This window comes from Chelonoidis abingdonii, chromosome 4, assembly GCF_003597395.2.
Source record: "Chelonoidis abingdonii isolate Lonesome George chromosome 4, CheloAbing_2.0, whole genome shotgun sequence".
Classification (NCBI taxonomy): domain Eukaryota; kingdom Metazoa; phylum Chordata; order Testudines; family Testudinidae; genus Chelonoidis; species Chelonoidis abingdonii.
In genome coordinates, this window is record NC_133772.1 from 35,812,189 (window position 1) to 35,884,277 (window position 72,089).

The 72,089-nt window shown below is 42.7% G+C and overlaps 2 protein-coding genes across 5 annotated transcripts in view; both read left to right on the forward strand.

The window, feature by feature from the left end:
• Nucleotides 1–1,322, forward strand: part of CPT1A (carnitine palmitoyltransferase 1A) — a 67,797-nt gene extending 66,475 nt beyond the window's left edge. For all 4 annotated transcript variants that reach the window (XM_075065049.1, XM_075065047.1, XM_075065050.1 and 1 more), the window contains one exon: nucleotides 1–1,322. This exon is cut by the window's left edge and continues 1,827 nt beyond it. The gene's annotated coding sequence lies outside the window, so the exon portion shown is untranslated.
• A 2,921-nt stretch (nucleotides 1,323–4,243) lies between these two features.
• Nucleotides 4,244–39,818, forward strand: TESMIN (testis expressed metallothionein like protein). The gene is made up of 12 exons (XM_032801570.2): nucleotides 4,244–4,826; nucleotides 18,358–18,475; nucleotides 20,678–20,736; nucleotides 22,629–22,787; nucleotides 23,361–23,481; nucleotides 25,347–25,423; nucleotides 27,461–27,552; nucleotides 32,840–32,911; nucleotides 33,842–33,944; nucleotides 35,647–35,784; nucleotides 36,596–36,771; nucleotides 38,330–39,818. The coding sequence occupies exons 1-12, from the start codon at nucleotides 4,335–4,337 to the stop codon at nucleotides 38,520–38,522; spliced, it is 1,800 nt and encodes a 599-aa protein (XP_032657461.2). The 5' UTR covers nucleotides 4,244–4,334; the 3' UTR covers nucleotides 38,523–39,818.
• Nucleotides 39,819–72,089: the final 32,271 nt, after the last annotated feature.

Below are 72,089 nucleotides of genomic sequence, written 5' to 3' on the forward strand. Positions count from 1 at the left end.
TTGACTCTGCCACGTAAATTTTTTTCCCTCTGGGTTTCACACGAATTCAATACACAAGTTTGGGAAGAGGCCCTGCTGAAGATTACAGATGCATAGTCATGTAAATATTGTAATGCGGGAACCGGACAGAAGTGAGTCAGATGATTTTTATTGGGTCAGATAGTGTGCAGGCAAAGAGATTATCAAATAAGCCTTACTGCAATTGGCAGGCATGGCATCTAATCAGACTATTGCAGCAACTTCACAGTGAATTGTCCTTTTGGAGCTGCAGAAATCATGCACTATTTATAATGACCACTGACCAATCTGTATTAACATTGACATATTAGCTTTTGTAGGAGAATTTTTTATTAAGAAAATATTTAGGTTTGACTCTCAGGTTTTAAATGTTTCATATGTAATTGTAGGTAGTGCAGTTATCAATGCAATTTTACATTCCTTAAGAGAGTGTAAATATAATTGGCACAGGAAGAGTTTGTTTTTATTGTATATGTTGAAAAGGATAAGTCTTATGTATTTTTTATTTGGAGCAGATAATTTCTAAACATAGTTTGTATTTCATTTATCTTAGAATGTCAACTGCATGTAAATAAAAATGTGCTCTTTTGGATGTAAATCTTAAATGCACAGTGAATGTAGGTTATCAATTAAAAGTTTTTTAATCTTTCTATCGTCTACATTATGTACACAGTGAAATTGCTCACTTTTGTTTGCATAAGTTGTATGAAAATGACAGTTTACCTATAATTTTTAGTGTGGTACACACAATACTAAGAAGCATGGCCAAGTTAAAATATTGTGTATATATTTAGAAAAATTCTTGGTTGATTCTCAACCAATGATTTAAGGAGGACAAAGCAAAGGTTGAGTAGGCAATAGAATCTGGTAGGAATTATAGTAAATCAGTTATTACATGGCACTGAGGAATTGGCTGGACAACTCAATTGTGCATTTCCAGAATTTCTAATATTTAGCTTTTTGGTGTGATTTGAGACACTTAATATTTAGGTGTTAACACTTACCTGGTGATTGGCCCTAACTATTTTTAAAGTTTTCGGGGGTTTTTTGTTTTTGGTGGGAATAAGGATTAGGGTTTCTGACTTTAGCCCTACAAGTTTAAAAAAGTTCCTAACTTATTATGCTTTGTACTATATTGATTTCCTATATCAGATTTACTAATTTACACTGGTTTTATCATGCTCATTTATTCCACTTGTACCATGGTTTCATCAGTTATTTACATCTAACACTTCTAATTTGTTTAATTATATTTGTTCTGCCTTTCTAACTCTGAAAAATAAAAATTAAGGGTTTCACAATTATCACTCATCCTTTTGGAGTCTTCTTCCTTACCCTTTGCTCCCATGTTTCAGCTCATTGACCTAGGGTTACCACCTTGCCAGTATTTGAGCAGCGTGTTTTTTTTTTTTTAAAGAATTGGCCAGTTGCCAGAAAAAATAATTTAATCTACCAAAGTTGTTTTTTGTGGGTCTAAAGATTTGCATAATTATCATAATACACTGGGATATCTAAAGTTAAAAGTTTGTGTCCAGCTAAAGATGCTGCAGTGTTCCCACTTCCACAGTTTAAGCAATAACTGGTCAAAACTGTTGAAAATACAGCAGCTGTATGCTAGGGTTGCCAGGCATCTGGTTTTCAACCAGAATGCCCAGTCAAAAATGGACCCTGGTGGCTCCAGTCAGCATCACTGCCCAGCCCACAAAAATCTGGTCGGCCGTGCAACAGGGCTAAGGCAGGCTCCCTGACTCCACATGGCTCCTGGAAGTGGCCGGCATGTCCGACTCCTAGGCACAGGTGGTTATGGGAGCGCTGCGTGCTGTCCCTGCCCTGAGCACTGGCTCCGCAGCTCCCATTGGCTGAGGGTGGCTTCTGCGGGTATGGATAGCACGCTGAGTCCCCTGGACTCTCCACCTAAGAGCCAGCTATGCTGGTTGCTTTCAGGAGCTGCCTCAGGTAAGCACTGCCTAACCAGAACTCATACCCTGAACCCGCTCCTGCACCCCAACCCTCTGCCCCAGCCCAGAGCCCCCTCCCACATCTTGAACCCCTCAGCCTGCACTCCCAGCCAGAATCCTGCCCCCCTCCTGCACCCCTGCCCCAGCCTGGTGAAAGTGAGCGGAGGAGGGGGATGGAGTGGGTAGGGTAAGGGTGTTAAATTTTGTACGTTTAGAAAGCGGGTAACCCAACTGTATGCCCAAGTGTGAGAGGTTTCTGTCAGAGAGTGAGAGGAGACACATTACTAATCTTATTTATATGTTATCTCTATAGATACGGTAAGTGGCTGGGGGAGGGGGGAAGATGCCTTGTGACTGGGGGTTGGCGGTACTGTGGGCTTGCCTTGGCGGGGGTGGGCGGGAACAGGTTTTTTGCATTTCAAAGGTGGTAACCTTCCACGGACCTGTAATTTAAATCCACACGCTGTTAAAGTCTATTAGAATAGAATTGCTCGAAGGAGTGAATGCGGGAGTTCATTTAACTACATTTATAATGTCTGCAGCAGCGCCTACAGCTATGGCGCGGTGCTTATTTTAACTCTATTTTTAAACACCAAAAAAGACTCAGGCTGCCGGGCACAACAACGCTAGTTCACGCGAAGCGCTTGGAAGTCGGGAACTGATACGGTCGTAAGAATAAAAAGGTGGGCACTAGAGGGCAGCATGGCCCCAGGCGATAGATCAAACAGAACTTAGAGGGTATCAAACGACACCTTGGTGGTTTTCTCCTTCGGCCTCCAGCTTTGTTTCCTTACCCCAACCTCTCCTTCCATTATTCTGAAGTCCCCGTGCCCGCAACGCATGAGTCCACGCTGCTGAGCACTATCCCCATGAGGGGAACGCACGGACCAACTCAAAATGGCCGTGTCTAGGCTGGGCCGGAGGCGGCGTGGTGCAGAGTCCCTTCCCCTCTGTCCTCCCAGGCGCTGCTGGGGCGGCCACGCGGGATCTGGGAGGGACTCGGACGCAGCCCTGCTTCTGCGCGCGGCGGCTTCCCCCGGCCCCCATCCCTCCTTGACCAGCCCGCGCGAGGCCTGAAATGGGCTGAGGCCCCGCCTTGGCCCTTGGCCCGCCCCTCGCGCAGGCGCTCCCCGCCCCTTTCCTCTCCCTCGGCACCAACGGTCCCTCCGAGGGCGCGCGGCGGCGGGTCTCGCCCGGTGACCCCTCCCAGGCCCAGCGCGGAGCCGGGAGGGGGATGGAGGCGGAAAGGCGGGAGCTGGCTGCAGGGCGAGGGGAAGGTGAAGGAGGCTGCAGCCTGATCGCCCCGGGGGCGTGAGCACACCCTGTTGCCCCACGCACGGGGCGGACACGCTCTCCAGCCCCGGCGCAGGGTGTCCCATTGCGCGTCCCCGTCGGGGGAAGGGGGGGGTGATCCCGGGATAGTTGGTCCCAATGCACATTGTACCTTCATCTAGAGGGAGTATCGTGAGCCACACATGGGAGAGCTGCCCCTAATGCAGCCCACTGTGCTCTGGAGGAGATGGGGGTCACAATCCATGTCCCGCTCATATGGGGCAGGCTCAAAATCCAGTCGTAGACACAGAGGGTTGAGGCTTATGATCCCACTGGGGTCCCAATCTTCCCTTTCTTCTTCTGCAAATGATAACACAGGCAGTGTTTAGAAACCACAATCTACTAGTTCCTCCACACACCTCCTCCTGGAGTCTGGGCACTAGTTATTTCTTGTCTGGATCCCTGCAGATTCTGGATGCAAATCTATCACTCCGGCTCCTAGGCACAACACGAATAATAAAACCTTTTCTGTTGTTGCTACTCTTCTTTGCACTTGCCCTGTTTTCTATCTTCTGTCCCCTGGGGTTAGAGGATTGTACCTATGTCTCCCCACCACACTCCCGTCTCCCTTGGGGTTGAATATGAGAATCCAGCCCACCCCTCTTTGAGTATTGAGAATAATAGTAAATTAGTCTTCAGGGTATCTCTTTGTTATATATTTGTAGAGTGGCTAGCACAATATTGCCCTGGACTCTAGGCACTACTGTAATTTAAATATTATTTATAAAGAACTAATGTGATTAATAGTTGCTATAATAGAATATAAAGTGTTGGATTTGCATTTTTTTAAAAATTGCTAAAATTTCTGCTGTATATTCAGTTCTGGTTATGAATTTTGCAAACGTGGGTTTGTTTGGAATTAGACTTTGGTTTGGGCTCACCTTTAATTGTGTGTGTTTGTTTTGTTAAAATTATGCTATTTATCTTATAGAGGAAAGACTTATCAAGAAGAATTTTGATCTAGAAAAGTTAAATATCCTCAAGGAGAAAAACAGATATGAACAAACTGAGATTCCAACTGTGGCTATGGAAAATCAGACACTGCTTGGTGGAATTTCAAGTACAGAAGATGGATTTATCACTGAAATATTTAGTCGAAATAGTCCATTTAGTTCTGAAAACCTTAACTTTGAAAATACAGCAATTAATAAACCTGGTGAAGAAGGGTTTCCCTCCAGTCAAGACAGACATTTATGCACTATGGCTGTTGGAGAAACTTTGCTGGATCAATTCAAATACCCTCTTACTGTTGAAAGTCAAAATACAATACTCAAGGTCAAAATACAGCCACTTGTAGAAGACAATCATGATAATGAAATCCTTGGAAATTATCAGAAACTGCAAGACCTAAATCCTTCAGAAGAAGCTAAACATATATATCCACCTTATCCACCGTCGCACTCATACAATGTCCATTTTCTATCTTCCTTAATGATGCAACATAGAAATTCTAATGTTTTGCCACTAAGTACCTGCCCTCCAGAAGGAACAATCAATCAAAATGTCAGAATGATACCTGTAAGATTCAACAAAATAGAGATTGCCATTTATAAACTTTCTCTTGATTTATGTGTGTGAATAAGCACAGTTACCATATGAAGAAAAAGTATAAGATGCTTTAAAGTTATTACTATATAAGTTGTATTAGCTACAATTTCTTTGTCTCTTTTATTCTTCTCTCCTATGTGGAACATAGGACCTTCACCACGGCCTTCCATTTTTGCCAGTCTCCTGCTGCAGTCTTAGATTCAGCATGTCATTTTGATAGCTTTCAATTCTGCTTATATTGTGCATTTCCATGTTATCCTTGGTCTTGTTGCAGCTTACCCCAGAGGTTTCAGTCCAGCATCCATCATGTTATTCTGTTTGGGTCTTTTCTCTATGTATGTCCTAGCCATCTTCATTTTTCCCCCATAATTTCCTGTTCTACTGGTTTCTGTTTCATTCTCCTCTAGAGTTCTTCCTTAGTGATTTTTTCTGGCCATCTGATATTGAGGATTTGTCTAAAGCTGCTAGCTGTTTATGAAAATTTGGAGTTTAGATAGTAAGGACTTAATAAGTCTCCAAGTTTCAGTATGATATAGTAAAACTGACTCTACAATGGTGTTAAATAGTCAAAGTTACTTTGGAGGGCAAGATTTCTGTTTCTACAGTTGGCTTTAGAGTTACAAAGGCATGTCTGGCTTTCATTATTCTCTCTTTAATGTCTTTGGTCCGCCTGTTATACTTACAATGCAGCCAAGATATGTGAAATATCCAACCTTTTCTATGGTTGTTTGCAGTGTTGTAGCCGTGTTGGTACCAAGATATTAGAAGGTGGGTGAGGTAATATCTTTTACTGGACTAACATCTGTTGGTGAAAGAGACAAGCTTTTAAACTAAGCAGTGCTCTTCTTCAAGTCTGGGAAAGGTACTCAGAATGTTACAGCTAAATACAAGGTAGAACAGATTATTTAGCATAAGTAGTTTTCACACTTTCTAAGGGACCTTTCAAGGTGAAGTGGCTCGTTAGCACCTCTGCAGTCTTAGGACAAAAAAGAGAGGCTAGTGGGTTACAGATTGTTGTAATAAGCCATAAATCCATTGTCATTATTAAGACCATGATTTGTAGGGCATGGCTACACTTGCAAGTTAGAGCACATTAAAGCAGCGCTGGGCACCCTAAGGGTATGGCTACACTTGCAGCTGTACAGCGCTGCCGCGGGAGCGGTCCCGCGGCAGCGCTTTGAAGTGCGAGTGTGGTTGTGGCGCCAGCGCTGGGAGAGAGGTCTCCCAGCACTGCAGGTACTCCACCTCCCCGTGGGGATTAGCTTACAGCGTTGGGAGCCACACTTCCAGTGCTGGGGCACTATTTATATTGGCGCTTTACAGAGCTGTAACTTGCTGTGCTCAGGGGGCTGTTTTTTCACACCCCTGAGTGAGAAAGTTGCAGTGCTGTAAAGCGCCAATGTAGCCAAGACCTAACTCACGACACATCCACACTGGCAAAGCACGTAGAGCACCCGGACTCCATGGCTGGAGCACTCCTGGTAATCCACCTTGATGAGAAGCATAATGCTTGCTGCGCCTGAACTGGAGTGCCGTGGGGCTAGTGTGGATGCTCTAGTCTATTAATGCGCTCTGAATGGCCTCCAGAAGTGTCCCACAATGCCTGTTCTAGCCACTCTGGTCATCATTTTGAACTCTATTGCCCTGCCTCAGGTGACCAACCGTCAGACTCACCCTTTAAATTCTCTCTGAATTTTGAAAATCCCCTTTCTGTTTGTTCAGCAAGGCGTGGAGTGGTCTCAGTGAATCTTTCCAGGTGACCATGGCTCCACACGCCAGGCGATCCCCAGTATGGAGTAACAGTGAGGTGCTGGACTTCATCAGTGTTTGGTGGGAGAAAGCTGTCCAGGCCCAGCTGTGCTTCAGCCATAGGAATTATGATACCTTCGGGCAGATATCAAGGGACATGATGGAAAGGGGCCATGCCCGGGATGCATTACGGGTGCAGGGTTAAAGTGAAGGAGCTGCAGAATGCCTACCACAAAGCCCATGAGGCAAACCGCCACTCCAGTGCTGCCCCTGTGACCTGCCGTTTCTACAAAGAGCTGGACACAATACTTGAGAGTGATCCTATATCCACTCCAAGGACCACCCTGGACACTTCAGAGCCCAGTTCAACAAGGCAAGAGGAGGAAAGTGGGAGCGAGGGTGCTGAGGAGGAGGAAGCCAGCCCAGCATCCCTAGATGCATGCAGCCAGGAGCTGTTCTCAAGCCAGGAGGAAGGTAGCCAGTCGCAACAGACGGTGCTTGGGGAAGAACAAACACCAGAGGAGGTGCCAGGTAAGTGGCTTTTATTTTGGGAAGGAAGTTGTTCAGTGCAGGCTTTTGGAGCAAGGAGGGTTAGGGCTGCATGCATGCCTAGATGTGGAATAGGGTGTTGATGTGCTCTCTCACATCGTGGTAATCAGCCTCAGTGATCTCTTCAAAGGTCTTGTGCAGAAGCTGGGCAATGCGTTTGCACAGGTTCCTTGGCAGAGCTACTGTGCTCCTTGTCCCAGTCAGGCTAACATGCCCGTGCCACTGTGCCGTGAGGAGGGAGGAGAGGACCATTGCTGCACACAGGCAAGCTGCGTATCAGCCAGAGTGGAAGCTGCATTGTAGTAGAAGACCCTCCCTTGCTTCCCAGGTCACTCTCAGCAGCGAGATATCTTCCAGGAGGAACTCCTGTGGAAAATGTGGGGACAGTGTTCGGTATAGGGGCCCCCTGCAGCTGTTAGCTCTCCTCAAGGCACAGAACCCCAGAGGACAGTATGGCCGTGAAACAATCAATCCCTCTTGCCCCTGTGCTTACTCACCATTTGGGGGCTCCTGTGCGTTACATGTGTTAGCTTTGGGATGGGCAAATTCTGCTATTGTGTAGACTTTGCTTGTCTTTAAGTACGGACGAATCATTGCTCTATCCGGTGTGAACAATGCTGCCGCTATTAAGTGTTGCATTTTGGCTTTACAGATGCAACCTTGAAATCTCAGCTGTCCTTATTATCACTGGCCAAAAGACTCCAAAGCATGGGCACCAACTTTCCCTAGCACCAGTGGGTGCTTGCACCGCCTCCGTCCCGACTCCACTCCTTCCCCATCCCTGCTCCACCCCCATTTAACCCCTTCCCTAAAGTCCCGCCCCAACTCCGTCCCCTCCCTGCCCCTATTGGACCCCTTCCCCAAATCCCAGCCCCGGCCCCGCCACTTCCTGAAGGGCACCACGTTCTCCCTCTTCCCCCCTCCCTCTGGCAAGCGCTGGGAGCTAGGGGGAAAAAGGCACGCGGTGCGCTCAGGGGAGGAGGCGGAAGTGGAGGCGAAGGTGAGCTGGGGCAGGGGGGGCTGGGCAGGGGCACCCACCAATTTTAACCTGTGGGTGCTCCAGCCCCGGAGCACCCACAGAGTCAGCGCCTATGCTCCAAAGAATTAGGAAGTGGCCACACAGAAACAAAGAGGACATGCTGCATGAATTAACGCAGCAGTCCCTTAATGAAAATCAAAAAGCGCAGGAGTGGTGGGAGAGTGAAAGGAGGGCCCGCCAGCAACATGCAAGTCACCGTCACCAAAGCATGTAGCAGCTGCTAAGCATTACGGAGCGCCAAGCAGACTTGATACAGGCGCTCGTAGCAATGCAGGTGGAGCACTACCACCCTCACTCCCACCTGCATCCCTTGTCCTCAAACCCTTTCCCTTGTGCCCCCATGTCACCTCCAACCCACTTTCCCCCACCTCTAGGTTCTTACTGCCACCAGCTGCCTCCAACACTTGTAGCTTCACCACCCAGCTTTGCAAATTGTGCCTTACCCACTGCACTCAATCCCCATCACTGTGCATTTTAGCCAGCCTGAAGTGCAGCACTCATTGCACAGCACTCCAGACAGGAACGCTAAGTATGATAATAGGACATACGCAAATCTGTGATTGACTGTTCCCCACCCCACCCCTTGCCCTTTCTGTTTCCCAAGCAGTTGTGTTTCTTTTCAATAAATAAATTTTCTTTTCAATAAATGTATATTTTGGCTTTGAAAACATTCTTCATTATTGCATTAAGTAAAAGATAACCTTAGCCCAGGAAAGCAACAGGCACTGCAAGTCAGTGTAGCAAACACAGATTCCTACTAACATTGGAACCACCGCTCTTCACTCCTGTGCAGGGCACCAAACATTACTGGTGGCTTTCAGCCTCAAATTGCTCCCTCAAGGCATCCCTTATCCTTGCAGACCAGCGCTGGGCCCCTGTAATAGCCCTGCTCTCTGGCTGTTCAAATTCAGCCTCCAGGAGTTGAACCTCTAAGTTCCATCCCTGAGTGAATCTTTCACCCTTCCCGTCACACATGTTATGGAGGATATAGCACGTGGATAGAATCGTGGGGATGTTGTCATTGGCCAGGTCCAACTTCCCATACAGACAGCGCCAGCGGCCCTTTAAATGGCCAAAAGCACATTCCACAGTCATTCTGCATCAACTCAGATGTTGAACTGCTCCTTACTTCTGTCAAGGCTCCCTGCGCAGGATTTCATGAGCCACAGCTTTAAAGGGTAAGCAGGTTCTCCAAGGATCACAATGGACATTTCAGTTTCCCCTACGGTGATCTTCTGGTATGGGAAGAAAGTCCCAGCTTGCAGCTTCCTGAACAGGCCTGTGTTCTGAAAGGTGTGTGCGTCATGCACCTTTCCAGGCCAGCCTGCATTAATGTCAATGAAATGCCCACAGTGATCCACAAGCGCCTGGAGAACCATAGAGAAATACCCCTTCCAATTAACGTACTCGGACGCTAGGTGGGCTGGTACCAGAATTGGAATATGCGTCCCATCTGTCGCCCCTCCGCAATTAGGGAAACCCATTTGTGCAAAGCCAGACACAGTGTCATGCGTGTTACCCAGAGTCACAGTTCTTCTGAGCAGGATGCGATTAATGGCCCTGCAAACTTGCATCAACACGATTCCAGTGGTCGACTTTCCCATTCCAAACTGGTTAGCGACCGCTCAGAGTTGCCAGCTTCCAGACTGCAATAGCCATCTGCTTCTCCACCGGCAGGGCAGTTCTCAATCTCGTGTCCCTGCACTGTAGGGTGGGGGCGAGCTCATCACACAGTCCCATGAAAGTGGCTTTTCTCATCCAAAAGTTCTGCCACCACTACTCATCATCCCAGACATGCATGACTATCTGATCCCATCACTCAGTGCTTGTTTCCCAAGCTCAAAAACAACATTCCACGGTGGTGAGCTCAAGCCACAAGCAATCTCATGTCATATGTGTTATGTGAGTCAACATCATCTTTGGACTCCTCACTGTCAGTTTGTAGCTTAAGGAGTAACTCAACTGCCAAATGTGATGAGCTGGCGAGACCCATCAGCATATTCCTCAGCACTTCGGGATCCATTCCCACAAACCAAAAGGGAAGACAGAGCATGCAGGACGAAAAATGTTGAAAGATGGCACCAAATGTGGACGGAAGCACAGGGATTGCTGGGATGCGAAACAAATCATCATGGGGTGTTGGGACAGGACCCAGAATGCCCCGCGTACTCCCACGCCCTTCCCATAAGCCACAGCGCCAGAATGGAAAGAGGTGCTTTGTGGGATAGCTGCCCATAATGCACCACTCCCAATGCCGCTGCAAGTACCTCAAATGTGGCCATGCCAGTGTGCTTGCAGCTGACAGTGTGAACATACTGCAGTGCTTTCCCTACTGCTCTCTCTGAGGGCTGGTTTAACTCACAGCTCTCCACGTTTGCAAGTGTAGCCATGCCCGTAGTGTCTAACAAAGTTATGTGGAACAGATTGTTTATTGTAAATAGTTAATACATATTCAAAGGGACCATTGTTTAGCTTAAATTGATCACCTGATTGTGAAGTTCCAGATTAGGTGGTCTGTGTTTGTTGTCATTTCTGTTCATAACTTTTAAATTTGCAAATAAAAAACAGGTATTACAGATGCAATTATAAGTGCCCTGTATTTAAAATACAGAGATATGTCTGTGAATAAGAAAACAGTAGTAGTGTGTTCAGCTTTCTTTCACAAGGTTTTATTTTAGTATCTACTAGTACTGGATAGATTGAAACCGTCTTATACTCCTCTCTGACTATCTCTAGATCATATAAATATAATAGAATCTTAGACTGTAAGGCCAGAAGAGACCACTGTAGTCATCTAGTCTGACCTGTATAACACAGGCCACTGGACTTCCTTGAATTAATTTATATTTGAACTAGAGCATAGCTTTTAGAAAAAATCCTTTCTTGATTTAAAATTGTCAGTGATGGAGAATTCACCATAACCCTTGGTAAGATGTTCCAGTGATTAATTACACTCACTTAATTTTTTTACCTTATTTCCAGTTTTAAATTGTCTAGCTTCCATTTCCTGCCATTGGATCTTATTCAGTCTGTTAGACTGAAGAGCTCTATATCAAAATTCTGTTCCCCATGTAGGTATTTATAGATTATGATCAGGTCACCCTTAGCCTTTTTTTTCTTTTGGTTAAACTTAACAGACTGAGCTGATTGCATCTGTAAACCATGTTTTCCAAACCTTTAATCATTCTGTCTTGTCCTGTTGATGGCTCTCCAGTTTAATCCGTATCCTTTTGAGGTCTTGGACATCACAACTGGACATAATATTCTAGTAGCAATTGCACCAGTGCACTATGTTCCCCCTAAATTTCAAGGTAAATCAAGTTTTTGGATAACCAAATCTTTTTCTTTGAGTGCTATTCCTGTGAGTGCTCCACTTCAGGTTTCAGTGTGTCCCGTCTGTGATGCTGCTGACATGAACTATGGCTGTATAGATCATTGTTGCAACCAGGGTCCTATGGTGGCACCAGGTCTTGTACAGAGGAGGTCAGGTGTGTCTATGGAAATGTTGTAGTTTGCTGATTATGATTATTCTGTCTGTGTGTGCGTATCATTTTTGATTATGAGTTATTGGCTATGTACTTGTATCTCAATGTGTTTGATTCTAAGTAGCCTCAGTGAAGCATTTGGTCAGCTTCTTGAGAAAGGACTAGTCTCAATAAGTGGCCAATCAAGAAACACTTATCTGACAATGGACTTTGGGAGACACCAATCCATATCTGAGATTTCCTGGGAACATTCAAACTAACATGTAAACAAGGGCGTCGGCCTGCAAAAAGCTGAATCATTCATGGGCATAAGCTTTATACAGAGTAAAACAGATTTATTTGGGGTTTAGACTTCCAGAGAAACTGAATACTGAGTGCTGGGAAAGTTCCCGTTAACTGAGAATCTCCTGGGCCAAGTGAATCTTAGTTTCTGTGAACTGCAGGGCGTGTAGTCCAGCCTCTTGCTCTGTGCTGGAGCCAACTGGTGTGTCTAGCTCAGCAAGATGGGAGTGGAGGGAAGCCTTTTTTGGCAGCGGTGTTTGTTCTCAGTGATATCCCAGCACATCTACTGACAGTCTTGAGGGAGTTTCTGTGACCCAACCTGTCACACCATCAATCTGTGATTTTTGGTAGCAGTGTCTGGTCAGGATGCGCCTGTGCAGTAGCAGTCTCGCAGCGCCACTGGTGCCTCATCTAGCTTGCACATACCCTGACCCCTGCAGTTCCTTCTCAGCTATCCTCGGCTTGAGACAGAGTCCGGTAACAGTGTCTCTAAAAACCTTCAAAAACATGAGGTTAAGTTAGATAACATAGTTATTACCCTTTTTTAATTAGTAATTTGTTATTTTAATTAATATAGTTAAAGTTAGCATTAGTTAAACTTAGTTAGATAGCCATAAAAAAAACTTTTAATTTTCACATCTCCCTTTTTCATAAATATACCTGGCTCCCCAGGATTTAAAAGATGTATTTCATGTAAGGACGCAATACCAATTTCTGATGGCCACTCCTTATATGTCCTATGAGTAGGTGAGTCACATATACTGCAGAAGTGCGCTCACTGCAGCAATCTCAAAGCGAGAGCAATGAGAGATAGGGATCTTTATCTTAAACTTATTCTAATGGAGAAATCCCTCACTCCTACACTGGGCAACAAAGGACTCCGCAGTGCATCCTCCATGGACAGACTAAGTGCCAGCTCCTCTACAAAATCGAGGAAAAGGATCATGTCTCCACCAAGCCAAGAACTATTACAAAAGAATGGTCTCTAGTGAGATTCCCCACCCAGTGGTGCCGACCTCCTCCAGAATGAGCACCACTGATTCACTGGGCACCTCCAATATTGTCCGCTCCATGACCTCTGCCGGCAGGAGAAAGGAGTTGAGTAGCAGGCACAAAGTGACCTCCTGCTCCACAGCTCCAACTACCCCTACACAGGGCACAGTACCGCAACCTCCATCATCTGTGATGGCTCCCCCTCTGGCACCAAGCTCATCGGCACCGAAGAAGGCTCACACAAAGGGTCGGCACTGGGCTCACTTCCACCTCGGACAGCAGCGCAGAAGGATACAGCACTGCATACAACGGTACCAATCCTCCTTATGCACTTCCACCTAGGATGGCAGTGCAGAAGGATACAGCATTGCATACAGTGGTACCAGTCCGCCTTATGCACTTGTCAGATATGGAAGTGTTCTCTGTTCCCAGATCTCCACTGCTCGGCACTGCTTGTAACGACTGCACTGGACCAACCTGAATCTCCCAGTGCTCCACATTTTTTGAGTGATGAGGAGGACAACATGGAGGAGGCAGTTTTCTCATCTGGACACTCCTCCCCAGCAGGCACGGAACCTCATTATAGACCCAGGGAACAGAGCACCAGGAACTTCCCCCCATGGCTCACTAATCCATGGATGTGCCCTCCCATTCCATTTCCCGTTCAGTGACCCATGGCAGCCTACAGGTCTCAATTTCACAGACCTCTCACTTCCCACAGGAAACCCATACGCTCTGTGATGACATCGGTACCCGAGCCCTCTGACGTAACAGAGGAGGTGGAGGAAGACGGGGATGAGATCACAGAAAATGAAACATCCCCGATCACAACTCCTCTTCTTCCACTGATGAGGCAGTTATGCCCCCGTTTCCCACTATTACAGATGATTTCAAACACTTTCAGGAGTTATTCCAGTAGGTGGCACAGAGCCAAAATATTCCTCTTGAGGAGGTACCAGAGTTGCAACACCAACTTCTCAAGATCCTACACACTTCATCTACGACAAAAATAGCTTTGCCATAAACGTCGCTCTGATGGAACCTTTAGAAACGGTGTAGCAAACACCTGCCACCATCCCCCCAACCCATGAGCATGTGGACAGGAAATACTATGTGCCAAATAAAAGTAATGGACTTCCTTTTTTCACACCCACAGCCTAACTCCTTAGTGGTGCATGCGGTAAACCAGTGGGGCAAATATCCTCAATTCAAATCCACACCACAAGACAAGTATTGAAGAGACTAGAGCTCTTAAGGCAAAAAGTTTACTCTTCTGCGACTCTTGAATGCCACACAGCCAATTACACACTGTTAGTTGTCAACTACGATCATGATAATTATCTAAAACTCAACAATTTCATCCAGGAAATTCCAGAGTTAAAAAAGAGACCAGTTCCATGCTATTGTCAGTGAAGGACAACATATTGCTAGAACAGCACTCCAGACATCCCTCAACGTGGTGGACACAGTGGCATGCACAACAGCGACAGCTATCGTCATACACAGAGCATCCTGGTTGCACTCATCTGATATCCCAAGGGAACTCCAGACCAAGATGGAGGACCTTCCCTTTGACAGGGACAAGCTCTTCTCCACTAAAACAAATGAGATCCTCTAGTCCATGAAGGCTACACTGAGGACCCTCAGGATCTACACACACCCTAACAGGAGTTGTAGAACGAGCCTTACAATCGTAACAGAGACAGCATATCTCAATGCCAGCAGAGACCACATGACAATCAAAGACAAAGGCACAAACCACAGAGATATTGCCTTACTCAATTTCAGGCTGCGACGTCCCAAGCACCACCAAACAGGACACAATTTTAAAATGTTGGTCAAGGGTCTGACCAATCTCCCCCAACCATTAATGCCAATGGAACAAACAATCCAAAACATTGGTCATTGGCTTCGACCATTGTACCATCCGTGGACCTCTGTTACCATGGACCATTGGGTTTTAGAGATCATTTGAACAGGTTATACCATCTCCTTTACCTCTATCCCACCTACCGGCCCCCTCTTCCCCGTTCCTCTTCAGGGATCCTTCTCACAAGCAGCTATTGAGACAAGAAGTACATCATCTTCTACAACTGGGGGCCATGGAACAAGTTCTAACACAGCACAGAGGGCAGGGATTTTATTTCCGTTAGTTCCTGACTCTAAAAAGAAAAACGGATGTTGGCAATTCATACTAGATCTCAGAAAACTCAATAAATTTGTCCGTACCCACAAATTCAAAATGGTCACACTAAACTCTATCATCCCTGCGCTGGAAGAAGGTGACTGGTTCTAAACTTTGGACCTGCAACATCACTATTACAACAGCATATCTCCCAGGTCAACTGAACATGATGGCGGACACATTAAGCAGACAGTTTTCTCAAGAGCACAAATGGGAACTGAATGACGAAATAACACAACACATATTTTACATATGGGGATCCCCACACATAGACCTGTTCGCTACATCAGTAAACAAGAAATGCCCAAAGTTTAGCTCACGAGCAGGGCTAGGGGCACGATCTCTAGGGAACGCTTTTCTTATCAAATGGAACGCTCCCCTCCTGTACACATTCCCACTAATAACCTCTAATCTCCAGAGTAATACACAAAATATAAACCGACAGGACCAAAATAATATTCATAGTACCTACATGGCCCAGACGGACATGGTTCCCTTACCTGACACTGTCATAAATAGATAGCTAAGGGTTAATGTTTCTTTTACCTGTAAAGGGTTAACAAAGGGAACCAAACACCTGACAAGAGGACCAATCAGGAAACTGGATGTTTTAAAAGCTAGGAGGAATTTGTGGTCTTCTTGTCTTGGGTCTGTGTCTTTTGTCTCTCTCTCAGCTAATGAGAAGGTTTCTTTCTCATCTTTCTAATCCTTCTGTTTCCAAATTGTACGTACAGCTAAAAAACAATTAGCTTTTATGTTGTTTTGGTGTATTACATGTGGTGCTTGTGGAATGTTCAAATGGATTCTTTTTGATCAGACTGTTTATTTCATTTTTTTTCTTTCACAGAATGCTCCTGTCTATTTATCTTGATACAGAGAAATTTTGATGTCTTTTTTCTTTCTTTTTTTTATATAAGTTCTTTTTAAGACTTGTTGAGTTTCTTTATCGTCCTGGGGTAAGAACAGGGGAGGGAATTTCTTTGTGTGTTAGATCTACGGAGGATAAGACTCTGCAGCACCAGGAATTTGTGGGAGGGGGAAAGAGAGATCGAATCATTTCTGTTTCCTTGTATTTGGGGTTTGTCTCTTTGTGGAATAGAGGAGATAGGCTTCTTGGTATTGTGATGTAAAGAGATTGCATCAATACTCTCAGGTTAGCCCAGAGATGAAAGTCTGGGTGGGAGAGGGAGGGGGAAGGGAAGTGGAGTATTTCCCTGCCGGTAAGACTCAGAGCTTCTGGGTCTTGGGGTCCCTCCAGGGAAAGTTGGGGGACCAGAGCGAGGCAGGCGCTGTAATTCCTGTCTGGTGGCAGGGAGATAAGATCCAAGCTGGTAATTAAGCTTGGAGGTTCATGCTAAGCGCCCAGATTTTGGACGCTAAGGTCCAGATTTGGGAGAAAGGCTTGTGATAGACACCTGTGGTGGTCTGCACGCTGTTCACTCTCCCTGGCCTATGGAATCTTTTCTCTCTCAGGACGATAGTCAAGTCCTCCATCCAGACCCAGAGAAACTTCACCTGAAGGCATGGCTCCTTCATGGCTCCACCACGACGAACTAACCTGCTCAGAACATGTAAAACAAGTGTTAATAAACAGCAGGAATCACAACACACGTACTACTTACCTCCAGAAATGGAAAAGATTCTTCCTGTGGTGCCAGAATAAACAAATATCTGCAAGCAAGGCACCACTTCCACTAATCCTGCAATATTTATTATCCCTAAAGAACTCAGGGCTTGCTGTGAGCTCACATAGAGTTCATCTTGCTGCCATCATAGCCTTCCATCATCAGGTAGACAGGACTTCAATATTCGCTCACCTGATTACTAAGCAATTTCTTGCAGGCATACAAAACATGTACCTAGATATCTGAGAACCCATGCCAGTATGGGACTTAAATCTGGTGCTCAGAAGTCTAACCAGAGCCCCATTCGAACCGTTAGCCACATGCTCATTACTTCACTTATCTATGAAAGTGGCATTCCTGATCACCATTATATCAGTGTGAAGAGTCAGCGAAATAGGGGCTCTCATGGCTCACCCGCAATACACAATATTCTTCAAGGATAAAGTGACACTTAGTACACATCCTAAGTTTATGCCCAAAATATCATCCTAGTTCCATCTGAACCAACTGGTTCACTTAACTACTTTTCATACAAAACCACACACTAACGCTCAAGAGGCGATCCTGCACACATTGGACACGCGCTTAGCATTTTATCTATTTGGATCAAAGCGCTTCCAAAAATCACCTTGACTTTTCACTTTTTGTGTCAACAACAGAACGATCAGAGGGCTCTGCCATAGCTATGCAAAGATTATCGAAATGCATATCCAGCTGTATCCATATGTGCTTATTCACTGCGCAACACTGAAGCCCCTCCAGGCACAGAACCCACTCAAGAAGAGCTTTATCTACATCCAAAGCATTCCTAACAGTGTGCACATTCTAGACATCTGCAGGGCAGCCGCCTGGGCCTCTTAACACATATTCACAAATCACTACTCAATTACTCTCAGTTCAAGCTCAGACACAAGACTAGGCCTCACTGTACTAGCCTCAGCACCAAACTGAATTCCAAAGTCCTTTCCATCCTTATGAGGGCACTGCTCTACGTTCACCTGAAGTGGAGCACCCACAGGGACAGCACTCAAAGAAGAAGAGAAGGTTACTCCCTTGTGCACATTCATCTGATGAAGTGGGTATTCACACATGAAAGCTTATACTCTAATACATCTGTTAGTCTAAAAGGTGCAACAGGACTCTTTGTCGCTTTTCACCTTGTGCAGTAACCTAGGTTCTTTGAGATGTGTGTCTCCCTGTGGGTGCTCCACTACCCACCCTCCTCCCCTCTAATTCGGAGTATGAGCTAAACACTCCACGGTAGAGAAGGAATTGAAGGGGTCGGGATGTGAGCATACTAGATGAGGCATCAGCAGCACTGCGTGACTGCTACTGCGAACACATACCCCGACCAGACACTGTTTCTGAAAATCTCCCATCAATGGCACCGGGACGCACCGACACCTGAAGTGGAGCACCCACAGGGACACACATCTCAAAGAACCTCAGTTACTGCACAAGCTGAGCAACCTTCTCTTAAACTTTGAACTAAATGGCAATGATTTTTCATAATTGAAATCAAATAGTTAAATTCTTCTATAAGTGTGTTGAAGTTAAAGAAATGAATGAAAGAAAACATATTTTCTTTCTCTAGGTATTCAGACCGCTACTAGATCCAGTTACTGGTGGGAATAATTGTATTTGTTATGACCAATTCAAAGGAATGCTTAATAATTGTGTACAGTCACAAGCCTTGCCAGGTAGCTCCGATGGTAAGTGTTTGGAGAAGTCCTCTACTGTGATTTTGATTTTTTTTTAATTTGGTCTTCTCCCATCTACAACTAACAGTATAAATGATTGACTGTCCCTGTATATAGAAGATTCTCTTTGTGCCTGTGTGTGCATGACTGTTCAGATTTCTAGTTAGTTTTTCTCCTCTAAGTGAATTTTTTGTTAGCACTCATTAAAGTGTGATGAGATTGGAGATGGAAGTCTTCTATTTATCATGCTTAAGGCTATGTTTATGTCATGGAGGTCCATGATTTCCAGAGACTTCCATGACATTCTCTGTCTCAGCCCCAGGGGCCCCCTGCAAGGTTCCAGTGACAGGCAACAGCCTCCTGAGAGGGCCCTCAGGGTTCCAGCCTCGTGTGGGAGGGTGGGTAGGGGGCGCCTTTGGCGAGCGGCTAAGGGTGTCCAGTTTTCTCTTTGGGAAATATGGACACCCTTCAGCTCCCAGCCACTGTGGTTGGAGGGGAACCCCCCCTGCAGCTTCCAGCTGCCACAGGCAGACAGGGAACCCCACTGCTCCCAGTCACCCTGGTGGTAGGGGAAACCATGGAGCCGCAGCAGCAAAAGTCACAGATGGGTCACGGCTTCCGTGAATTTTTGTTTATTGCCCATGACCTGTCCTTGACTTTTACTAAAAATAACCATGACAAAATCTTAACCTTATCCATGCAGCAGTTACAGCAGTGCAAGTTTCTCTGCATTCCCCTACCAGTGTGCCTCAGCCCCAATTTAGGAGGAGCTGCTGCTCTAGTTAGGGAGAGGGAGATTATCAGTCTTCAGATTGTTTTAGATCTTGACCTCTCTGCTGAGTTTGCCAGCAATGAGTGCCACTTGTAATTGGGGATTTGTAATGTGGATGCTTACACATTCGAAACAAGACTGCAATCACAAACTTATTTGACATAAGCCACTGAACAACTATTAAATGGGAATGATTTTTGGTCATTACTCACAAGGGCCCAAATTTGAACCAGTTACTGAAAGGTAAGAAGTATGATATACCATCACCAATCCTCTGAATTGTTCCCCAGTGCTCTGATTTCTGATTGCACGTTTGCTTTGTGACCTTTGATCTTGCTGTGTGATAATGTGGGCTTTACATCATGGAAGTTGAAAGGAAATTGTTTTTAATTTCTAGGCAGTATTGTTTCTATCCATGTACCTCTTTTTACTTTGATGTCCATAAGGAAGCTGAAGAAGTTTGATAGAGTATGTGTTTGAAAAAATTGTCGTAGCTCACTGGTTATCTTGAAAAGTTAAGATATAAAGTTCAATTAAAGGATCATTTTCTCCCTGGTCCTTTGAAAATATATTGCTCAGGTTCAAGTAGGTAGGAGTGAGCTCTCTTCTCATGGGCTCAGTAATGGCTACTTTGTGCCCTGTCCATACACAGGTGTACAAGGGAAGGAAACGGGGTGGGGTGGGCAAAAGGAGCCTTACACCATTGCATAGGAGCCATGCACAGTTGCACTTCCTGTGTGCAACAGTATTCTTTGGTTACTAGCCATCCCAAAGGGGTGAGGGAAGAGACAGGATTAAAGGCAGATATACAGAGCTGGACAGATATGCAGAAGGGATCATGCTGCATCTTCCTAAGCAGTGACGCCGGGGGTGTGCTCCCTACAGTATGCATGACTGGAACCTCTTGGAGGAATTGTGCACCCTTAAGAATGTTGCCTTTTGGAGCTCCTGCTGCGATTGTGCTGCTCTGTATCAGTCCTAGCCTGAGTCAGTGTCAAAAAGACAAAGCTACTCTCATATAGATGCCAGACCACAAAGCATGTTCTCCAGTTGTTTCTTCTAATATATGAGGTATCTCATAGCCATTTGTCATGTGATCGAGTATTAGAATCCCTCCCGTGGCAAGGTGCACATTCATTAGCCTTTATTCATATAACATCACTGAAAAATGTATAATTTTTCACAGCTGTTGAGAAATATCAAGCTGGCTCAATACTGGGGTCGTATTTCCCAACATTCCTGACAGGAAGTCTGTTAGTGGAGAATATTCAATATTTTTATGCCAGCCTAGCTGCACTTTCAGAGTGCTTGTTTTAATTTTTGTCAATGTCCTATGCAATCCTGTGATAGCCATACTTTTTTCCTCAGACCTATAGTATAAAAGATCTAATGTTTGCCATTGTCTTTGTTTGTTAAAAAAACCCTTCCATTTTGTGTGACAGAACCTTGCAGTGATACCAGCACTTTACCTCAGACTAGTGTTCCTGTCTATGATGAACTTGTAAGTATGAATTTAGGATGTTGTTGTTATTTTTCTGAAAGTTTTTGTTCTTTGTTTTTGATCTTGCAGGCAAAATATTGTAGAAATTGAAAACGGGAATCACATAAACTGCCAAAGGGTAAAATGTTTTTTCAAATACAGTCCTACATATACCACATACAAAAGAAAAAAGAGAACATTAGACATCCATTTATGAAAATCTTGGCTGTAAAGTTAGTCTCCTAAATCCTCATTTAGGGGCTAACCTAAAACCCACTGAAGTCAATGGAAAGACTCTGATTGACTTCAGTGGGTTCTGGATCAGGCTGCTAGGCACCTAAGTAAGTGGCTGATTTTCAAAAGTGCTGAGGACCAGCGGCTGTCATTGAAGAGGATGGGTATGTCTGGGTTGACAGACTCAGGTTTGTGGAGCTTGCACTACTGTGCTGAAAGTAGGCTGTGTAGATATCATGGTTCGGGATGGAGCTCGGGCTCTGAAGCCTAGGGAAGGGGGTAGGCTTCAGAGCCTGAGTTCCAACCCAAGCTTTAACGTCAAAGCACTGTCTGCACAGTTCTTTTAGATCACTAGCAGAAGCCCCAAGTGTCTCATCCTGGACTGAGAGACTTGCTTCTGTGGGCAATCTGCAGGCAACATGGACGTACCCAGTGAGGCTGTGCACATGCGTAAGTACTTTGCTAAATCAGGGCCCAAAAGAGACACTAGTCCTGCAGATGCATTTTATTTGATAATGTAATGCACTGCGGCTGCCTTGCCTACCTCACAAAGGATTTCCCCAGCCCAGGGGGATCTTGGATGGTGTAGTAGCTTCTGTGCTACCCCTCTGCCTAAGGCAGTCACATGGACTGTGGCCAGTCATCGCTGTACAGTCAGCGAATACAAAAGTGGCTTATAGATACCTTTGCATATATCTCATCCTGAGCTGTGCCAAAAACCCATCAGCTGTCACTTAGCATCTGAGCCTGTATTATGTTGCATGCATACAAAAGGGCAGAGTTAAGGCTGAGGTACAACTATAACACTGGCAATTCCTACTGTTGGAGTGCTTCACTTTGCAACCCTAACATTCTCTTACTGCGTCTGGGTTTTTTAAATGTAATTTCCTAGGTTTATAAAGGACAAACCATAAAAACAAAGAAATTCCAGGTTGGAGAACTTTTTGCTAGACATCCCTAGAACACTGTCATGGACAAGGTGTGCTGGGGTTCCTGATGAGTGCTTTAGTGTGTGCTTAAATGAGTCATGGATTTATTCAGAGGTTTGATCATTATGCAGTGGGTACTACAGTCCTTCCATGTACCAGCTTGACAAATGCTTTATGGTGGATAGTGTTGCTAATGAGTAAAAGCGCGGCAATTCCCATTTGAAGAAGAGTACCACCAAGGTTTAGTCACTGACCCCTGTGACAAATGTCATAGTATGGGAATGCTGCTTAAACTGGTAGGTCCCAGTCCTGGTGTCATTGCTCAGTTGTTAATTAAATTAAATCCCTTGGGACCATAGAGCTCAAGTTGTGTATTTTATGACTAATTCATGTGTTTCACATTACTTGCTAAAGCAGTCTCTTAGCTTCTTCAGGGCAGCATGGAACTGAGTTGATGATTGACAGTATAGGAAGGGAGGGAATGTCTTTGTTACTGTAGAATATGTCTTTGTGCATTACCCATTGTTATTCTTTAGAAGTATTTTCATTTGAATATTAAATGAAAATCATTCAGCCTAAGATATGACAGTTAGAACTAGCTATTCTCCAAATTAGGTTTGAATACAGTTTTTGCTTTAAAATGTATTGTTTATGCAGCTATAAATTTTCATTTCCAGTCCTATTGGCACTGCAATTTAGGGTAGCATTTAAAGTATTCCTTTTAAGATGTGAAACTATTTATTTTTTCAGGCGGAGGTAAAAGAGGCAATTGCTAGTAATATGGCTAATAACCAAAAGGAAGCAGTTTTTCAGAATTCAAATGCAGGCGAAACCAGCTGCAAGTTACTAACTGCACAAAATATAATGGAGGACCCCAGCAGTTCACAAAGAAAAGATTCCAGTCCAGTGGTAATTACTGCCTGAAACTGACAGCAACAGTACACATTGAATGAAATTATATTTATTTGTTTATTTGTTTGTAATATAGCAGTCTAGAGGTCCCAGTCAGGGCACCACTATGCCTGTGCTATACAGACAAGTAATGCAAAGGCAGTCCCTGTTCTAGAGAACTCATGATCTAGGAGCTTATATTTAATTACACTGTATTTTGTCTATATTTACTATATAACACTAGAAATAAAGCAAGCTGTGGAGTTGGCTACAACCAAAAAGAGATGCTTGCTCTATAGTTATAGTTGAGTGAACAAAATGAAACACCATTGCAGAGCCATATTTCTGTCTTGAGGGCCAAATCCTAAACATAGAACACAGCACTAGTAATTGGAACGTGTCCTGGAGAGTTCCATGGTTGGGGAGTCTAGAAAGTTATGAATCCTTCCCACCTGAGATGAGGAGCAGCAGCACAGCTGTTCAATGGCACTCTGCAATTAGACAGATGGATATTCTTATGACAACCTTTGTATCTATGTTCCTAGAATTACTATCCTTAGATGAAAACTAATCATTGATGGTGTATTTCAGGTGATCTGCCAGTTGAAAGGAGGCACTCAAATACTCTGTATAAACAGTTCTGGCACAAGAGAACTGAAAACAGTTCATCTGGTTCCCCAGTATCAAAACCAAGATAATTATCTTCAGTCAGGTACAAAGAAAATGAAAATGTAAAATAACACGTCAGACATTATGCCACAAATCATTAATGTGTATCTGTGTGTTTGTGTTTCTAAGCAACATTGGTGCTGAGATGAGCCAGGACTAATGTGGTTACCACCAATTACTATTTATTATTTTACAGTGTCTGCTAGGTACTTCACAAAAAGACCACAAGATTGCTACAACAGATGTGCTGAAATTAGTGAGTTGGTCATATGATGTTAATAAGCAGATTACATTCAGTAGGAAACAACTTGTCCAAGACACGTGCATTCTCAAGGATGACACCCACTTGCATTTACACAAGCTTGCCAGCAAATATTACTCTTTCTCCAAAAATTAAAAACAGCTGAAGGGGCATGGATTTAGCATTAAGATTTTTAGTGATTTAGTACATTTTCATCTACAACAGCAGTGCTGTATGTACATGTAATTTAATGGTAACATTTTAGTAAGCTTCTCTTTCCTCAGCAGCATGACTTTCTTAAGAGACATCTTACCATTGTCTCCTTCCATGTTGTTTTTATTATTATCTGTTGTTTGTATTGCAGTAGTGCCAATGGACACCAATCTGAGATCAGAGTCTCGTTAGGTTAGGCACTGTAAAAACATAACTAACAGGCTCAATTTCACAAGGTGCAGAGCATTTCCAACCCTGATTGACTTCAGTAGATTCTGCAGGTGCCCAACATATTTGTTATAGTGTAAAAAAACCAAAGTCTTTACCAAGGATAAATCTGAAAGATCCAAAATGAGGAAAATATTTAGATTAAAATTCCAAATTCTATTACAGTCACAATATCTCCAGAGGAGAGGAGGATGAAACCATATCAGAGAACTACCATATGTCTTTATCTCCCATTTGACCAGACTTTCTTCCATTTCACTCACCATCATAGTATAGAACAGAGGGCATTGGGAGGCCCAGTATTAGAAGAACCAGAAATTAAGTCCATTAAAGTCCCAGGGTGATGGACCCCAAAAGTTTCCAATTTGAGCTTTTTTCTGAGCTCCATTTTTTCCTACAACATCTGCAAGAAGGCATCTATAAATTAATTTCAGATAGCAAGATTCATCTTGTCAATCTCATAGAGCCTAATCCTTTTTTCCCCCCCAAACTGGTGTGGGGGATTAATATGAATTAAAGTGAGTGGGACTGTTCACGTACTTCAAGTTAAGCATGTGCTTGAGTGAATTGCTGAATCAGGACCTATGTAAAGAACACCCCCGCCCCCCGCCAGGGCTATGGCCTCCTCCTTATTTTTCTAGCAGTAATTTCTTGTTCACAGGCAAATACTTCTGCTCCAAGTGCATTCTTTTGACCTTCAAAGTTGTAAAATAAGAATCTGAAATAAATACAATGAAAGTTTCTGTCAGTTGCTTATTTGTAAAGGTATTTTAGGCTATAAAATTAGCATTTGGAGTATTTTTAAACATACTCTGATGCATTTAAGGTCAAAGAGTAAAGGCCTCCAATGGTCAACTTGTTGACAAACTGGTGATGGCCTTTGATGGCTGTGTGCAATTGTTTAATATTTAATTCCAAAATGCAACCCTTTTGCAAATTTAAAAGAAATGTTTCTGGAGAGAGATCGTCTGGGTCCTCCATTAACAATATTTATTGTAGGGGAAGCATGGGTTTGGTTCCAAGCTAATTTGTGACAAAGAAGTGGAAATGAAAGATAAACTCAGTAAATGTCTTTTTTATTTTTAATAAAAGAAATGCTTAAAGATGCTAAATGGCACACCTGTTCCCACAAGTTTAGGCTTTGATCCTGAAAACACTTATGCGTGTGCATAATTTTATGACCTATGAGCAATCCAATGAACTTCATATAAACATTTTCTTATCAGATGTGCCTAACCCTATGACAGCTCTGCTGGGACAATTTTTGCCAATTCCAGGTAAAGTGGATCTCAATGAACAACAGGTGAGGAAGCCTTTAAAAAAATAAATAAATAAATAAATAAATATATTGTCATTTCTTTTCTTAAGGCTTCTCATTTATTCATAAAATGGGATATTCATTCGACTTAGGGAAGTAACCAACACATTGTACATTCTGTAAAGACCCGTTAAATCAGAGTATCTAGCTGTTATGTACATGTTATTGTATTACGCTTGGCTAGGTCTGCATCCAGTGTACAATAATCTTAGATATATAGAGGCCTGTGATTTCGATTTCATTTTTGGAAGAATGAAGGTGAACCCAGTGTTAAGAACATACCTTTTAGCAAGAATGTAATTATTACAGTATCAAGATCTTCAATTTGGTGTTCATATATGAGCTTTTATGATTGGAAACTGTTTCAGATGTTGTCTACACAGTGCCACAATCTGGACTATCGGTGTGTGATTTGTAGTGCTTTTTGAAGTGTTCCACTCTAACTACTCTGTGACGACCCTTCTGGCTTTCATGATCTAAAAGTTATCTACTCTGAGTTAACATAGTCCTGTCTGAAACAGGACTACATCAATGTGAACTAGGTACCTTTTAGTTCATGTCAGCAGAGTTTACACAGAGTAGTCAGCAACTGTTTAGTGTGCTCTACAAATCACATACCTGTAGTCCAGTCTGTGGCACCATATAGACAAGGCATTAGAGATTCGTTTCTGTTTGTAAATGAAAAATCACAACTGCCTGATTTTTGCCTGGAAAGGCGGATACTCTTCATCCAGAAGCTTTGAAGAGAGAACATGAGCGAAGAATAGCAGCCCGAAAATTCACTCTTGTAAGGTGCCAATTACCCTTCAACTCCCATTCAAATCTGTCAGAGTTGAAGGTGGTCAGCACCTTGGGGGATTGAGCCATAATTGGAAGAAATTCCCACCATATGTAAAATATGAAATGGTTTTGGAATTAAAATTCACTTTTGCCTTCTGTGTGCATGTGTGAGTGTTTGTTTAAAATGTCAGATTTTGAAGTGGAACAATCACAACCCAATGTATAATACATATGCTGGGTATTAATTTTTTCTGCCATTGTAAGCAGTCTGGCAAGCATCCTCTGTTGTACTTCAGTAGGATTTCCCTCTTCTCTACTCACCCTCGTTAGGGCTTGATTGCTATTATGCTTTATAAGTATTCAGGTCGTTCCTAATAAGAAGACAGAAAGCCCTGGATTTCTAGTCTGTCAGTACAAATAGAGTTCAAATCAATAGTAACTGGGAGTTATTACTTGATGACATATGATTTGAATGATATTAATTTAAATGAAATGTGTCAGATGAATTTGTGGCTCAGGCAAATTCCTAGTGGATAAGTGTCTATATCAAAAAAGAAAGAAGAGAAACCCTAGGCACTGAATGGAGCAAGGTGCCTGAAGTCTTCTCTTATCCATAAAGATGGTGTCTGCAGGTCAGGGGTGAGACACGTTGGAAATGTGGTGTAAAAAAATTTGCAGTTTTGTTTTCCATATCTTTCTGTATCCTCTATTTCTACATTCCTTCCCACCCTCTTCTTCCCAACAGTTCCCTGTTTTCTCCTTCCATCTGTATAACCTCCCAACATAACCCCACCCTTTCTTTCCTGATCCTCTCCAAAAAGGTCCTAACCGTTGTTTCTCTTTTGAAATTTCACATGCTCCGGGGCCAGTCAAAGGGTTTATTACATTCAAATTCAATGGAGTGAGTGACAGTGGCCGGGCGGCTACTGACTGCCGGAATTAAAAAGAGATTGGACCCAGACTAGACAGCAGCATGAAAATATTGTGCCAGTGCTGAACAGCATAAATGAAACTTACTGCTAATTCTCTGTAATAATGAGGAAAAGAGTCCTGGCATATCAAATCTTTCTAAAGAATGTGATTACATATTTTCCCAAGATCTATGCCTCCATTAGTTTTATTAGTAACTTTTGCCTGATTAAACCAGTCGACTGTTCTCTGTCTCATTCTCATAGTCACAGACATGATTTGTCTTTATTAAAACTTAGCACAAACAGAATTTTTGCTTATTATTTTGAACAGCTTGAGAATGGATCTTTACAATCAGTAGCTAGCAGTGCCACATTCCAATCAGAAGTAAATCTTCAAGGGCCAACAAAAATGACTTTAGTTGGGTAAGAAGCACAAAACCTTTAATTTTCTACTAATTTCAGTATCAAGCTATTTTGTTTCAGAGTGGTAGCCATGTTAGTCTATATCAGCAAAAAGAACGGGGAATATTTGTGGCACCTTAGAGACTAACACATTTATTTGGGCATAAGCTTTCATGGGCTAAACCCCACTTCATCGGATGCATGCAGTGGAAAATACAGTAGGAAGATATATATACACAGAGGACCATTGTAATATTTCTTGTCATTTTGGAGAGTTCACTTCAAGCACTGACACTGTTCTTAATATGTCATTTCCCCTCTCTTCTTCAGCAAAACTGAAACTAACAGGAAAGTAAGGCTTTACACTGGGGAAGGTGGAGTGCTCCAACCTTTAAAGGGACAGGCATCACATTTCCCCACTCTACTTTAAAAAATGTCCCTAATCGATGTACATTGTCATTTATGTGGCTAACATGAAACACTGTAAAGACTTAACAGTGAGCTTCACTGACATGTTGCTAATCTGTCCAACTTCTTTTTCAAAACTTTGGAGTGTCTGCCCAGTGTTTCTTGATTTCACGGTGCTTTTGTTATCATCTTGATCTTAATCCAATTCACCTTGAGCTTCTCAATTCAAGATCTGCCTGAGAATGGTGGATTCTTTCCTTCAATCACGTACAAGGGTAAAACAACTGATTGTCCATGAAGGTGAACTTTCACCTGGAGTATCCCTTTGGGGACTAACTTTTCTCCAGTATAAGGCCAGGTCTACACTGCGACTTTAAATCGGTTTAATGGCCGATATACCGATTTAACGCTGTATCCGTTCACACGACGTCGTCATTAATATCGAGTTAAACGGCTCCTTAAATCGATTCGGATACTCCTCGCCAAACGAGGAAGTCAGAGTAGCTGCTAAATTCGATTGATTGATAACTCGGCTTTAGGGTTCATGTGGAGGGAAATCGACGTTATTGGCTCGCGGCGGCCTCCAGAGTGCAGCACTGACCGCTCTGGACAGCAATCTTGAACTCGGATGGCAGCGGGCAGGTAAACAGGAAAAGCCCGCGAACTTTTGATTACATTTCCTGCTTGCCCAGCGTGGAGCTCTGATCAGCACGGCTGGCGATTGCAGTTTGAATCGAAAAAAAAGACCCAGCTATACCGGTACGGGAGGTCTAGGTTCCTGATCGCTGTATGGGGAGACAAATCTGTTGTATCCAGCTCCAGTTACAGAACACGAAATGCCAAAGCGTTTGTAAAAAACTCCAGGATACACAGCGCTGTGTGCAGCGTAACGGATCCAGAGACTCAAATGGACCTATGAAGGAGCGGAGGGGGTACTGAGGACTCCGCTATCCACAGTCCACAGCATGTCTCTGAAATTTTTGCATTCTTGGCGAGCTCCATTGTCTGTAGTGTCGTGTCAGTTCAAAACACAGTGTCTTTGGCGTGGTTCAGGGAACAGCTCCTCAGTTTATTTCCCCCCACCACCACGTGAAGAAAAAAAAGTGGAAAGATTGCTGTTGCTATGGCGTTTGCTCAATGCACTTCCCGCCAAAAAAGGTCCCAAAAGGGTTGTCTGCTGCCTTCACAAGGGAAGGGCTGAGGCTGTACCCAGCACCACCCGGGGGGCAGTGTTTTCTGCCCCATCAGGCACTGTGCTCTCCAACCGTGAAGTTGGAAACTATTGGATTTAGCTGAGGAACAGCTACCCACAGTGCACCGCTCCTGAAATCGATGGTAGCTTTGGACCATGGACGCAAACAATCGATTTTGGGATCCCACTGTGGACGCGCTAAACCGATTTTATTAGATCTGTTTTGTAATATCGGTTTAAGCTAATTCGAAATAATCGTGCAGTGTAGACGTACCCTTAAGTCTTCAAAACCATGGAGGTGTCTTCCAGAGCAGGGGTTCTCAGCCTTTTTCTTTCATGCTATAAAATCTCCATGGCTCACCTGTGCCACAACAGTTGTTTTTCTGCATATCCAGTAGATTGAAAGCTAGGTCTGGCATTATGGCGTAGCAAACAGGGCAATTGCTCCACACCACAGTGGGCCTTGCAAAAGTAAATTACTCGGGTTTCAGCTTCAATCCAGGCAGTGGGGCTCAGGCTTCAGCTTCAGCCGCAGACCCGAGCGAATCTAATGCCAGCCCTGCTCTCTGGTTTTTTTTGGCAGATCCCCTGAAACCTGCTTATGATCCCCCAGGGGGCCCCGGAGCTCTGGTTGAGAACCACTGTTCCAGAGGAACTTGTGGCAACGTCTGGTGATAGATAGATGCAGAACTCAGTGAGATAGCAGCTCCAGTATCAAGCTGCATTCTTGAAGAAACTCCCTTGATCAAGAATGTCACCAAGATAGCATTTCTTACTCCAGCTTCTGATAACAGATGTAGTGCTAGGTCTTGATCAGTGTCACTAGAACTCTTGTCTATTTCCATATGATGAATTCCCAACTTCCATCCTTTCTTAGGTTCAGTCTCCACAGGTGTCTTCTTAGATGTATGGCTACTCTGTGTTGCTGGTAATTGAACTTTGTGACAGATCACAGCAATGTGTCCTTTCTTTTTGCACTTCCTCAAGATAAGCTGACATGCCCAGCATTCCTTCTCAGCACACGTGGTTTATGCATAACAGCTACACAGAAGTTCTTTAAGTTCCCGTGGTCCTCTGTCTCACCAATGCAGGAGGGGAACTTCTTGATTCACATTAAATTTCAGCAAATTGTTCTCTGCAGTCTCCATGACAATTGCTATCTCAACAGCCTTCTTGAATGTGTAAGGGCTGATACAGTCAGTAACTTTTTCCAGATCTGTTCATTGCATAATCCATAGACAAACTGGTCATGTAGGGCATCACTTAATGTTTGTTGGAACTGACAGTGTTCTGACAACATCTTGAGAACAGCAACAAATTGTGCTTCCGAATCTCCACTTCCCTGATGTCACTGATGGAACCAATATTATTCTTCTTCGTCAGCAGGGTAGGAAAAAATGTTCCTGCATTGTTGCAGAAATTGTGGCAGACATGGCAGTTCAGGGCACAGTTGGAGACAGTAGGTCACACAGCAGTCCCTATGCCTTTGAGCCCATCACTGTCAGCAAGACTGAAACACTTTGCATGTCTGAAATGGAGTTGCAAGCAAGAAATTGCTCAAAATGTTCAAGGTACACTACCCATGATTTCTGGTTTTCATCAAACTCACTAACATTGCCCACAAGAGTTGCCATTTCTCTGCTCTCCTGTTGGACTTCACATTTCCTGAAGGTCTTCTTTCCCACAGTGAAACTTTTTTTTCCATTTTACTATACACGAGCTGCACTTAATCTGCCTCTTCTGGCTGTGTCTACACTGCAGAATGCAGAATTCTTCCTGTGGTTGTGCTTGGGCTCCCTCTCTGCTTGCTTCTCCCTCACTGCTTTGTTTGCACAAGTCCAGCAGTAATTGCAGAACCCTTTATCTGTTGTTCAATTTTATTTGCCTACTTCTCCCTCTCTAGCTAGCTGGCTGTCATAGTCCCAGCAGCAAAAAGCAGCAGTTTGTCACTTTGTGCCTCTGAGTCTAGATGAACTTTTTTCCTGATGATGATAATGGTGATGATGATTGTCTTCTTCAGGCAAAGGGAGCACTAGATACCCACGAGATAAAAATTCCTCATCACTGATATGTTGTATTTGAACCCAGCACAGAAGGAGGTAGACACAGAGGGAGTTGATAAAAGCACAGGTGACTGCTGTGATGGTAGGTTTATTGTTCAGCAGGAAAACTGAAACTAACACAAAGGTGAGTCTTTGCACTGGGGCGGGGGTGGGGGGGATGTTCAAACAATTAAAGGGACAGGGCAGCACAGCTGCAACCTGCAAATGATGGCTTCCTCTGTGCTGCAATGTTTAGAGCACTTAAATTCAACCACAGTTTGTCATACGCTCCAGTGCTGTATTGGTCCCATTGATTCCCAGCATTCTGTTCTTTTTTGACTGCTGCTGCACATTGAGTGAATGTTTTCAGAGAACTATCCACAAAGACTCCAAGCTCTCTTTCTTGAGTGGTAACAGCTAATTTAGAACTTATCATTTTGCATGTACAGTTGGGCTTTTGTTTTCTAATGTGGATTACTTTGCATTCATCAATATTGAATTTCATCTGCCATTTTGATGCCCAGTCATCCAGTTTTATGAGATCCCTTTATAACTTTTGACAGTCTGCTTTGGACGTAAGTATCTTGAGTAATTTTGTATCATCTGCAAAATTACCACTTTTTCCAGATCATTTATGAATATGTTGAACAACACTGGATCCAGTACAGATCCCTTGGTGACCACTATTTACCTCTCTTCATTCTTAAAACTGACCATTAATTCCTATCCTTTGTTTCCTGTCTTTTAACCAGTTACTGATCCATGAGAGGACCTTCCCTCTTATCCCACATGGCTTACTTTACTTAAGAGCCTTTGGTGAGGAACCGTGTCAAAGGCTTTCTGAAAGTCCAAGTATGCTATATCCACTGGAGCACCTTTGTTCGTATATTTGTTGACCCCCTCAAAGAATTCTCATAGGTGAGGCATGATTTCCCATTACAAAAGCCATGAAACAAACCTTGTTTTAGTTTAGGATTTTTTTGGATCAATACATATATCTTCTCCCTTCTGCACTCCAAATTCTGTGCAAAACTCTCTGTAGTGCTGCAGATTTATCCCATACTCTAACTCTTCAGTAAAACCTCAGCTGAAAACTTCAATAAAAACCAGATTCTCCTCTCTCCCCATCACCTTTCCATAGGCCCAGTGACATTTGGGTTTCTTTCCTTTCTTTCAACTCTGAAATATTTCAAGAATTTGACATTCCTTTATTTCATGCTAGATTAAAAAAAGCTGAGAAAACCTACATAATATGCTTTAAAAAAAATTGTTTTTCTGACATCTCCTAACCCGTCCCATAGGCCTGCTGTATGTTCCAGCAGACTCCATAGTTCATGTGATGTTACAAGCATAGTGCATGCTAGGCATCACTTGGAGTCAGTTATTTTGACTTTGGGGACTTGAAAGAATAAAATGTGTAAGTTTTAAAAGTTAATCTATATGCTGATGACTCTAAATCTAACTATGGGGAATTCACCATATAATTCTATAGCTAATGAATCTTTCTTAATTATGCTGTATTTGCAAATAATCTTTAAATAATATTGATACCTGATGCTAAAATGTCAGTATTTGTGGTTTGGGGAAAAATAATCATAATTAATTTTCATAAGTTTTTACATTAAAATATCATCTAATATCTTTTATTCTTTTTTAATCTTTATAGATTGCCTCTTAGTTCATGGGATACAAAGTCTAAAAAACCGTGTAACTGTACCAAATCTCAGTGTTTGAAATTGTAAGTAACTAACCAACTAGCATTTATCATGAAATATGAGCTAAGTTTATTTTGGAAAAGGCAAAGCTTAGAAAACATGAAATAGAATACATGCATGTCCCAATATACACAACTAGTATGTTGTGTTAAAACCAGAGAGGGTCAGATCCTTAGTGCAGGGTTTCTCAAACAGGGGTCGCTGCTTGTATAGGGAAAGCCCCTGGTGGGCCGGGCTGGTGTGTTTACCTGCCCCATCCACAGATCCGGCCAATGCAGCTCCCACTGGATGCGGATCGCTGCTCCGGGCCAATGGGAGCTGCTGGAAGTGGCATGGGCCGAGGGACTTACTGGCTGCCACTTCCAGCAGCTCCCATTGGCCCAGAGCAGCGATCTGCGTCCAGTGGAAGTTGCAATCGGCCGGTCCTGCGGATGGAGCAGGTAAACTCACCAGCCCGGCCTGCCAGGGGCTTTCTCTACACAAGTGGCGACCCCTGTTTGAGAAACCCTGCCTTAGTGGGTGTAAATTAGTGTAACCCCATTGTGGTCATTGTAGCTAGGCCTGTTTACACCGCCTGTGGATCTAGCCCAGAGGTGTACATGACTACATGTGGTCCAGAGTTTTGAAGAATAAAACTTGAAACTAAATAATATTGATTATAATATGTGGCAAAACTATTATGAAATTGTATCAACCTCTGTATACTTGAGGCTCACTCCTCTCCATGTGTGTACTGTATATATATAGAGAGAGATACAGATGCTGGTACAATTTCATTATGTCATTATGTTTTTGGCATAGATTATAAAATGTGTGAGAGAGAAGTAAGCATCAGATATAGTGTATATGTGAGATGTATATGTTTCTTGTTTGGTTACCAGAAATTCTTTCTTGAAACAGGAGAATGATGAAAAATAGTTAATTTTTATATATATTTGCTTTGTTAATCACAGATATTGTGACTGCTTTGCCAATGGTGATTTTTGCAACAACTGCAACTGTAATAATTGTTACAACAACCCACTTCATGAATCTGAGCGGTTTAAAGCTATTAAGGTAATAAAAGAACAATATTTATCTAGTTCAGACAGGAAAAAATATACAAGTGTTTTTGTTTGTTTTTCGTTTGGCTTCAAAAAGTCTGTAATTTAAAAATAATCTGATTTAAAACCTAGATAGAATAAGTGGAGTATAGTCTGTATATTGTTTTTAAATAAAAAAAAGTCATTGCAGTTAAGAATTTTCATTCACTTCATAGGACTTTTGATCCTTTTGGACCATAATCAGTACTATTTTAGCTGAACTGTGATGTATGTCCTCAAAAAAATTGGAAGGAAGTGAAGCATATCAGAATTTAATTTAAGAAAAGGTTTTCACTTGGAAGAAAAAATGTGTAATGTCTCAAAAATCAAACAGAAGAAACTGATATCCAAGTTGCTATCCAGTCTGACAGACCTCAACAGCTGAGAGGGGTAGGCATCTCGCAGGGCCCTTTTGTTACTCTTTATGTATGACTCATGCAGTAATGTAAAGCCTCTTTAATGGCAGTCACGTTGAACCTGCTCTCTTGGAAGGAAGGTTACCTCCATATATGGAACCGTTGATTAACCTTTGAATGGAATAAAAGAGTGAAAAATAGAGGGCTAATTGCTATGCAAGAAGCAATATAGTATATCTGTCTCAGCTGTTACTACGGAATTATATTATCTAGCTAATTTTTGTAAAATTTATAACACAATAAAAAAACTTTCTCCAAAGGTAGGTGCTTTGTAATAACTCTGTATTACTTGGTCTGTGCTCCTAGAGTGCAACTGTCAGGAATTCCCCAATATGGTTCTAAGCACTGTGAATAGTGGTAGTAGCTGATGCTGATCTCATCAGACTGAGAGTTTTGTCACATCTGATCACACAAAGCCATGACACTTCATTGCATCATACCCTTGGACTTCTTTCTGTGTCAGCATGGCACTTTGGGTGGTAAAGCTGGAGAGATTTGGACTCTCCAAGCAGGTGCCTGAAGTCATCCTTGCTACTTCAGATTGCATCTTGGAGAGTATATTTGGGAGAGTACAGTTGGTTCCTGTTTCAGTTTTGTGTATCACCATGCTGAAGTCAGACCAGTTTCTCTGCTGTCCCTTTTCCTCAGATTCATGAGGGGCTTGTTACGTTTAAAGCCTGCCTTTTAGAAGTCCTTAGTGTCATGAAATCTTAAGGCCTGATTGAAAACCCATTGAAGTCAACTGAAAGACTCCCATTGTCTTCAACAAAAGGGCTTTAGATCAGGCCCTTCATATGATATTTATAAATCTGATAAAACCTCCTCAGATAAATACCAGTGACTTGAAGTTTCTCACATGGACTGTTATATTTCTGGTGACAGTGGCTTCAGTTTGCACAGAGAGTGAGCTTTAGCATTTCGTGATTGAGCCAAGTTGTATTAACATTGTTTAAGAATAATGTGTTGTGTATCAGACTAATCCCTAAGTGAGCCGGAGAGAGTAGGAGTCACTAGAGTTTACCATAAGAGAGAGCACGTGGTATCCTTGGTGGAGCCCTGTCAGCTCAGAATTTTGAGTTATAAGAATTCCCACTTACTTTGCACTAGATATCCAGACTCAGAAGTGTGGGTCTATTGCACAGACCCTAGAGAATACGAATTACAGATAAGTTCTTTTTCTTTCATAGGCACAGTTGATATTGTATTTCACATAAAGAAAATTTCTGTGAATGTCTCACATGCCAATGCTTTTTGTTCTAGGCTTGTCTTGATAGAAACCCAGAAGCTTTCCTACCAAAGATTGGGAAAGGGAAACTGGGGGATATTAAACCTCGCCACAACAAAGGATGTAATTGCAAGCGCTCAGGGTGCCTTAAGAATTATTGTGAGTGCTTTGAGGTTAGTCAAGTGAACTTTCCTAGCATTAATCATGTTCTTAATAGAAATGGATGTGTTCTGATCCAGCTGTTTCTGCATAAATAATATTAGACACTAAAAATAAATATTTTTCTCCCTCCCCCTCAGATTGTTCATTCTAAATCGTATTCAACTTAAGGGGACAGATTCTTTTCCCTGATCTGGCTCACCAGCTAAGAATTTCCCCATGGGGGTGGAGGAGCTCTCAGCCAGCTCCTATGCCAACTGCGCTCCTTGCTCCAGTGTAGGGGATGGGGAAAGGCTGTGTTGCGAGGAGCAAAGCACAACTTTGCTCCACTAGTTCTCAGTTTTGTGTGGCTCCTTAAGTGGCTTGCCCCACACCTGATCCAAAAGTATTTGAAGACAGAGGAAAGTTTCCCATTGGCTTTATTGGACTTTTGGATCAGGACCCAAGTGCAGATTTTTCCTGTCCATGTGGAATGGTGGCTCAGTTGCTTCTGTGATATTGCCCTCCCATCTGATCCAGCAAAGTCCTCCACATGTCTGGAGTCCATGCTAGAGGAGCTGAAGGAGACCAGGCAGGTTAGAGGGAAGGAGTGGGTGGGCCGTGTGCAGGGTTGGAGGCATACACATTCCAATAATTCCCCTCTGTAGCCCCAGAGAGAATACTTGGAAAAGCTGATAATAGCCCCTTGCTCTATTGACTTTTCTCTAGTCTCCCCCTGGGAGTCTCCAGGACTGGAACAGCCAGGGTGAGTCTGTGGTAGCACGGCTCCAATGGATACTCATATATGTTTAGCAATTTTTGATTTTGGTGTTTGTTGTTTTCCAGGCAAAAATTATGTGTTCCTCTATTTGCAAATGCATTGGCTGCAAAAATTATGAAGAAAGCCCAGATCGAAAAACACTAATGAACATGCCCAACTACACGGAGATTAGAAATAATGAAGAAAACATCCTTGTTTCAACATCTACATTTGAAATGTTATCAAAATCTAGAAGAGACAGGTGAATATTTGGCATTAACAAAATCAAGTCCATCTATCTGTCCAGCTATTTTAGATTTTTCTGAAGTGCCCGTCACTAACAAGGGTTATCTAAAAAATAGTGACTAATATTGACTAATGGTTTTTATAACAGATATCTGTAGATCCACACATTAATTTTGGATTGATAGGATTAGAAAGATCATTTAAGACAAACCATTTAGGAATACAGTATGCATAGCTTAGAGTTTATAAATATTACAGCTGCTTACCGAACTGCAATTATTTTGTAATGATTGAGGGCCTGATCCTGCCCCCCCTTCTCTCCTCCCCTGTCCCATTCGCTTTCAGCATCCCTTCTCCCTTCATTTATCTTTCGATTTAGCTAATCCCCTTTTAACAAAATCGTAGCCAAAGAATTTTTTTAAAATGGCATTTACAGAATGTTTGCAGGTGATCACATTGTTCATCCTGCTTGTATATTATACCCCTCTCCCCTCAACCTGTTGTTTGTCCTGCCCATATAGATTGTAAGCTATGTGGAGCAGGAACTGTCTGCTACTCTTAACAGTCCCCAGCCCAATAGGGCCCATCCTAAGGACCATCCTAATAAACATAATAAAAATTAATAAGGATCCAAAGCCCACTGAAATCTATAGGAGTCTCTCCATTGACTTCAATTGACTTTGCATCAGGCCTAGAAGTTTCTAGGCAAGATGAATTTTTCACTGCCTCAACCACTGCTTTTTGTTTTTTAACCTTCATATATAATTTTTTTTAATTGTATTATTAATTCTGTTTTAAAAACTGACTGGTGACTTATTTTGATTAATTTAAATAGTTTTTGTAGGCTTGCTGTTTGTGCATATACTTGTGAGGTTGGTTAATTCATTAGTTAATACTAGGTGCTGCCATTACTTGCTTGAGTCATGCTGCAGGGGGAGTGGAATGATGGCAACCATATGGTGGTTACAAGAGTCATCCTGTTGACTTGAAGCGAGATGGCTCAGTGTGCCAGGAGGGGACACTCACTGCCTTTTCCTTAAAAATTAGCAGAATATGTTTCCAGCTAATGTGTGTTGCTTCCTGCAACATATACCATGGTGTCTGACTAGGCCTCTTAAATGGTAAACCATCTTCCTTGACTGCAAAGATGGGAATCTGACTGTTTCTTACAAAAGAGGAAAGAAATTCATTGCACCATCGTTCCCAACTTGTACTACATGTGCAACACTTGGATGCACTTATCCCTTAGTGTGAACAGATGATTTAGCTGGGAATTGGTCCTGCTTTGAGCAGGGGGTTGGACTAGATGACCTCCTGAGGTCCCTTCCAACCCTGATATTCTATGACTCTATGATTAATGAGGAGGATTCAGAAGCTGCTTGTTGGCTTCTAGAGCTGTTACAAGTAGAGGAGTAAGATGTCCCACAAGAATATGCTATCTAGAAACAGTGCAACTACTGTGACTCAGTTCTATGTATTTTCAGTTTCAGTAAGTTTAGTAGAGTGTAATTTGTCTTTCGCATATTGAATGTTTATTATTCAAATATTTTATATTGGTTTTTTTTTCCTGACAGGCAACCTACTACATGTATATCCTGGGAAGTGGTTGAAGCAACATGTGCTTGTCTCCTGGCACAAGCTGAAGAGGCAGAAAAAGAAACTTGCTCTGTTTGTCTAGCAGAACAAATGATCTTGGAAGAGTTTGGGAGATGCTTGTCACAGATTCTGCATTCAGAATTTAAGTCCAAAGGGCTAACAGTTGAGTAACGTGCAATGTATTCTAAAACTAATGAGTGTTCACTTTATTCAACATCACTGTATTCTGAGTACTATTATTACTCAGTGGCCTGATTTTGATCTCACACTGACTTAACTTCATTGATTTTAACTCAGTTGATTCTGAATTATAGTGGTTTAAGTGAGATCAGAATCAGGACAAAAACATTTAAAGAGTCACCTAGAATATTTTATTTATATTAAAGGATTTTCCATAAAACAACATCATTGCTTTGGGCCAAATTCTGAAGTCTTTACCCAAACAAAACTGCCATTGAAATCCAAATAATTTACATGGCTTTGATAGGAATTTACCTGAGTAAGGTATTTAAATCAATGATTTTAGGATTAGGCTCCAAAAGAGGCCTGATTTAGGATTAGGCCCTTGTAGTACAATGAAAGCACTTAGTAAAATCAGAAGAGTAGAGAGCTACTTTATAACTGATAATATATATCTTTTGGTGTTTTCTCCACTTTTCCAGTTTGGGGAAAAAATTAAATATTAAAACCAAGATTTTTAGATATGGCCTTCATTTTTGCAGTTGCAATTTTGCTCCCACAAATCCGGTAGTTAGATGTGAATGATTGATATTTATATGTGCAGTTCACTACAGCTGCCCAAAAACCTGCAGAAATGGAGATTGGATGGAGGCGCAGCTGAAAACTAGGGCCTCAAAGTTTTCTCTAGACCTATCTCAGCACCTGCTCTTCCAATTACAATGAATTAGAGCTGTACTACTTTAAAAAGGATTAAACAGTCACTGCCCATTTTTGTGGGAGTTTTGTGAATATTTGGTTTTGGTCCATATATACTGTACCTGTCAATATTCAGTCTACCTGCAGATGACTGTATTTTGAAGGTGTTCACATTTTTGAATTCTCACTTAGGTCCATCTTTATTCACACAATAAATATTTAATCAATTTATTTCCAAGTTTTATATGTTATCACAAATACTAATGTTTTAAAAACCCTTCCACACTGCTCTATACTGGAGTTTGATGTGACAGAGCAATGTTTTTATTTCATTTGTTTTTTCCTGTTTCTCACAGTATTCTTCCACTATGTCCCTGGTCCAGCAAAGTATTTAAATATGGGCTTAAATTTAATCACCTGGGTAATCCCATCACCTTCTACAAGGATTATTCAGGTGAATAAAATTAGGCAAGTTAAGTGCTTTGCTGGATGGCAGCCTAAATCTTCTTTCCAATGTCATTGTTTTTATTTAATATAACTTTGTTGTGAACCATATGTATAAAAAAGCAAATAAAACATACGAGGTAGTGTATGCTTCAGAACTATTTTTTGACAATCAGTAGCTTATACTGCTTATAGGTAATTTACATGCTACAGCATTCTGTGTTTTGAGCAATTTCTAGAATCAGTGTTTGAAATTAACATCTTAATAGCTTAATTTATCACAGGGTTTGTCTACACAGCTTGATAATGCTGCTAGAGGGTTGTGAATTCTAAAGCACACTGCATGCTGCATACTAACTGGCCCACGTAGGCCCTGCTGGTCAAAGGTGAAAGTAAGCCAGTACACCCTGGTATGGTGTACCAGCAAGAGCCAGTGTGATGTACCGGGGCAGATTGCTTCCCCTGGCGGCAATTAAAATTGACGCCAGAGCCCTGCTGCCGGAGCCCTGGAGAAGAGGCGGCAGGGCTTGGGTGGCGATTTTAAGGGCCAGGGACTCTGGCAGCCGCTACTGCCCTGGCCCTTAAAGTAGCCGCCGGAGCCCCGCCGTCACGTCCTCAGGTCTCCGGAAATGATTTAAAGAGCCCGGGGCGTTAGCAGCTATCAGAGTCCCGGACCCTTTAAATCATCCCGAGTCCTGCTTCTGGACCCCTGGGGAAGCAGTGGCGAGGCTCAGGCGGCGATTTAAAGGGCCTGGGGCATCTGCTGCAGCTACCACCCCGGGCCCTTTAAATCATCCCCGGAGTCCCCAGCTGCTGCTGCTCCTACGCCGGGGCTCTGACAGCGGGGCTCAGGTGGTGATTTAAAGTGCCCATGGCTCCCACTGCCACTACCCTCTGGGGCCCTTTAAATCGCCACTCAAGCCCCGCTGCTAGAGCTCTGGGGTAGTGGCAGTGGAGCTCTGGCGGTGATTTAAAGGGCCAGGGGCTCCCGGCTGCCACTACTGCAGTGGAGCCCCGGTCCCTTGAAAGCTCCGCCAGAGGCCAGGGTCCGGGAGTAGCGGCAGCAGCTGGCAGCCCCCTCCGATGGTGATTTAAAGTGCCAGGGAATTTAAAGGTCCTTCCTCTTCCGGTAGAGGCTACGCCTCTTCCAGTTGAGGCCCCACCCCTTCCTAAGGACTCTGGAGTACCGCTAAGTCCTTTAAGTTACTTTCACCCCTGCTGCTGGTGTACACTAAATGTTAACGCGCAGCAGGGAACATAGTTACTGATTCAACAGCACTACAGGAATATGCACTAGGGAGCATTTAGTGCGGGCTACCAGGGTCTAGAGAGGCCAGTTAGTACACAGCATGTTGGTGCTCTTTAAGATTCACACCCCTTTAGTGGACATTGCTACATCATGTAGACAAACCCTCTGAAGCAAAAATTCTTCAATAAGACTTTCTCAGGATGCCTGTTTTTGCATCTTATCCAATTGCACTGCACTAGTAGGATATTTCGGTTCAGTATTGTACAGCAGAGTTCCAGTCCATCCTTTATCAATCTATATACAAATACTGTATATTGAGCCTAATTCTCCTCTCACATACATCAGTGTAACCCCACTGACTCCAATGGATTTACACTGGTGAATCTGAGAACAGAATTTCACCTATTTTATTTAGATATAAAGCATTTAAATTAGCTAATCAAAGGGGAAATTAGTTTTATCAGATCTTGCAAATATTTAAAATGTGCAGCTATTTAGAGTTTTGAAATATCAGCAATTATACTAGCAAAATGAAAACTACAGTAATTAATATATTTCATTTCATAAGCTGATCATCAGCTGAGGACATGAAGGGATTTCCTCTATGGTATAGTATTGCACCATTATTATTATTATTATTGTTGTTTGTTTATTATTAAGCTTCAACAACATGGGGATTTTACACTTTCTTCTGAAACTTATAGTATTGGCAACTGCAGAGAAAAGGTACCAGATTAGCTGAACCTTTGGCCTGGTCTAACAATTTCTGTTACTATAATGTCTTTCTTCCTGTCTGCAGACTTCCCTTATTCAGCAAGTTAAGCAGACTTCTCAATGCATTTTGGTATTTAACATTGAATATCATGTGCTTCAAATAAATGCTGAAACCTGATTTTTACAAAAACCACACAAATATCCAAACACTATGCATTCCTATGACAAACATTGTGTTGAGTCCACTCCTCACAAAATTAACAGAAGTGGGTGACCTTCCCTTTCTCTGCTCTGAACTTTAAATTACATTTGAAAAGGACATTATAATTTACTGTTTAAATATTCATAGCATCATAATTTAAGTGTATTTTCTGAATCATTTATTCATGATCCTGCACATAATTTATTTTTAAAACTCTGAATGTCTTTTATTTAGTTCCTCTTTCTCTCTCCCTCATATAGATGTTGATGTGATGGAGTTTCTTTTTACGCTGTGGAATGTTCAGTTTAATTTCCTTAAATTACAACAGGCCTAGTTGCTGCCATTTTTCAGTAAAATAAACTCTGTTCTTCTAAATGATTAGTGGGATTAAGAATGGCACTAATAAGAATGCAGGCTATATCTGCATTAGACAGTATTTTACGTTGGAGAGGGATGGTCTTATGACTAAGGCACTGAACTGGAGGTACTGAACTCAGGAAACCTGGGTTCAATTCCCAGTTCTGCCGTACCCTTCTTGTGTGGCCTTATTAATCTTTCTGGCTGGGGGGCGAGGGGTTAAGGAGGCACCTTACACACTCCACTGCTCTGGCACTCGGTCCTCACCCCAATGGCCAATTGCCACGCCTCTCTGCGGGGCTCTGCTCTGGCCTGTGTCACCAGCCTCCCTGCTGGCTGCTTGCTGCGCCTCTCCGCCAGCTGCCCTGCTGGCCACTTGCTGCGCCTCTTTGCCATCTGCCCTGCTGGCCACTTGCTGCGCCTCTCCATCAGCTGCCCAGCTGGCCACTCACCAAGATGTCTTCAGGGCCCCCCACTTAACACAGCTCTCAGTGATTTCAGCTGTTAGTGCGGGAGCCTCACTACTGGTGAACACTGGGCAGTCTCTTACAATAGGGACACTGTCCCAAAGTAGCTCTGCAGCATGTAATAAGACTCTTAATTGAATCTAAATTAGCTCTTTTATTAGACCATGGAGAAAGAAAGTGTCAAATGGTGTCTAGAGCCCTTAAACAGGGCCCACACCACCAAGTACCTGTACCCTAGCCTCTCTCAACTCATTGGGCTTTGGAACTCATGTCCCCTGCCTAGCAAGTGCTATTGAATTGAGGGTGAGTCCCTCAGTCGGGGTGTGCCAAGCACAGTTGTGTTGCCCTCAGTTCACACAACAAGGATAACAACCTTTATTACTCTTGCCCCAATAACAATGAGACTGGGGATTCAACATTAGCCACAAGTGATCATGCTGAGCACCTAGGCAGGGTGGATGTGTCCATAAAAACGAGATCAGCTCCTGAAGTCTTTTTCCACACATCTCACCACTAGATGTCAGGGGAGAGCTCATTCAGACTCTGCTTACATCCTCCCCACGGTCGAGAATTTGTCGTCCTGACAAATCACACTCCATATTATACCAAATTCATTAGTTTTGCCCAAAGGGCCTCAGGAAACCCACTATGGCTTCCACAAGCCTGTGAACTAAGTGTATTGGTTCTTCACTAGCCACCGCAGGTTCATCATGAGTTAACTGGCTTACTGGCCTTATAACCCTGTTCCACCTATTGAGAGTGGGCATTGCAGGGGCAGGGGAAGGGGGGCATGTTCTTGGGCAAGGGATGGTGCGGGTTCTTTTGAGGATCTCTCTGCTACTGGCATAGGCCTTTGCATCTCTGATTCTAGTAGTGGAAGGTCCAGGGCATCCAGGACACCTTCCACCTGTATGTCTCCACTGTCCAATAACCTAGATGTGTCATCATAGGGTGGTCTCATTGGTGGCGCAGGTGTGTTAGCAATGGGCCTAAATACTTCTGCCATGGAGTTTAGGTCTGAAGAAGTGGCGCTCTCCCTTGGTTCAGCTGATCGAGACCTAAATCTCGTCTCCATTCTAGGATACACCATGGTAGTGTCTTCCTCCTCAGACTCGCTCTCAGGTGTGCTGAGTAGGGGTAGGATAGCCACAGGTGGCCCACTGTCCATGTTGGATGATGGCTTTGGTCTAGCATATTTGTTCTGCCCAGTTGCCATGTTGTGATCCACTTCGTAAGGGGTACCTACCAACTCCCCCACAGAGAGTAAAAGGTTTCTATGTACTGTCTTTATTTGCCCTGGCCCCACTTTGTAGACTGTCAGATCTCCCAGTTTTTCCACCACCAGGTAAGGTACTGCTTTCTATCTGTCGGCTACCTTGTGTTTGTCAGCAATACCCAAATTTTGCAGCAGAACTCTATCCCCCAGTTTGAGCTCCTGTGAACACACCCTAGTAGCATACCGATGCTTGTTACGGTCTGAGTTTTTCCGAGCTGCAGATTAGCAAAACAATAAGCATCCCACAGCTTTTCTCTTAGTTGGGATACCTATTGCTGATGAGTCTCATAGCTGTCTACATCCTGATATGCCAAAGCACAAGTCTATGGGTAATCTTGGTTCTCGCCCAAACATCAAGAGATATGGGGTGACTCCGTAGCATCGTTCTTTTTGGCATTGTAGGCATGCACCAAAAACACAACATGCTGGCTCCAGGTTGCCTTCTGCTCTGTCCATATAGTCCCCAACATATCTAACGGACTTCGATTAAACCTCTCTGGCTGAGGATGACCTTGCAGGTGATAAGGCGTTGTCCTAGACTTTTTAATTCCTGTTATCCTCAGCACCTCCTTCCGAAGGTGACTCTCAAAGTCTTGCCCTTGGTCAGAGTGTATCTGAGCTGGGAACCTATACACTGAAAAATATTTCTCCCACAGCACTCAAGCGACGGTGGTGGCCCTCTGGTCACATGTGGGATATGGCTGTGCATACTGTGTAAAATGGTCAGTCACTGCTAAAATATTCCTGACATCCCTCTTGTCCACTTCTAAAGACAAGAAGTCAATGCATACCAGCTCCAAAGGTTTGCTGCTGGTGATATTCTTCAGATATGTAGCTCTAGGGGGCAGAGTTTTCCATTGAACACACTGAGTGCACGTCTCACATTTCCTATGAACATCCTCTGCCATCCTGGGCCAATAGAACATACTACAAATAAGTTCCGGGATTCTCTCCATTCCTAAATGTCCAAAGTCGTTATACAGGGCCCTTATGGCCAGGGCTCTGTACTCTTTTGGTAGCACTAGTTGCATTCATTGTTGTTGTAAAGGGCCAGTGGTAATTTGATGCAGTACTCCCTGAATCAGCTTTAGTTTGTCCCATTCTCTCAATAATAGTTTACTCTCAGGGTTAAGTGGGATAATCACAGTGGGACTTTACCCCTCCCTTTTGGCAAGTAGGTATCAAAATATCTTGCAATGGGGCTTCTTGCCAGTCAGCTGCATTGAGCATGGGCAACGGAGATTGGTCCAACACAATATAATTCACTGAGGCAGATGGCATGCTTTCAGGGGACAGACCTAGAGCTTCTGCAACACACTCATGAAGACTTATGGGCCTCTGGCTCTCAATGACTCACACGGCTCTCCTTCAGCTGGCTGCTCTACCATCACTAATACCCTTTTCACATCTCTCATCCCACCATGGTCCAAATGGTTCTAAGAGGCCATAATGTCTCTGCTCAGGAGCCTTTGGGGACCTCCCCTTATTCTTGTTCTTGCTGGATTTGTTTTTAAATTTGTTCTTGCTGGATTGGTACCCCCAGGTAAGATCATTCAGGGGTTTTACAATGGTAGCATATTCCTTTACAAATCTGCGGTAGCAGCCACTAAATCTAAGAAAGGTCTTGAGTTCTCTGTAATTACTTGGACGTGGTCATGGAGTGAGAGCATCTATTTTGTCAGGATCAGTACTCACACCCTCTTGAGACACAATGTGACCCAAGTACTTCATTGAGGTTCTGCAGAACTGGCATTTGTCTATTGAAAGCTTCAACCCATAGGCTTCCAACCGATCTAGAACTTCAAGAAGTCTTTCTTCATGCTCCTCCAAGGTTCTTCCAAATACATCAGGTCATCCAAATTAACTAACACTTGCAGTAAATTCATGTCTCCCACAACTTTCTCCATAAGACGCTAAAACGTAGCAGGTACTCCAGAATCCCAATTGGTAGCAGTTTGGAGTAACCAGCTTCCACAGTGCAGTTTCCACATGCTTCTCCAACGACAGGGCAGCTCTCATTCTCGTGTCTTTGTGCCACAGTGCTGTGGCAAGCTCATCACACAGTCCCATGAATGTGGCTTTCCTCATATGAAAGTTCTGCAGCTACTGCTCGTCATCCCAGATGTGCATGATGATATGATTCCACCACTCAGTGCTTGTTTCCTGAGCCCAAAAGCAGCATTCCACTGTGTTCAGCACCTTCATGAATGTCACAAGCAATCTATTGTTGTAACTACTACACATGGTGAAATCAATGTGGAACTCCTCTTGCTTTTGTAGTTTAAGGAGTAACTCCACTGCCACTAGTGACATGTTAATAAGAGTGAGCAGCATATTGGTCAACAGTCATCTATTCCTGCAGACCGAAGAGACAGTACACAAACCATTGAAAGATGGCCCCAAATGCGGATGGAAGCACAGGGATTGTTGGGATGCGAAGCAATGCATCATGGGGCATTGGGAAGGACCCAGGATGCCCCATGACCCCCTCCGCCTTCCCACAACTCTTAACGGCAGAAGAGGAAGTGATGCTCTGTGGGAGAGCTGCCCAGAGTGCACCGCTCCGAATACCGATGCAGGTGCCATAAGTGTGAACATGCTATTCTTCGAGAGATGTCCCTGTGGGTGCTCCACTCTAGGTGTCGGTGCGCCCCTGCGCCTTTGATCGGAGATTTTTTGCAGCAGTACTTGTAGCGGCCATGCATGCTTAGAACCTGTCACTCACTCTGAGTATGTCACTAGTGAGCATGCGCGGCCGGTACCCTCAGTTCCTTCTCTACCGCCCCCGGCTTGAGACGGAGCTCAGCAGACTCCTTCAGATTTCTTTTCCCATCTCAAAATACCTATAGTTAGACAATTTTTTTCCTGTTAGTTAGTTGTTAGTTAGTGTTACCTACGTCTTTCTTCCTACTATTTAAAAAAAATTTTTCTTCTTGTTCTCTCAGCCGCTTCAAATATGCCTGGCTCCACAGGCTTTAGTGCTGCTCTTCCTGTAAGGATGCTATCCTCTCTCTGACGGACACTCACAGTGTATAAATGCTTGGGGGAGATTCATATTCCCCCAAAATGTAACTCACTGCACTAATTAAGTTCCAGAGCGAGGAAGGATAGAGAGTTAAATCTAAACGTATTTTGCATCAAAAATCCCTGCAGTCCGCCTCAGACCCTGGCGCAGACTCTGCCTCCGATCTCAGACACAGCTCTAACCCTTCAAAGAAACTGAAGAAAGCAGCTAAACGAGAGCACTCAAATCTAAACAAAACTACAGACAAACCTTCTCGTCAGATCCACAGTCCTCCTACCGGTGGCTCCCGCCTGAGTACTTTTGACAAGCCCGGGCTCCTCCAAGTACCTACTTAAAACGCCTGTGCTTTTTGGCAGCAGCGCGAGCTTGGTGCCGAAGGCACAGGCTTTGAGGTTTGCCTGCCTCGATGTATGGCACCAAATCGGCACCGCACATGAAGCGGCACTCCGACAATTCTCAGGCACCCACTGAGCACCGCAGCCTGCTATTAATGCACGGCCACCGCTGCGGCAACCGGATTACTATCGCTACCTGCACGGAGCCAAAACTAAGAAACTGCGGTGTCACCCAGGTTCTCTCACAGGATTAATAACAGCCTTGCCTCCTGCTGCCCCAGCTCTGCATTTTACCCACACAGTGACCTCCTACTGCAATCGCGGCCTTTTCTGAGGGGATGGCTTCTCCTGACATGATTCAGTTGTCCGAGCAGCCCTCCCCATGAGGAGGGAGTTAGACTAACAGGGTGATGTTCCAGTATAATCTGAATTCTACCCTCAGAGAGTCCTGCCACCCGCGGACACGGACATATTGTTCCCAACCACCTCAAGTCTGCTCCTGGTGTGTTTAACCCTGGATGGCACACATTGCCTACTTTCCATCACCATGGCACTATTGGGCTCCTGTGCCATCTTTCCCTTCGACGCAGTTCCGCTATTCTACCAACTAGATCGCGAACGTCCATACCTATGCTCCACTTGGGCCCTTCTCCAATCTCAGGATCAATAACTCCAGCTCCTGAGCAGTATTACCCTGACGTACAACTGATCCTATACCTGGAAGGCTTTACTCCTTCCCTCCCCCAGCCATCAGACATTTTTTGAATTCCAAGATCTCTTCAAAAGGTTGTCAGTGGAACTTAGAATTCAATCTGGAGTGAAGTACCTGACACAACATGAGCTAATGGACATCCTGCAACCTACTTCGTCATCCAGACTGGCATTACACAATTAATCTGCCCTTCTGGAACCTGCTTAAATTCATTTGGCAGCTCAGCCACAGCCAGCCTACCTGCCAAACAAGCAGACCGTAAATACTTCATTTCCCATCGAAGATCTGAATTCCTTTCTCACATCCTGCGCCAAACTCATTGGTAGTGGACGCAGCCAATCAGAGGAACAAACAACAGTATTTCCGCCATACCCAGCCAACAAAGAAGGCAAACGCCTAGACCTGCTGGGTCGCAAGGTGTATGCCTCTTCAACTTTACAATTTCGAATTGCCAATTATACCGCAATTCTAGCAAAGTACGACCATAGAAACTATAACAAGTTCATGGACTTTATTGAACACATCCAGACTACAAGAAACAACAGTTTACAGCTTTAGTTTCTGAGGGCCAAATCATATCCCGCACGGCTCTTCAAGCAGCTCTGGATTCAGCCAATACTGCAGCAAGATCCACCGCTACAGCGGTGGTCATGCGCCGAGGTTCATGGCTTTCCTCTTCTCTCTTCCTCGCGAGGTTCAGAGCACCATAGAGGATCTCCCTTTTGATGGTGATAAACTCTTTGCTTCCACCACTAATGAGGTGCTCCACTCAATGAAGGACTCAAGGGCAACTCTTCGTCCTTAGGTATCCAAACCCCTACAAACAGAAGGCGACAGTACAGATATCAACCTTACCACCGTCCGCGCTACCCCCCTCATATACTCAGCATTTCCCAAGATCTCAGGATCAACAACAACAACACCAAAATAATAAGCCAACGCCAGAGGTCCAGATACCAGTGGCGTCGCCCCAAATTCTTCCGGGATGCCCCAACTTCCTCAAAATAATAAGCAAATTTGAACCTTGGTCGAGGGTCTCGTAAAACGTCGTCCCCAACTCCAGCGTATGCACTGCCTACAACTATCTTTGGACACCGTCTACAGCCATTTTTACACCAATGGCAGAATATTACCACCGACAAGTGGGTTCTAGAGGTCATCACAACGGGTATTCCATCCCTTCCTCTCCTTACCTCCCACCCACCCACCCTCCCCGTCCCTCTTCAGGGACACCTTTCACGAGCCACACCTCCAGCAAGAAGTACAACATCTCCTTCACCTGGGTGCTATCGAACTCGTGCCCGAATGCCACAAGGGGAAAGGATTCTACTCCCCTTATTTCCTTAACAGAAGAAAACTGGAGGATGGCGACCGATCCTCGACCTCAGGAGGCTCAACAATTTCGTCAAGAAGCAAAAGTTCAAGATGGTTACTCTCACCACCATAATTCCAGCCCTGGAGCAGGGCGATTGGTTTTCAGCCCTCGACCTACAAGACGCCTATTTTCACATCACTATCCACCCAGGCCCACAGACGTTTTCTTCGTTTTTTACCCTTGGCTCGAACGCATTACCAATACAGAGTTCTACCATTTGGCCTTTCCACTGCCCCTCGAGTTTTCTCCAAACTTCTAGCGGTAGTCACGGCCTACCTCAGGAAAAGGAGTTATAATATTCCTACCTGGACGATTGCCTTCTCAAGGCCTCCACACACGCCGAGGCCCTCCGCTTCACAAAAATCACCATCGAATGCTTTCAATCCCTGGGCCTGCAAATAAACGAAAACAAATCCACATTAAGTCCTACCCAGCACCTGGACTTTATAGGAGCAAGCCTCGACTCCAGAACCGGACGGGCATCCCTTCCACCCGACCATTCAATACTATAAACTGCTGGCTACAAGGCTTCACAGCAGCCCTCGGGTCGCCGCCCGAGACTGCCTCCAACTACTGGGGCACATGGCCTCGTGCACTTTCGTGGTCCAGAATGCACGTCTCCACATGAGGTGCTTCCAAGCTTGGCTGGCCACGGTTTACAAACCAAACGTGCACTCACTAAACAAACAATTAACCATACCTTTACCAGGTCAAGGACTCTTTCATATGGTGGACAGTCCCCGACAACCTCTGTTCTGGAGTCCCCTCCTCCAGACTCCACCAACTGTGATGATGGCAACCGACGCATCCTCTTCACCGGCTGGGGGCCCATATCTCTCACCACAACAGTACATGGGCTATGGTCTCATTCCGAGACCTCCCTGCACATAAACGTTCTAGAATTCGAGCTATCCGGAATGCTTGCCGTTGCTTCCTCCCACTAATCAAGAATCAGCATGTACGCATAATAGACAGACAACATTGCCTGCATGTTCTACGTAAACAGACAAGGGGGGCTCGTCCCACTCTCTTTGTTCAGAGGCCATGAAACTCTGGAATTGGTGCCTTGCGAACCACATCCAGATATCAGCTGCTTACATCCCAGGCGTGATGAACACCACTGCCAAGCAGATGCTAAGCAGAAATTTCCCTTCGGAGCACAATGGGAGATAGACAAGGGAATCATTCTTTACCCATATTTCGCACTTGGGGTCACCCAACCATAGATCTCTTCAGCAACCCTTAAAAACACGAAATGCCTCAATTTCTGCTCCAGGGCAAGGACTGGGCAAACCACTCCCTCGGGACGCATTTCACATGATCTCATGGCACCGGTCCCTAATCTCGCTTAAATGCGCAGTGCCATCAGTTCCCCCTGGCACAAGGCCATTGCTCACACCAGGTTCCTCACCTCTTAGCATAACGGCCGCACCGGATTCGTGCCAGGATTCCACAAAAATTTTTCTTTCTGGAATGACCTGCAAACCCGTTCATGGAACCGAGACAACCAGCAGGTTCTCCATATCGAGAGCCGTCAATCAATCCTCTACCCCAGTCCCATGAGCTTTCACCGCTCAAAGGTTCAACCAAACCGTTCTCCTTGACCTCTCATCCACCAACATTGCCTTTTATCATGTTAGCAACCCCTCCTGGCTTCTTCACCAATCCAATCTGTCCTGTCGTTCATCTCCCTGCATTACTCAATTAAGCCGCTACCCATTTCTCCCCATCAGCCAACATCCCTTGGACTCCAAACCCTATATCCAGACATTAAGCCACCTACCCCTCCATGGAATCTCACCTAGGGTACCGTTTCTACAACAGCTTTTGAGCCCTTAGCTCCACTGCTTCCCTTTTGCACCTCTTCGATGAAACCAGTTCCTTTTTGTGGCCATTACCTCCGCAAGACGGGCAGGCGAGAATAGCAGCTCTTATGGCAGATCCACAAATGTGCCTCTTCTTTTCAAGGACAAACAGTTACTGCGTACGTTTACGACCCAAAAATTTCCTTCCAAAAGTTCATGCTCTTCACCTCAATGAACCAACATACATTTACCAACTTTTCCCGAAACCACATGCAAACTCCTTCGAGGCCACGATGCACACACTTGATGTGCGTAGGGCCTTATCCTTTTATCTGGACAGAACAAACCCTTCCAGAAACTCTCCTGGACTCTTTGTCTCTATTTGCAGGACCGTTCCAAAAGGGCGTGGCTATTCTACCCAGAGGCTTTCGAAATGGATCTCTGATGCATGCGACGTCTCTATTATCAGATAAAGACATTACACCTCCGGCATTGATCAGGACACATTCCACTAGATCTGTATCTACCTCTGTAGCCTTCCTACGCAAGTACCCTTGTCTGACATTTGTAGGGTGGCCACCTGGTCCTCCCACCACATACATTCGTTACTCACTATGCCCTTACTCAAGGCCCTCTCTCTGACACTCAATTAGGCAGGGCAGTATTGTCTTACGCATTCCTGCCAGATCCGAAGTCCCTACCTCCTTGAGATACACTGCTTTGAAAGTCACCTAGAGTGGAGCACCCACAGGGACATCTCTCGAAGAAGAAGAGGAGGTTACTCACCTTGTGCAGTAACTGACGTTCTTCGAGATGAGTGTCCCTGTGGGTGCTCCACTACCACCCTCCTCCCCTCTTACTTCGGAGTTGGGGTAGCCTCCGTTGTAGAGAAGGAACTGAGGATACCAGCCGCGCATGCTCACTAGTGACATACTCAGAGTGAGTGACAGGTTCTAAGCATGCGTGGCCGCTACGAGTACTGCTGCAAAAAATCTCCGATCAAAGACGCAGGGGCGCACCGACATCTAGAGTGGAGCACCCACAGGGACACTCATCTCGAAGAATGTCAGTTATTGCACAAGGTGAGTAACCTCCTCTTGTGCAGGCATCTTACAGTGTGAACACACAACAACAGTTTCCCTTCAATGCTCTCTGAGCAGCGCTGTAACTGCTGGTGCTGTAACTCTGCCAGTGTAGACATACCCTTATATATGTATGTACCTAGCACAACAGGGCCCCAATCTTGGTTTGGGCCTCCAAGCACTACTATAATACAAATAATAGTAATAATATTTAGATATTAGGCCCAGGAAGAGATGTGTAGGGAACTTGCAAAACCAAAAAAACAGTCCTATGAGCATACTACAAAATACTGCTTTCATAAATCTTAATTATAGTGTGGATATTTGGCATTCAGTATTATCCACTTCAGAGACAAATATGACTCAGTATTAAATTACTACAATCTGTGTTGGTGTAGGAGTAACCCTGACACTATCTCTTTGTGAGTCATTTTTGTTAGAGTAATTGCATTAGTAATAGCCGATTACACAGCAATCTTATGTTCCCACAAAATTAAGGTAATTACTGTAACTGGAGAAACATCCCCCTGTATTCCATCCTAACAAGGAAACTGGTTAGAGGCAATGTAATGTTTCAGTGTCCATAAAAGAGATTCACTAAGATGTAATTATATTTTTGGAAGTGGGGAGGGGAAAGTCTTTACATTTGAAAAGAACATGGAAACAAAATTACAGTTGGGGATACAAATGTCTGTTCTGAATGCATGCAGAACAGGAGGCATTTATATTTAGGTGCTTTTCTCCAACTATATAGAGGAAACGTCTTGGGAATATGTGAATGGAGTTCTGTTTTTTGAAAGAGGTAGATGTATGTGTTTGAAATAGATTTATTGTGACTTACATAAATGTACATTCTTCTCTGAACTGAATTACCCAGAGCACAGAGAATCTTGGGTTCATTTATTTTAATATAGTAATAAATGTGTCCGAACATTTACTTTAAGCAAACATTCAGAGTGCTACATTCAGCTCATAATTAGTCCATATTAATGTAATTTTGTATTTTAGCATTTATCTTTCTTTAGATTCCCTGATACCTGTACAGAGATCTGGGCACCTCTCAGAACTTTAAACACGAGATTAGCTATTTAAAAATTACCACACAAAACCTTAGTTCATCATTTTTTCCAAGCACTATATTAACAAACTCTCACAAGAGCTAAAGTCCGGTGATATAAGACACCACCTAAATTGTCTTTCAGCTTTCAGCCCTCCAGAGAAGTACCAGTGAGAAAATAGGAGCACTGCAGCATGCCCGTAAGATTAACAAATCCAGGCTCTGTCAGACCAATGGGGAAGTGAATTCTATAGGGTCCCTCAGAGAGAACCTGTCACACTGCCTTCTGAGACTCCTGCTAGGTTAGTACAGTTTATGCAGCACCTCTCATTCAGGGCCAAGCACTAAGCCTGAAGTCACAATCTAGCCTTTATGTATTTTGATTTGTAAAAGATGGCAAATAATTTAACAGGCAAGCACCTTGTCAGCAATTAAAATTAGAATTTCATTAATGTCATAAAGCAACAAGTAATAAATTGCTCACCCACCACAAATACCCCCAAAGCTTTCCCAAAGTAAATAAATTATAAAACCTCCCTTTCCCCATCACACAGCCATCTCCCCAAAGGCCTGGAAACAAAGGTGGGCCTTGCAGTATGTCCAGCAGATTAAAGGGTCACTGTCAACTTGAAGCCTATTCCATTTTAAAACATGAGTTAACAGTAGTTTCAGATACCACCCTTGTCCCTGAAACTCCTTACCAAACTATGTGGTTTTACAGCCATGCTGTCCTATTTGTTTTTCTCTCTTGTTGCTAAGTGAAAAGTGAAAGTGCTGTTGAATGCAAAGTAAAGTGGGAAGAAAAAAAGATACACTACTGTTTTCCTCTAAACTCTTTCAGTTATAGTAATCTTAGGTGTTCCTTAACAATATAAACAACCCGCTCAGGAAGGGAATTCCACCATGTACTCGGAAATACAAAGTAGTCCTTCCCATCCTCAAGAAATTGCACTGGTTTCCTACTGTTTACAGAAGTTCAAGTAGCTGCATGTTTTAAGTCGGAAAGTCCTAAGTGGCACAGACCATGGCTACCTGAGGGGCCACTTATTTTACGTTGCCACAGTGGATATCAGTAGAGATGCTCAAACTGGATGTCCCTCATTATGAATGAGAGGAAATCATGACAGGACATTCTCCCTGAGGAGAGCTTGGCTATGAAATTCACTTCCGTCCTTGCTCCTTCAGAGTCTGAACAATCCAAGGTATGCTGCAAAGCGCATCTTTTCCCACAGGCTTTCGGGGCTGTTAGAGTTCATAGATGGAAGGGTTGGAGAAAACAGGATGAGGCAGGTCAGGTCTTTGGATATTCTCATATTCACTGAGTTTCTTTGTTTTTTGTGTGAGACTATTAACTAGATATTTGGTGGATCCAAACAGCGTATTGAACATTTTTAGGATTTCAAACGCTGGGTCAGACTCTCAAGTGATGTAAATCAGCAAGGCTCCGTGGAAGTCAACAGATCTATGCTGATTTATACCAGCTGAGGATCTAGCCCACCAGAGTGTTTTAATATTTGGGAGATACCTGGAGTTCTGGGTAAGGACCAGGGAAATTGAAAGAATAGAACTTTGAGATCTTTGGTGGAAGATGCTATAGAAATGCAGAGTCTGTTTATTATTTATTATTAATACCTACAGCAAGGGAAATGGCACCACTGCAATTATAAGAAACAAGAAGCCTTAGGGGCTTGGAGGATCACAGTGTCCTTTATTTATAAAGAAAAGACAGACCATATTTAAGTGCAAATCACCCTGGGGCAATTGAAAGTTGCCAGAAGCCTCCAGGAAAGTGTTTAAAAGTTTTCACTGCAGAGGACCATCTGGTGGCAAAGACTTTGTTGCATTTGGCTCTGGACATGGCAGATGCTTCATCCAGAACTATGGTATCAGCTGGGACCATGAGGAGGGCCTTGCGGTTACAAAACATAGAGGACTTACCTTTTGAGAGTCATTTTTATTTTCAGAAAAGACTAATGAAACTTTATATGTGTTTAAGGATCATGGGCTACTACTTTTTGTTCCTTGGGAGTTTATACCCCAGCCACAAAATGACATCACTATGAGGATCAACAGCAGCAGTAACAATACCACTCACAGAAGTTTTTCTGCTAGTCATCCTTTCCTGTGAGGCAGCAAGATTTTTCCAGAAAAGGTCAGAGATCTCAGAGGATGAGGTCTTCTGGGTCCAGTTTCAACCAGTTAGCGAATCCTTCTCCAGCAAGCACCCATTTTGCCTTGCCTGTCTAGGGCAGCATTCTAGTCGTGTGCTCTCCATCTCTGTCTTCTCAGTTTGGAGACTAGTTGTCTCACTTTTACTACAGTTACCATGGACAAATGAGTCCTAAGCGTCATGAGGTCGGGTAATGCCATACAATTCCTAGCCTTCTCTTCTCAACACCCTCTATCCCATCCTCTTCAAGGACCGGGGTGGCTCTATGTATTTTGCCACCCCAAGCATGGCAGTCAGGCAGTTTTCGGCAGCGGACTTGTGGGAGGTCTGCCGGTCCTGTGCCTTCAGCGTACCTGCTGCCAAATAGCTGCCAAAACCACGGGACTGGCAGACCTCCCGCAGTCATGCCACCAAAGGCAGCCTGACTGTCGCCCTAACGACAACTGGCAGGCCACCCCATGCAGCTTGCCACCCCAGGCACGCGCTTGGTGCGCTGGTGCCTGGAGCCACTCCTGTCAGGGACCCTTCTTACAAGACATTGTTCCTGAAGCAGGTCCAGACGCTGCTTGTGCGAGAAGCTATAGAGGGGGTTCCCCTACAGCAATGGTTCTCAACCTATTTATAATTGTGGGCTGCATATGCCACTCATCAGACATTATTGGTACTGACTGCACTGAGGCAGACTACCACTGAGATACTTGGCTTTATCACTTGCAGATCCCCTTTCCTTGCTTTGTGTGGTTCAGAGCACATATAAAAGTCAGGCTACCTGAGTGCAACAAGAGAAGTGTCAAACTAGTGACCATTTTTTCACAAACTTTCACTTGAAAATATTTGTTCCATTTGGAGAAATTTCATGATCTTGGAATTTCATGCCCAAGAAGGATAGTGGCCATTTCTTAAAATTTTGTGCACTGTAGGTGAAGAGAGTGGCTGGGTCAGTGGAAGGAAGAAAAAAACATTGTTAATTTGTTAGTGTTAGGGCTTGATTCATATGCTAGTGAAATCATTGGGAGGCCAGTGTTTGGTCTGGCCCTCTTGCCCATGTCCAAGTTTCTTTTCCCCAGATCTAAGCCAGTGGGTCCTCACACATAGTCAGTGGTCTGACTGCTAGTCAGCCTGCCTGTTGTGAGGTGAATTGTTTTACCTACACAGTTCCCTAAGTTAGCCAAAAAGAACAGCAATAAATCAGGAGTCAGCATTTTTTCCAGCTTTGCTGAGGTATATACAATAGAATTTAAGCTAGGCAGGCAGGACACAAAATCAGCATCACTTAAACAACAAAGTTCAAGAACAGCAAAACTGACAGCACAGGCAAAGTTCAGCTGTGAAAGTCAATGCATACTTTCATACACCAAACAGTATCTTCAGCAGCAGCAACAACAGCTTATTTTTAGTCACAATGCACCTAATTATAACTGTTTCTTATGACCTATAAACTGCACATGGATAGTCGCAGGTGTCATAGTGATAATAAAGATCTATTAAAAGTATACTAAAATATTAACCTCAGACAGGAGCAGCAGTATCCAAACTAGATAGACTTTGTGTTTGTACAGTGCCCATAGAATGTACACAGTGAGGTCCTGGTCGAAGTCTCGGGTACCTAGGCACTCACATGATACAAATAATAAGAAGACTAGACCTTTCAGCTGGGTCTTCAACTCTGATCCCGTCTCAGTGTTTTAGATGTGTATAGGTATGTCTACACTTATGGTGGCGTATAGAGTACAGACACTGCAGAGATCCCTACCACATGGATAAATACAGGGGAACCCCACTTATCTGATCTAAGTGGGACAGGAGCCAGATTGGATCATCAAAAATTTGGATAATCTGGCGAATGGGCAAAGAGCTTCAGCACCAGGTGGCAGGGCACCTGCTGTCAGCCCCAGTTCAGCTAATAGGGAGAGCTGGCTAATGGAGGCTCAGCTATTCAGGGTTCTATTGTACTACGTAGATGGTGAGCATTGCTTAGGCAAGTAGGACAGAAACAGTGAAAGGCTCTGGCAGCAATGAAAGACTCGGGCAGGGCAGAGGCAGTGGGAAAAGACTCCAGCAGAGTCTTTCACTGACGTGTAGCAACACAGTGCAGCATAAACACAGCTTTTCACTCTGGTGTTACCCTACATACCATTGCAAGTGTGCACAAGGCCTATGTGTAACCAAAACATTGCACAGATCTGACCATTGCTCTCCCAAACTGAAATATTTTCCTTCTCCCCTTTAAAACAATTCTTGTCCTGCTTCTAGTACTGAGAAGGGAATAAAATGAAAAATATGCAAACCCCTTACTGCAGGCAAACAGCATGTAAATGCATGCTATAAACTAGCATCAGTACAGTGACATCAGTGATGGGGAACCTCAAAACATTCAGAGTTCAGATAAGCACCCAGAAGTTTTAGACGACTATAAAAACCTACATTGCCTAAGCTGCCCACAGACCCCAGATTATGCTGTCACTGTTTGCCAGGTCATGTTGCTCTTTACTGGACAACAGATGGATTATCTGATCTCACGAGTGATAAATATGTCTGGAAGCAGTTTACTGTTAAAATAAGCTAATGCCACAGGATAACTCTTGTGTCAGTTTTCAGAGTAGCAGCAGTATTAGTCTGTATCCACAAAAAGAACAAGAGTACTTGTGGCACCGTCTCTCAGGTGCCACAGGTATTCCTGTTCTTCTTCTGTCAGTGTACAGCGTCACCAGGCATACAGCAAGTATTATAAATTACTTAGTTGGTTAAATACAAAGGCTACAATACCATTTTCAGAACAGATGTCCTGTGTCAGTGTGATGAGTGAGCATCTGATGTAAAATTTCAATGAGTAATTAGCAAATGCGGCATTTGTATCAGAAAGATCAAAAGCAGCTCACTTGAAGGATGCCGTTGTGTTTCATAGCTCTTACACAAGTACCAAACATATCCTAGCACAATATTTGTGAAGATTGTGTGTACAAAATCCCACTTAAGTCATGTTCAGATACCTGAACAAACTTTGAGAAGCCAGTGATGTGTGAAACCTGATAAAGGAAGAAAGCTAATAACTTGATTGCAATAAAATCAGAAAAGCCAATCACCCACAACCAAAACAGATACATCAATGAGGTACAAATGCATTGCCATTTTGTTTAATCTATGTCTTAGAGGTAGCATGGTCTTTTACATGTGTGATGAGAGGCAGTAAGTGCTCTTTCTGTCGGACCAGAGAATTGCAAAGGAGGCAGCTCCAGCTGGACATTTCATTCTACTTAAACATCTGGCTGATGGCGAGGATGACTTTGTTGAGTGGGTCAAACACAGGAGGACGCTTAATGTGACTTCAGTGGAAGTGAGAAGCACAGTCAATGTACCAGTTTTGGGGAAGTATGTCTTTGGTGAAAGCACAGAGAGACACCTGTCTTGTGTTTTGAACACTACTACTTTGCAGATACCTGTGAGTTTTAAAGTTTGCTGTTGCTTTTTTACATTGGATATCGCTCCTAAGAACATCAAACATTTAATATGTTGTTCACCCTTTAGCGTCCATGACTACCAAATTTAATATTATTAACATAAAATGAAATTGTTACTAAAACAAACTGATTTAAAGTTTACCAGCCTTTAATGGAACTTTTCACAGTGACATTTACAGTAACTTTTTAAAGTTAACATATTTGTTTTTATTTTTACAGCATGGTGAGAAATTAGCAACAGGTAAAGTAAATCTATTTGTTCTATTCCAAGTAGTTAATGTCCATATTTTGAGTTGTTAATCTTCTTTTAATGTTCATAAATTTCACTGGTGTTGAATTTTTATAACCTAAAGTCAAAAAATATATAGTCACTACACATGTTCCTATATGAAAACATATACAATGGTTAGTGTCCATGATTAGATATTATGGCCTGTTCATACTCCCATTGAAGTCAAGGTTCTTTCCATTGACTTCACTAGGAGTTGGGCTGGGCCCTAAAATCAATAATATAAACACCTGAATAGGACTCCACCTACTTTAGATGTAAAGATTCATCCCACCAGGTCTGGGCTACTGTTTCTAGCCCTCTTCCTTGCCAATTTAGTCTTGAAAACTTACTGGAATCTAAACCAATTTATAGGGTAGAAAGTTTGTCACTGCTCTTTTTCTAAAGATTATAGTGTATTTGTGATCTTTGTCCTTGCCCCTCCCCAACACACACACACCTACAGCAGCCCAGACCTGGTGGGAGTCTGATGGAAAACAAGTTGCTCTTCCTGGAGTTTCTGTTTATTTTACTTTTTAGCAACATTCCCCAAAATACACTGTGCAGAGACAGCAAAGACAAAGAGGAAAAATGAAACTGTTCATTCATTTCCTAGAGCAACAGTGAGTTGCTGAGTGACCTGAGCTAGGACTCTTTATTTTCCCCTGGTAAGGCCTGTCACAACCACCATCCTTGTCTCTATCACTAAAAGGCCATGTCCTCCTGCAGCTCATTCCTGCCTGTCCCCATTCTATTTGCTGCTGATTTGCTCACCCAGTCCCCAATTGAGGAAAGCATTTAAGCACATACTTAAATCCATTCTTAATCAGGAAAGCATTTAAGTACATGCTGCAGAGAAGTCTATAAGGTGCCAAAGGATTCTCTGCTGCTTTTACAGATCCAGACCAACACGGCTACCCCTCTGATACTTAAGTACATGCTGTTGCACTTCTTGGCACAAGTACTGACAATAATGGCCATAAATCCCTGACCAGAGACAGGACTGAGGTAGGGTTTCTGCTGCTGTGATAGTAATAGTGAGAGAAGATGGTATTGTAACAGCAGCCACTTTTTGTGGCTTCATGGCAGCAATCAGAGACCTGGGGTATGATTCTGAAGACTCCCAGCTCACCTTGTTAGGGCTGACACCTTTTGTATTTGCTTGTGAGCCAAAATAACCCTAGGTGAAATCCTGGCCCCACTGAAGTTAATGGCAAAACTCCTCTTGACTTCAGTACGGCAGGATTTCACCGTTGTGTTGCCACATCAGAAAATGGGAATCTCCCCAGTGTGATGTTGCATCAGTGCACCGTAGTGTAGCTCCATGCCAGGATGTAGCATTGCAATGCCATTTCCTGTAATGCTACAGCATGCTTGATGGGAATGATTCTCATATCACAAACTAAGCATATAGTTTCCCCAGTAGCCTTCACTGTCTGTAAATTTGGCATCACCCTGGGCCCTGAATTTCACTGTTCTACCTGCATGACTTACATGTACAACCCTGCCTGTTAGCACCTCCATCATTCCCGTTGTGTGCACAACACTGCCACCGCTCCACTTCAGCTGAAGTCCTCATCTGTTCCTTCATCTCCTCTTGTCTTCACTCCTGCAACTCCCTTCTCTCTGCCTTGCCCCACTCCCACCTCTGCAGACTCCAGGATGTGCAGAAGATTGCTGCCCGCATTTTTGCCAGTCCAAAAATAAAGACTTTTTAATTTAAGTTTTTGCTTTATGCTATGAAATGGTTGAACCTCCAGTATATACATGGGATTTTCCACTGCACTCCATGCTGGCCTAACTCTGCTCCCATCAAAGTCAATGGTTCACTGGCAGCAGGGCTAAGGTAATGCTAAGCATTGTGGAAAATCCTGCCTGCGTTCAGTCTTTTCCCCTTGATTTGAAGTGAATTAGCAAAGCAAGGGACAGATCCTCAGCTAATATAAATTGTCCAGTGGATCTATTACAATTTACAGCAGCTGAGGATCTGCCCCAAGGGTTTTGCCTGCATCCCAGACCAAGAAATATATTTGTCTGGGTAACATTTTAAAAATCGACATATAAATGCTTATTGCAGATTTACTTGTATATTATATTTTTTAAATTACTTTTTAACACTGCATTCAAGTCCTCCAGGTCAAGCTTGTAATATTGCTCTTCACTGTCAGAAGCATATCTTCTACCATCTGTTAAAAATGAAAAAAAAGAGAGAGACAAGTTACCAGTGAAAATGTTTTATCAATACATCATTCAAAACAAGTCACAGGTCTGGATGATTTATTATAAATATTCAGTATGCATGTGAGAAAGCCACAGTGAATCCAGACAAAGCTGTGATTTGCTGGGCTGTGTGAGGGAGCTAGGAACTCCTGAATCTTGACACTGACTCCTCCTTTGGTGTTGGTCAGGTCACTTAACTTCTCTGACCTGGTCTCTACTAGTCAAAAAGGCATTGCAACAAACCGTTCATTGAGCTTGCCATGCCTGTACAATCATAGGTGTGCACAGCACATTTAATTAGGGTGTGCACCCAGGGAATTTTTTGTTTATTTGTTTAAAGGTGAACATTTATTGAATACTCAATAGTAAAGGACATTATTATTCATCAAACAAACTAAAGAAACTAAAACTTAACTAAACTTAATTTTTTTTAAATTAAGAACTAAACTCTGCTTAAATTTTTTTTTTGAGACATTAGGGTGTGCCTGGGAACACCCAGCACACCCCACGCGCATGTCTATGTGTACAATGCCTTGCGTCCTCATAGACAACAGCTGTCCAGTGTTTTGCAAGAGCTGCTTGTACTGGTTGCTTGCAGTTCTGGGACAAAGTACACCCTACAATGTAGTGCTCTGCATATGGAAATTATCCAGGCATCTCTGCTCCCAGCAACACTGCTCTATGTTATGGGAAAGAAGTTTCTGTGACCCTAGAATGTAATTGGTACAGTATAAGCATGGTTGTAAAGAATATTGCATACACACCAAAACGGTTTAGTTCAAAAATATTCCTGTGTGGAAATACCAGACCATTGCAAGGACAAGCAAGAAAATGAACTGTTTTATGCAGTCATATCCTTGCAGTAGTTTCTTTGCTTCATATAAACACATCCTCTCTGGAAAAAATTCTGGACTCCAGCTGCGGATCTCTTAAAATTTGCCAGGAGAAGCAGGAGGTGCAAAAGTGATTTTAAGTACCTCTGAGTTCCCTTGATCCTGGGCCATCTGCATGTTGGACAGCTTCTCTGGCACAGATTAGAGTAGCTTGAAGATTTCTCTAACTTGCACCCACTGCCAACAGCCATAAGGGGTCATTATGATAACTGAGTATCGCTGGGAACAGGGAAACTGTGCTAATCCCCTCTTTCCTCCAGCTATGCCACCGGGAGGAGGTTGGGTTTGAGTAAAAGCCATTATGGTGGCCTTATTGGTTCTATGCCATCCAAGAATCTCCCTACACTGGGAAATAAACTCCTATGCTGGTTAAACCAGTCTCATAGCCATTGCCCATCAGTGAAGCAGGGCCAAATGGTCCTAGTGATGGAAGGATCTAGGCCTACAGCTGTGATCCACCTCTGAAATATTTTGATTTTTAATTTGATCCACTCCAAGATTATTATTTATCTACATTAACGTCTCAACCTATAGTCACTGGAAATAAAACTTCTTAAGTAAATTAGGTTTTAGAGGTTTATGAATCTGAGAGCTTATTGTAACTATGAATGAACTCTTTGGTCATCACTCTCTAGAAGCACATTGTTCCCACTGTATCATTTATAAAATTCTTCCAAGTCTGAAAGAGCATTTCAGACCTTATCACAGTTATCTCTTTGCAAATGTCATCTGGATAATATAGGAAGACATTGAGTAGGTGTAGTGCTAAGTCTCAGTACTTCAGGTACCTTTTGTCACGTCTCATCAATTAAACTAGTTTGTTTTCAAAGATATAACTAAATAGTGCTGTCTACTCTGTGACATTCTGTTGTCAAACAATGGCAAACTTTATCAGATTGCCCTCCGCTGCTAGCTCTTGTCTTTCTCTAGTTATTTAATTAAATTAGATGATTGCATACTTTATAGACTCCTCTGAGAATCAACGAAACAAAATACTTGTTTACTTACTATAATTTAAAATATCTGAATTGAAAGTGAATTTAAAATCCTGCACTGGAATGCATGGTTTGTTCTACAGGTAGAGACATTTGAATGCTCAGAGATTATTTGTTTTCAAGACTGGACTCTAGCAGTAAAATTGGTTAAAAGTAGCCAGTACAATATACGTTTACCACTTTTCATCAAACTGTTTTTGGGTTGACTTTATAACAAGTACATGAAAATGTACAGACATCTAAAAAATTAGAAACACAATCTTATTTTTCTGCCAATAATTATTGTAGTATTTGTCCAAAGCACTAGTATTTGTAATTGTAAATAATATGTTGTATAAAAGAAATACATAACTGAGTAAGATATGACTGTGGTATTAGTAGAAAAATAACATTTCTAACAGAATTTGTATGTAACACAAAAAAATTACCAGTACTTTGGTATTAGGATATCTTTACACAGAAAATGTATCTGTATACTTCATGGTGGTACAACTTTCATATGATAAAACAGCTTTATTAACTTACCAATGTTTTTATTTAATGTGGTATTTTAAAAAATACATATAAATTCAGTTTCTTAGTCCAACTAAGCATTTAATCTCACTGTGCAAATGATAGGCTACTGAATTTAACTTACATCGTCCTTTGAGGTATAGCATTGATTGTGGGCCCCAATTTCTTGCTATAAGTTTGTTCTGCAAGTTGCAAAAATAAAGTAGAAATTATTTGGCTAGAAATGAATCCTCTAATAAAGTCCTGCAGAGACATTTTTAACCCAAATTTTACCTTTGGAGCACGCTGAGATTCAACTATAAGAACAAACATGAGGATGGCACAGGCGCAAACCATTGCAGTTTTAGTTTTCTGTAAGAAAATAATAATTTTTAAAAAAATATTTTTGTCTTTCATAATACATTTAGCAAAACGGAGCAATGAATATTATAAATCAAAGTTCATGCACACTCTGTATTCTTCTTACCATTTTAGCACGTCTGCTGCTGTCACTCTCTTCTATCATCCAAACGCTGTCAAAGATTTGGTTTGCCACTCTCTCACTGGAAAAGAGCTTGAGCAGCTGATGATCATAAAACATGCAAACCTGAGTTCAGCTGGGCATGTTTCTTTCCATCAGTAAGTTTTAAAGGGAACAATGTATAGATGCAGTTTAATATGCGAAAATTAGGTATACAGTATCTACCTTCCTTTGTGATCAAAACAACAAAATTATTGTGTCAGGCTCTTTTATACCAGGGTACTTAATGACAGTTGTTCCCGTGAGATCCGGAAACAACCTGTACCCAAAGGGAAAAAAAATACAAGACAAAAGTTGACTAAATGTCAAACATTCTCAGTAGATGCTGCATATGTGTAATTTGCATCTGCCGCCCTGTTTTCTACCATCGTAAACGCCTGATAATGGGGAGGGTTGCAAAGGAAAGTTTCCCTGTTCAATGACTGTTTTATATGCTCATTTATCCATCACTCTCTTCTGTTCTCTTTAGTTGGTTGTACCGTACTCATCACCATAGCACCTATGTAGAGCTACACATTTTATTTTACTTGTATGTACTGTTCCAACCCTTCCTTGCAGCAGTTAATTGTTTTTTTATCCTATATGCCAGTCATCCTGTATGGAATATAAAATATACATTCAGAGTATTTTATATCATCTCTTTGGTGTATTGGCTTAAGTCCATTAGATCATTTTATTGTAAAATCATAGATTCATAGATTCATAGACTCTAGGACTGGAAGGGACCTCGAGAGGTCATCAAGTCCAGTTCCTTGCCTTCATGGCAGGACCAAATACTGTCTAGACCATCCCTGATAGACATTGACTTTATACATTTATATGCTCATTTCAAGGGTTCAGATTCATCAGGAAATGAACTAGTCCCTATTATATCTATTCCCACTGATTACACAGAGCTGGACATGCCGCTGTTTCTTTTATACTTTTTAAGCGTATTAATGGCAAGATGAAAAGCAACAACACGTACATGAATTTCCTACATTTACAGGACTTTCCAGTATTGAAAATGTGTTTCGACCACCAAAGGAAAAAAGATCAAATTATTCTAAACTAGTAAATTAAAACAAATATTAAGGATTCTAGTAAAAGATGCTGGCCAGAGTAAAAGAAAGTGAGGGGACTGAAATTCAAGTTGTAGAATCGGAAGGATTTTATTTCCTCTCCTCTTCCTGTAACTACAGTATATGCAGAAATATTAGCTCTGGGCTGTGTGAACTTTACAAATATTTAGGGTTTACGTATTATATATGGGTCCAATTCTCATTAACACAAAGGCCACTTTTATACAGCAGTGTAAAGGGACCATAAAGTGGGTGTATATATCTGCTCCCACTTTAAAGTCCTTCTATGCTGCCAGTGTGGTATAGAGTTGTCTCAATGTAAATCAGTTTCAGGCCCATATGTGTTTATTATAATATAAAAAGTTAGCTGCTCACTCAAAACTCCCCTTGCAGTTAACTGGAATTTTGGGTGCAGAAGGGTCCTGAGAGAATTAAATGGAACAGTGGACCAGATTTTGCACTGATTTACATCTTGTGCAATGCTGAAGTCACCAGCATCATGTTACCTGGAAATCAGCACTAAATGTAGCTATGTCTGTTCAGAAGCTGCAATACCAACAAATGGAATATCAATCAGTACATTGACAGATTAATCACGTACATTAAATTAGATAGAAGTAAGAAATGTTGGTGATACAACTTGTATGAATTTTAACAGTGCATATGAGCAGACCTGACTTAACTGAATCTTCGTTTCTGTGCAGTAATCTAATTATTTTGCATTTAGGAACAAATTCTGATGTCAACAGCAGGTTGAGAAACTGCACCAATGAGTTCCATCACAGTTTGTAGGGGAGGCCACTTTATGGTAGCCCATGCAGCTCCTGTGCTCCTGCTCTGTAGCTGGAGCAGTAACCAATGGATCTCCAGAGTCTCAGACCCAACAAACCCCACTCCTACCCTATCCCACCTCTGCCCTCAAAAAGCAACCTGTGGGCTAGGGCACGGGGAACCTCCACAAAGCTGTGCTCAGCAAAGCAGGTATGTCTGCCCTGCATAGGCTCCCCAGATCCTGCCCTTTTTCCCTTTAGAGTGGAACTGCACCACCTTCCTCTATCTTTTGGACCCTCCTCATCAGGACCTTCAATTTGCAAAGCACTTAAGTACAAGCTGTAAGATAAGCACATGCTTTAGTCCACCTCTGTTCAGCAAAGCACATGTTTCAGTGTAACTTCTGTCAGTGAGTCTAGGAAGCAGATTTGCTACTTAAAATGTATACATTCCAAAATTTTCTTTTGGGTTTGGGGCTTTTTTAAATCATCATCTGAACCATCCATAAACATGTATTGAATAACATTTTTTTCAGTTCCCTAATTAGCTTACATCAAAGTTATATCAATTCAAGACTGTAAAATGTGAATATATGTGCCCTTCAGTTCTAATATTGTTAATATTATGACAGATTGCAGTTGATGCTATTTACGTAGTATTTTTCTCTAGCACTGATTTTATGGAATGTATTCCTTGTTTTTGGGTTTTTTTTTTAACCAAATGACTTGCTTTATTATGTGTTCAGTTACAGCTTCAGAGAGTTATTATCCAGCATAATCTGAACCAACTCACTGAAGCTCTTCCAAGAGAAATGGGGTGAATTTTATGACAATTTACCACTCCAACACAGAGTTTACATTTGAAAAGGTCAGCTTAATGACTTCACCTCTTTGCTCATTATTAAAAAGTATATGTGTATTTAATGTGTTTTATTTTATAATTTCATGTGCTGCTTTTAGAATGTTTGATTTACAGAAGTTAAATCTAAGCTAATTTTATTGTTAAAATAATATGAGCCCAACCGTGCAATCCTTATACTGACCTCTAGAGCAAAACTCCCACTGACTTTAGTCGGAGTACTGCCTGACTAAGGACTGCAGGATTTGAAACAAATGGACAAGAAGTTTTTAATGTCTTTGACTGAAGAAAAGGAGGAGGTTTAATTTTAAAAGTGATTAGTGATTTGGGGTGCGTAGCTTGAGATAGCTTAAAGGGGACTGATTACGAGAGGGAGGCACTCGGCACTTTCTGCAAATCAGCTCCTTTTAAGGCTTTTTTTTTTTTTTTAAGTTAGGCTTATAAGAAATTTGCTTGATCCACATTGTCAATAAATAGGATCCACTCTGTTTTTGAAAAGAACAGCTCTAGAGATTGTTTCATTCTACATTTGTTTTGAAGTTATAGGCAAAGAGTGCAAAACACTAAAAAATTCAGAGAACTCTACTGCAAAAAGGTTAGAGCCTGATTTTTAAAATCTGGCATCCTTTTTTTGTGCTCACAATTTGTGCCCACAAATAATAAAGATCACTTAAAAAATCAAACCCTTAAAATCTTCAAATGTTTCCCTTTCTCATCAGTTGATCTGCATACCCCACAAGATAAACTGTCAAGTTTGAATACCTTATTGTCTAGAATGTGTGTATGAAATTAGATTTCTTCAGTCATTAAAATACTTTGAGACATTTCTTTAAGGATCTGTCTGTCTCACTCCAAAGGTTTATATGGCACAGTATGTTAGACAGAAAGAAACTTTAACTGTGTAAGTTCATATTGGTGCATTTGATCCATTGAAAGCCTCCCATTTACTTCAGTGGGTTTTTGATCAAGCCCATTGTGTTTAACTTGTTAATAGAAAGTTTATTTTTTGTTTAGATGCATAAGTTCCATAGTTCATTTTAATACGTTTTAAAGGGGCAGCTCAGTAAGACTTGGTAAAGGAGCTATTGGCTCCCACAGCTTCAGAAGTGAATGAGGTTGTTAGCTGTGGAGAGGCATCCATTTAACTTCCTGGAGAGGGTGAATTGTCAATCCCTGACTGAGCCGCTTAGTTGTGCCTTGAAGAGGAGACTGGCTCCAGATTCAGCTATCTGCCAGGCCTGCTAACCAGGAAAAAGTGAATAAGAGAAGGTGCTGGGAAGAAGAATGCCATATAATGACCCCCTCTAGCTCCCTCAAAGATTTGGTCTAGGTGCAGCTCTAGGGATGGGTAAAGGTTTTTATTTTTTCCAAACTGGTTTGCCCATCCCTGCTCGTAGTATAAATCAGCAAATTTAAATAAACAAAAATAATATCACAAAGGAAAAAATTGGGTCTTTTTACCCAGCTCTAATGATTTACAGAATTCAAGCTACTGGAATATAGAAAATCAACACAAATAGCATAGAGGTGTGCCCTGTCACTATCGCTCAGAACATCATTATGTTTGTGAAATGGTCCTTTCTTTCCTGAATAAGACCTTCCACAGCGAGGCTGATATTTCAGAAACTAATTGACATGATAAAATCTGGCTTCTGACAAGTCTCCTACACTACAGATCATAAAAGAAAGATTTACAGATGGCTTTTCAGGCATTCAGCTGTTTCTTAAAGAGAAAAATAATAGAGGCAGTCTTGGAAGCAGCTGTTACATGTCTTGTAAAGTGATACATCACTCAGGCTAGAGCCAGAAACACTGGAAAATCTCTTGCATAAATTTACTATGAATTAGGTGATTAAAAGCTAGGGTTAGAGCTGTGAAGCTGCTTAACTCTTTGTTAGCTCAAAGTGTTCTTTGAAACCAGTGAGTTTGTTTCATACTAGTCATACTTGCGGCCCAAACAGTTACCCAAAATAGATTGTATAGGTCAGATATGTTCTTGGTGTAATCTTGTTTATTGATAAGTAGTTTACATTTAATGCCAGCAGACCCCAGTCTTCATCTAACCTGGGACGTCTGGAGCTAAATGCATGAGCCTCTATTGCATGAGCTAAAAGCTACCTGGCCCTTAGCTAAGGCTGTAGAGCAGACTCATTAATCTCTAAGTGGTCTCGGTGCCACTAGAGGGGACAGAACACCACACTCAGGAAGTATGTGGGTTACATACACAAAGGCCTGGTTCCTGAATATAATAGAACAAACAACAAAAGGCAGTTTCCTTGTTCAAAAATCCCCAAATGTGCCCATCCAGCAGCTAGTTTGGTGCTGAAGAAGCTCTGGCCGTCTGCTTCCTCTCAGAGTCACACATGCTCACAGCTCCCTCTCACATCTGACTGCAACTCAACTTATCACTAATATCCTAGCCCAAGGGTAGGCAACCTATGGCACGCGTGCCAAAGGTGGCACACAAGCTGATTTTCAGTGGCACTCACAGTGCTTGGGTCCTGGCCACCAGTTCAGAAGGCTCTGCATTTTAATTTAATTTTAAATGAAGTTTCTTAAACATTTTAAAAACCTTATTTACTTTACATACAACAATAGTTTAGTTATATATTATAGATTTATAGAAAGAGATCTTCTAAAAACGTTAAAATGTATTACTAGCATCCGAAACCTTAAATTAGAGTGAATAAATGAAGCTTCGGCACACAACTTCTGAAAGGTTGCCAATCCCTGTCCTAGCCTAACTCATGTGTTTGCAACCAGAGAAATACCTGTTAATCTTCCTGGCTTATCATTTGCCCTCTAATACATTTGTAAGTATTTAACAACCCACTACCACCTCTAATACTAATCTAATTAAAGGAAAATAAAGGCCTTCCCCATCCCCACATCTAGGGTGACCAGACAGCAAAAGTGAAAAATTGGGACAGGCGGTGGGGAGTAATAGGAACCTATATAAGCAAAAGACCCCAAAATTGGGACAGTCCCTATAAAATTGGGACATCTGGTCACCCTACCCACATCCTACAATGCCACCCACTCACAAACCACTTTCCACTTGACTCATTTAAATTCTCCTCTTTTGATGCTATTGAAGCTGAATTGGAGGGACTTTGATTATGTTTGTTATGAAAACAGAAGGAACAGCAGATGAATTGTGTTAAAGAAAGGTGTAACTCTCTCCCGTGGTTTCCTGTGAACTAGCTGTCTAGAGTATCTGTACCATGACTACCTTGTGGGACAATAACCAGAGTAACGGTGCTAATAATGTTGCATGTTATAAAGGTTGTTCACTGCATAAAAGAAACCAATGCATGGCACAAAAAAGTGTGGCAGCTAGTAGACGTGCAAAATGTGCAGTTACAACGGGAGTGGTAAAAACACTTGCATCCCCCTAATTTTTGTCAGAAATTGGTTATTGGCTGCTTGTCTAAGAATATGTCTTCACTATAATTAATATGAGTTACTCTTTTTAAGTTAGCATAGCTCAAGTGAGACTGGCTACACTGCAAAATAACATAAGCTGCTGTGTCCACACTCTCATTGCATTTATTCATGTGATGCACTAAGACCTGTGGAGGCTCAGCCCCTGGATCTCAGCACAACAGTAAGCTGAGCTGCTCTATGATTTTTTTTCCGAATGAATTGTGGGAGAGGTTATCTTTCCTTTCTAAACACACAGAGGGAAATATGAAAGGAACTGGAAGACTAATGATACTCAAGTGAACATAGGCTCATGTCAGCAGCTGACAAATTTTGCTAAGGCCTGGTCTATACTAAAAAGTTAGGTTAACCCAGCTATGTCACTCAGGACTGTGAAAAATCCACACCTCTGAGTGATGTAGTAAAACCAACTTAATCCCAGTGTAGACACTGCTAGGTCGACAGTTTTTTTCAATATTTTCATTAATGACTTGGATAATAGAGTGGAGAGTATGCTCATAAAATTTGCAGGTGACACCAAGCTGGGAGGTTTTGCAAGGACTTTGGAGGGCAGGATTAGAATTCAAAATGATATGCACAAATTGGAGAATTGGTCTGAAATTAACAAGATGAAATTCAATAAGGTCAAGTGGAAAGTACTACACTTACGAAGAAAAAATCAAATGCACAGCTACAAAATGGAGAGTGACAAGGGAGATGGTAGAACTGCTGAAAAGGGTCTGGAGGTTATACTGGTTCACAAGTTGAATATGTGTCAACAATGTGATGCAGTTGTAAGAAAAGGTTAATATCATTCTGAGATACATTAATAGAAGTGTCATATGAAAGACCTAGAAGGTAATTGCCCTGTTCTACTTGGCACTAGTGAGGCCTCAGCTGCAGTACTGTGTCCAATCTGGGTACCACACTTTAGGAAAGATGAGGACAATTTGGAGAGAGTCCAGAGGACAGCAACAAAAAATGATGAAAGATTTAGAAAACCTGACCTGTGAGGAAAGATTAAAATAACTGGGCATGTTTAGTCTTGAGAAAAGAAGACTGCAGGGGGACCTGATACAGTCTTCAAATATGGGAAGGGTTATTTATAAAGAGGACAGTGATTAATTGTTCTCAATATCCACTGAAGGTAGGACAAGAAGCAATGGGCTTATTCAGCAGCAAGGGAGATTTAGGTTATATATTAGGAAAAACTTCCTATCTAAAGAGTAGTTTGGCTCTGAAATAGGCTTCCAAGCATGATTGTGAAATCTCCATCACTGAAGATTTTTAAGAACAGGTAAAAGAAACACCAACCAAGGATGGTTTAGGAGGTTTACTTGGTCCAGCTCAGTATAGGGGCTGGACTAGGTGACCTCTAGAGGTCCCTTCTAGCCTTTATTTCTATTATTCCATTACTACAATTCTACCCTATCCCCTCTCTTTCATACTGGCAATTCTCAAGTGTCCTCGGAAAAGTTCTGACTGACTCTGCTCACAAGCATCCAGCCACCCCTGTTGTTGTCTAACTTACTCCATAAGTTCTGCCACCCCAAGTGTGAACGTTTATTCTTACAGACTTGTGACCTAATTACCCAATACTAATTCCTGACTA

Coding starts and splice junctions, on each gene's coding strand:
- TESMIN (XM_032801570.2), top strand. CDS start 4,335: ATGGAAAATCAGACACTGCTTGGTGGAATTTCAAGTACAGAAGATGGA. Junction 20,737..22,628: donor TTCCTGTCTATGATGAACTT/GTAAGTATGAAT, acceptor TTATTTTTTCAG/GCGGAGGTAAAAGAGGCAAT. Junction 33,945..35,646: donor AGCGGTTTAAAGCTATTAAG/GTAATAAAAGAA, acceptor TTTTTGTTCTAG/GCTTGTCTTGATAGAAACCC.